Source organism: Salmo salar, chromosome 06, assembly GCF_965601325.2.
Source record: "Salmo salar chromosome 06, fSalSal1, whole genome shotgun sequence".
Taxonomy (NCBI): Eukaryota; Metazoa; Chordata; class Actinopteri; order Salmoniformes; family Salmonidae; genus Salmo; species Salmo salar.
The window spans coordinates 65142244-65214332 of NC_138296.1; the positions used below are offsets into that span (position 1 = coordinate 65142244).

General features: G+C 40.1%; 2 protein-coding genes across 11 annotated transcripts in view; one reads left to right on the forward strand and one right to left on the reverse strand.

Annotated features, from left to right (window-relative positions):
• Nucleotides 1-1485: 1485 nt before the first annotated feature.
• On the forward strand, nucleotides 1486-55331 carry trdn (triadin). Of its 10 annotated transcripts, none has more exons than XM_045719519.2 (36): nucleotides 1488-1933; nucleotides 3701-3910; nucleotides 6350-6388; nucleotides 11082-11138; nucleotides 12317-12448; nucleotides 15286-15312; nucleotides 16780-16806; nucleotides 19097-20473; nucleotides 24638-24787; nucleotides 28978-29016; nucleotides 29160-29225; nucleotides 31236-31274; nucleotides 31446-31487; nucleotides 31747-31791; nucleotides 32103-32141; nucleotides 32243-32290; nucleotides 32545-32601; nucleotides 32781-32828; nucleotides 33259-33594; nucleotides 33838-33879; nucleotides 33965-34003; nucleotides 34220-34249; nucleotides 34336-34383; nucleotides 34469-34516; nucleotides 34621-34674; nucleotides 34772-34816; nucleotides 34894-34947; nucleotides 35197-35340; nucleotides 35447-35488; nucleotides 35613-35645; nucleotides 37407-37442; nucleotides 38968-39021; nucleotides 39780-40049; nucleotides 40156-40185; nucleotides 46295-46342; nucleotides 46601-55331. In XM_045719519.2, the coding sequence occupies exons 1-36, from the start codon at nucleotides 1915-1917 to the stop codon at nucleotides 46759-46761; spliced, it is 3975 nt and encodes a 1324-aa protein (XP_045575475.1). In that variant the 5' UTR covers nucleotides 1488-1914; the 3' UTR covers nucleotides 46762-55331. The 10 variants fall into 10 exon arrangements, with proteins under 10 accessions (XP_082832969.1, XP_082832973.1, XP_082832971.1 ...); XM_082976841.1 differs by having other exon boundaries at nucleotides 37410-37442; XM_082976842.1 differs by having other exon boundaries at nucleotides 1489-1956.
• A 3449-nt stretch (nucleotides 55332-58780) lies between these two features.
• LOC106607772 (clavesin-2) overlaps nucleotides 58781-72089 on the reverse strand; it is a 21326-nt gene continuing 8017 nt past the window's right edge. The window contains exons 3-5 of the mRNA XM_082976850.1: nucleotides 64750-64860; nucleotides 64232-64452; nucleotides 58781-61856 (exon numbers count right to left, since the gene is read on the reverse strand). Of these exons, the coding sequence (XP_082832976.1) occupies nucleotides 61763-61856; nucleotides 64232-64452; nucleotides 64750-64860 (426 nt within the window). The 3' untranslated portion in view covers nucleotides 58781-61762. The remainder of the gene's footprint in view (nucleotides 61857-64231; nucleotides 64453-64749; nucleotides 64861-72089) is intronic.

Here is a 72089-nt window from a genome sequence, read left to right on the forward strand (position 1 = left end):
GCATCAACCTACATTTTATAACTCTCTCATTCTGATTGTTGAAAGTGTTTATATTCTGGCAAACTCAAACTCAAACATCAAATCAGCTTGCTCTTCAAACAAAGGCCTACTGGTCATATTTGCAGAGTGTTGTGTGATGCACAGTCATTTCTGCTGAATGAATTATTAGATCCATAGCCAGAAATTTGACAAACTGACTTGTTGGAAAGGTGACGTCCTACGACGGTGCCACGTTGAAAGTCACTGAGCTCTTCACTGAGGCCATTCTACTGCTAACGTTTCTATGGAGATTGCATGGCGATGTGCTCGATTTTATACACCTGCAATAGCCGAATCCATGAATTTGAAGGCGTGTCCACATACTTTTGAATAAATAGTATAAAATGGGATCAAATCTAATCTTTGTATATATAGTGTATCTGTGACCAACATATGCATATCTGTATTCACAGTCATATGAAATCCATAGATTAGAGCCTAATGAATTTATTTCAATTGACTGATTTCCTTATATGAACTGTAACTCAGTAAAATCTTTAAAATTGTTGCATGATGCATTTATATTTTTGTTTAGTATAGTAACCTGTCAATTTGTTTGCAGCAACGTAACTTTTGGATTACCCAAACTCAGTACTGTAGGCTACTAATATCCTCAGATGAAATGTGTCTTTTCAGCCCTTTATGTAGGTTCAGGGATTAGTCAGCAGTCCAACTACTTTAGCTTGTCAGAAAGGCTTCTCAGCAGAGGTGTGCGGTTTCCAAGAAAGGAGGGTGGTGAAAATTCATTGAATTTCTTCCACTGAGGTCAACTGCATTACATTTTAAACATGCAATACTCTTCCTTGTGGGGGATTTAAAGGACAAAATCAAACAGCAGCATCAATTTTCATGGATTTCTGTGGTGATTTTGATTCATGTTTTGAGAGGTTCATGAATCTGAGATTCATACAATGTAGGTGGTTATATTCCAGCAATCACATCAGATATGCTTTGGCTTTACGGCTGTAAAGATAATCCAGGAATAATTGGAATAACCATGCCTAAGTATGTTGACTAGGTACCTAGTGAGTGGGCACTGACTGACCAGACTGGCTGGCACTCAGATAAGAATATGGGCACAGCTCTTGACAGGTAATGCTGGGAAGCAGTGGTGGTCTTTATCTTGTATTCCATGTTCACAAAAGTAAACACAAGGTAAACATGGCACTTTGGCTGCACCCACTTTGGCTGCTATCAGTCTGGCACCAAGGCCAGGCTAATAGAGGTCTGTAGGCCAGATGAACAGCTCCTGCCTGTGGCCATTTTCCTCCACTGTCAGTGATGTGACGTCTCTGTCAGTCCCAGTCCCAGGCCAGCAGATGGATACGGCAGTGCAGGAGAGCAGTGCTGATGTCCCCTCTGCTACCCTACTCGATGACAGCACAGGTCTGTTGGAGGGGGTCACGCCCCCAGCCTAAAAAGGCAAAGCAGAATGCAGCTGGTGCGGCTAGCTCTAAGAATAACCCAGGCAGGCAGAGCAGAATAGCCTGGGTTAAGGTTACCTTGAAGCCCCTGTCCCGTCCTATGCTTCCTGATCTAAACCAATCATGGTCAGGGGAAACTTTTAGGCTGGATCCCGAACTCTCCACTGGCCGGCCCTGGAACCTTTTCCCTCGACTTTTTGCTCTCTTCCTGGACATTAACTGAACCTCTTCAGAGACCCTGAGACTATGACACTTTGATATATTTTAAATTGTGATTCTTTAGGGGGGATTAAACATCAAGTCCTGACACCAGGTGTAATATATTTAGGGTCTCTTTGCATGGTCCCATCCTCTCCTTGACGATCAGGACTCAAACAGGATTAGCCCTGAGGAGCTGCATGTATTTTCTTCAACACAACTCTTGTTGCTGAAATTACATTTTCAAACTGCCATGACTGAGGGAGTCGAAGGTACAGTATCTACACAAGTCTAAGTATGTCTTTACATTTTACTTCCTTATTATAGGTCATTTGTCATTTTAAATGTTTAAAAACGTGACATAGTTCTGCAGAAAATTTAGAAGCTTCTGAAAAATAGTGGATATCATGACAGCATAATTGACTATTTGCTATGCAGCCTTGAAACACTTGTGACGTCAGCACGGCTTTAAGTATCTTGCACTTCGCGTGCATAATCCACATCCATCATCGCTGTTACAACTGAGAAAACGTCAAGTTATCTTACTTTTGGGAATCAAACTTAACTATTCTGTCTGATGTACCTTGTTTTCCCTCAGTCTTACACGCCAGTTCCAATAAGAAAGGCTTGATTTGAAACCAACATGAGCCTGGGTGTAAAACCTCTATTCAACAGTAATTCAAATAGACCCAGAAGTGAATCAGAGTATATTTTGAGGGCACCCAGGAGAGGATAAGATCATATCAGTGTTTTGTTGGCTGACTCTATCAGACTGTATTACTGGCTCTCAATTACTGTCCTGAGATTAGTTGTCATGGAGAACTACTTAGGGTTCCCATGACATTGACGTCAACTTCAGGCAGCAACAGATCAGGAGAGAGGTAAAGTAGATGTGTTGAAGCGTACATTTTCTTTTTACAGCACAGCATATCTGCGTGATGCATTCCATCACTATTCCCACTTCACTACTCCTGGATTCCAGAATAATACAACTCTGTAAATGCCATTACTGTAACCCTGACAAACACACTCAAATGCACATACATAAACACACAAACGCACACGCCACACACACACACACACACACACACACACACACACACACACACACACGCGTACACACGCACACGCACACACACACTGTACTAGTCGCAGTATGACAGTATGTATTGTATTTTGTTGAATCAAAGTGAGAAGAAGCAGGGCATATGGTGTTTGTCTGCAGAGCCTCTTGAGTCAACAGATTGAGGGGACATGGGGACCCATAATCCCCCATTGCTGACAACAGGGTGCAGGGCATGGTGAAGAGATCCAACAGGTGGCCTGAGCCATGCTGGGCGAATACACACATGCACTTATTCTCTTTCTATCTTTCTCTTTCTCTCTCTTTCACACTGACGACATACATACATTCATAAACATGCAACACACAAAAATCATGGGGGCTGGAGGAGCATTTCAGTCAGATACTATCTCTGTCATGGGCCGATAAGAAAACACACCAGAGACCCATGCCACCAGCAACAGCTTCTGTCTGATTTGCACCGACCTGATTTCACAGTATAAAAGCAGCAGATAACGTTTTAGAGACTGAACACTGCATTCTAACTATTGCACCTTCACAAGAATCAATGGCTTATTCTGACCTAGTCTGCCACATTCTGGTAAATCGATGAGCAGCCTTGTAAAATGAATTCCGCACATAAAGGTCATATGCTGTGTTTGTAAGGAAGCATGGCCAGCCCATCTCTCTCCATTTAACATCAAATCAAATTGCCACGCTACAGAGATTTATATTCATTTAGAGAGAGAGCTCTTTGATGGCTAAGTCAAAAGATCACAGAGACAACACATTCCACACAAAAAATTATATGGATTCCTTTGACACTGTGTACCATACAGTGTAGTACCTTCAGTATATAGCTATTCCCCTGTCAAAACTTGTCTCAGTGCAGTCTATTCATGAACTAACCCTTCACTGGGCCTTTATGGTTGGTTCAGCATCAGGCCAACAACCTATCTTTTGTCCTTTCTTCCAGCGCAATCCTTCACCGCAACCATGGTCATTGAGAGCAAAAATGGAGAGGCAGGACACCCCCAAGCCAGGGTGACCAAGAGGACCGCGACTGATGACCTGTACACCACCTTCAGTTCCCCTATGGCCTGGATCCTGGTCGTAGCCCTGGTCGTCACCTGGTCTTGTGTGGCCATCATCATGTTTGACCTGATGGACTACAAGGGCCTCACAGGTAAGTCCTGAACCTTTCCTCCTATACTGTTCCTACCACCATGCACTGGGATGTTACTTATCCGTGTTAGGGTTTCGTTTTTGCTTTCTACCTGATACTTCATAGGCCTCGGTAGGTTAGAGCTAGGCTTCCTTTTTCCTTGTTTGGGCTCATTAGGATGAAAAAGGGCAGTAGTTTATGTGATGCATCATGCGTTGAGTAATCTTGGTCGTTTATACTCTGATTTTTAATGATGTGGATATAGATTTGATCCAATTTTATACTATTTATACAAAAGTATGTGGATACCCCTTAAATTTGTGGATTCGGCTATTTCAGCCACACCCGTTGCTGACAGGTGTATAAAATCGAGCACACAGCCATGCAATCTCCATAGAGAAGCATTGGCAGTACAACGGCCTTTACTGAAGAGCACAGTGTCTTTCAACGTGGCACCATCATAGGATGCCACCTTTCCAACAAGTCAGTTCGTCAAATTTCTGCCCTGCTAGAGCTGACCCGGTCAACTGTAAGTGCTGTTATTGTGAAGTGGAAAGGTATAGGAGCAACTATGGCTCAGCCGCGAAATGGTAGGCCACACAAGCTCACAGAACAGGACCACAGAGTGATAAAAATTGTCTGTCCTCGGTTGCAACACTCACTACCGAGTTCCAAACTGCCTCTGCAAGCAACGTCAGCAAACAAACAGTTTGTTGGGAGCTTCATGAAATGGGTTTCCATGGCCGAGCAGCCGCACACAAGCCTAAGATCACCATGCGCAATGCCAAGCGTCAGCTGGAGTGATGTAAAGCCCACCGCCATTGGACTCTGGAGCAGTGGAAACAGGTTCTCTGGAGTGATGAATCACGCTTCACCATCTGACAGACGAATCTGGGTTTGGCGGATGCCAGGAGAACTCTACCTGCCCAAATGCATAGTGTCAACTGTAAATTTTGGCTGAGTAGGAATTATGGTCTGGGGCTATTTTTCATGGTTCGTGCTAGAGCGAGTGAAGGGAAATCGCTACAGCACACAATGACATTCCAGACGATTCTGTGCTTCCAACTTTGTGGCAACAGTTTGAGGAAGGCCCTTTCCTGTTTCAGCATGACAATGCCCGAGTACACAAACTGAGGTCCATACAGAAATGGTTTGTTGAGATTGGTGTGGGAAAACTTGACTGGCCTGCACAGAGCCCTGACCTCAACCCCATTGAACACCTTTGGAATGAATTAGAACGCCGACTGCGAGCCAGGCCTAATCACCCAACATCAGTTCCCAACCTCAATAATGCTTATGGCTGAATGGAAGCAAGTCCCTGCAGCAATGTTCCAAGAAGAGTGGAGGCTGTTATAACAGCAAGGGGGGGGGGGGGGGGGGAGGCAACTCCCTAATAATACCCAGGATTCTAAAATGAGATGTTCGATGCGCAGGTGTCCACATACTTTTGTCATGTAGTGTAAATAGCACATCTTCTAAGGTTTGATTAATAATTTAGCCTTAACCTTTAGCTTGGGTGAAACAAGTTCATAGATAATGGCTAAAACAGGCGATAAGAGAATGCAGCGAGCTCAGTGAAAGCGATAAGGCCCAGTAGCTTGTTGTTTCCAGGCTGGCACTACTTTATCCAACGGCGTGTGGGCTCTCAGGGTAGCCAGGAGCTCATTGTCTGGTTACTAATAGTACTGACAGTGACAAAGATAGATAGGGCATAGCATTGCAGTTTACTGGGCCTGGGCCCTATCTGCAGCAGTTGCTGAGAGGGTTTGGCAGAATTAGCCATGCCTCTCTCCCAGTCAAACAGCTTTGAGTCAAATAGCCAAATAGATTTACTGGTAGATTAGTTTTGAGATACATTGCTTCAGTCAGTAGGGATGTTATTGTATCACAGAATTATGATTGATATAGTTCATTACTGTTGCAGACGTAATGGTGAAACTTTCTGTAGAGGGAATGTGTAATGTATTGTGTTCTTTAAAGTTGTTTTCAGTGTGATTTTGTGGTTTAAAAATAAAGTTGTACAATGACAATTTTCACTGTGTTTGAGAGTTTGCTGTTTGCCGATGTGGATCAGTATGTGAGAGAAATTGTCATTGGTGTACATGGATTCTTTCTCCATTTTCATGTCATATGCCATTCGCATTTCATTTCATGTAAAAGGTCTTCCATTTAAGACCTTGCACATACATTTTTGAAGCAAACTTCAAAAGTGGCCACCATTGTCACGTACTGTAGATCCGATTAACTCACAAGTCACGATAGTCGTTGAAGGCTGACGTACTTTGGGGGCGTGGAGTCTAGTCTACCAACCCAAAGTCACGGAAATCACATGCACCTCACTCCCTGTAGTTATTCACTAGAGTTCCGTAGCGGCGTTCACTCTCTCATTTCTAATCTAGTTTCCTCCTCTTTTCACCCTGTCCATCCCCATGTGCCATCCTGTTCCCATCCAATAAAAAGATCATACATTATACTGTGACGACCCCTGTTTGCCACCTGGTAAAGACTCTCTGCCTGCAGTGTAGTGCTCATACCCATCTGTGTGTTCGCTTCCGCTCTGCTACTAACAACCTGCATGCTTTAATTGCTGACAGGGAGCAATTGTCACACACTCCAGTCAGTGTTGTGGTGGCTTGATGCTACGCAATAATGGATTCATGTACACATGGTCCATCAAGTGTTGATTCTGCTTCATTCAAGGCTGCACAGGTTACGTCTGGTACTAAGTGAGTCTGTACACCTTTTTCACACTAGTAGATTATCGCAGTTGAAGTGGACTATTTTGCCTAATAAAACTCAAGGTAATACAGAGATACAGTGTGTCCATTCTGATGCCAACCATAATTGTACATGCGTTCATAAAGTCAACCATAATCCCCCTATGTGAACAGTTTAGGGCTATAGCTTCTATGATAAATAATTCACTGAACTGACTTATTGCTGCTTTGTGATTGGAAAGGTATACAGCCTATTTAGTAGTCACTTGATGTGTCATTTAACTAGCTACTATTTACCTTTTTGTTTGTTTGTAGTTTAACAAAACATACTATAATAACGCCGTAGTGTGTAATGCCGTAGTGTGTAACATTAAAGTAACATTCATTACAAGAAATGTATTAATATGTGTGTGTGTGTGTGTGTGTGTGTGTGTGTGTGTGTGTGTGTGTGTGTGTGTGTGTGTGTGTGTGTGTGTGTGTGTGTGTGTGTCCATGTGTGTTTTCAGTCATTACTTGATGTCCAGTGAAATGTGTTTAGTGTATGAAGTGCTCATTTGTGATGAATGTGCTGTAGCTAACTGTACTATTTTAAGTTGGCTGTAGCATTTCCTGCGGCAGCCAATTTAATTTGACCAATTATTACATAACCAGAAAGCTTTAGAATGTATTGAGGCTGTATCACAGTACGTACTAGAATGTTTTGTGCCAAGTTAAGCTGTTTTGGAATGCCCAAGTCCAAAATTGGAAGTGCTATTCAATAGAAAGCTGTAAAGAATGGCGCATCAATTTCAGTGTTGCATGTTTTTTTGTGTCCTTACATAATTGAGCAAAATAGGCCACCACGATTATAGGAAAAATAACCATTACATTCACCTGAAATCAGTGCTTGACTTGGACTGAACTAGGTGCCGGTACTCATTTTGGGTGCTGGTACCATTTATATTTAGTTGCAGGAATTCCTCAATATTTTTGAGATAATATTCGATAAGAGGTGCAAGAACTCAAGCAGAAGAACAGTACTCAGTTCAGGTGAGCTTCTGCCCAAGTCAAGTACTGCCTGAAATCACTATTATCTTACTGTCAAGTGGTCAGACATTAGCTTTTTAGTCTGATTTATTTGACAGTGTTATTTAGCCATATTTCCTGGCAACATGATCCCAATTAATTGTGTGCCAATCGCTCCCATGCATCCGGCCTATGTTAACTTTCGTTGCCTTTCCCGTCTCAATTTATACACAATGCCTTGATGCTAACATCAATAATGACACATTGAGAGCATATCAGCTTGTGTTGGTGTTATTAACTGTGTGGTATTGAGTAATAACTCTTACTGGCCATGGAGAATGCCTTTCTCTTTGATTGAGTTCTGCTTTTGAGAAGGATACACAAATCTGATGTGCTTTAATATTTATAATTGAATATTCTATGTTGCAGATAAGCCTGCAAGGAGAGATATAGATTTCCTCTACAATGCATACTACTGAGCATTGAATGTGGCCAATACCGAAGGTCATCTACGGAGGAATGACCTCCTGACCTCCTGAACCATTCCACATGGAATCATGGGAAGGAATTTGACGCTGTGGCCATTTCGATCAAAGCCTCTCAGCCGAGTCATAACAATACAAGAGTCTTTATTAGGTGTAGAAGTCAGACTGTAGCTAAACTATACCCTTGACCAATGTATTAAACAGTAGACTTATTAATTGATAGCAAAAGGACTGGGGTCACGGATCCCTAAATTAGATTAGGAAAAGGGGGGTTATGGTTAGCTAAGAATATACCAGGGGATACTGTATGGCACCAGGACAACACATGTGGAATGGGAGGGTGATAATCACCACACAAAACCATGGCACCATGGATAAACCCTTGAAAGGAAAAACAGGAGCTAAGTACATATTAATAAATTACTAGATTTCCAAAAAAGAACAAACACGTACAGTATAATGTAAATACCCATATGATATAAATCTTATATTGTCACGGTTGTCAAAAGGAGAAGACCAAAGTGCAGCGTGTGTGTCGTTCCACATTTTATTTAATCTGTGAAACTATGCAATACATCAATAAACTGAATAAACAAAACAACAAACCGTGACGCAGAGGAGAAACAAACACTACTCAAAAATAATCACCCACCAAACCCAGGTAGAAACACCCCTACTTAAGTATGATCTCCAATTAGAGACAACGAGGACCAGCTGCCTCTAATTGGAGATAATCCCAAACAAACCAACATAGAAATACAAAAACTAGAACCTAAGAACATAGAAATAGGAAAAATAGAAAAACACAAAACACCCCCTGTCACGCCCTGACCTACTCTACCATAGAAAATAACATCTTACTATGGTCAGGACGTGACATATATAAGGAAATGGCCTTTGAAGCCACAATCTTTGAGGACAATGTGTAATCTGCACCACAGTAAATGTATGTAACCAACATGTATCTTAAAAATAAGTAAATTATCTATCAGGTATCAATCTGTTCCAATCGAAAGGGTTGGTAAATTGGTTTCTAAGACCACACAGTAATACCGAAAGAAAGTCTCATGTTCTTGCTTTTAAGAATCGGGTAGCTATATATAGCGCCAGGTCCCCTGTAGGATACTGAGCGGTATCACTCTGTCTCTCTCTATGAGGGATGGCTGTGTAGCTGTACGCCCTTTCTTAGACTGGTCCTCTCTGTTCATTTGAACCCCTCACTGTCAGAAAGGAGACTGCCAGAGACAGTGGAATTTACAGGAATAGCTAGAGTACCTGTCACTCATCATTTCAAATATTTATAGTACTGGACCCAAGTGCATATACAACATGGAGTTTTGGAATTTGTATTATTAAATGTTTTGTATTTTTGTAGACAGTGGTTAGTGACAGCAGATGTCTTATTCCATCCCCTTTTCATCCCCACCCTCATTAAATACTTTACTTTTTGAACACATAAAGAGGTACAGTAACAGGGAAAATGCTAAATGACTTCAACAAGGTCACAAACTAATAGATGTGTGAAGCAAAAGGCTGTCTGCCCTGAGAAATTGGAAAATGTGAAATTACGAACCTGCCCATTACACAACCATTTAGTTGGACAGCAAATGGGTATTAAAATTGCACTTTTAATAAGATGCAATTTTTCCCACCATGACATTTCAATAAAGGGCGACACTGTGAAAATTAAATACTAAACCAACATTTTGGAACAATGGGCAGAGTGCTGGCTGTGAGGAAATGGAATTCCCCTTGATGTGCACTGCATAGCCTGGGATGCGTCCAATTGGAGTTGAATCAATTCTATTGCCATGCCTCCATTGCTTCCCGTTAGAGAGAGGGGGGTGGAGGGAGAGGGGGAGAGAGAGGCAGGGGAGGATAGGGAGAGCGAAAGGGAGGAGAATGAGAGAGAGAGAGAGGGAGGAGAGGGAGCGAGAGAGAGGGAAAACAGTGCTTCATTAGCTCCTTCAACTTCCTGCTAAAGAGGGACACCTGCAAACTGGAGCCTGACGGACGTAGTGTCAGAGACCTCCTGAATACAGGAATGAATGTGTTGCCAGGTGACATGGTGCTAGTTATACTGCCACCCACACTTCACTGGCTTCTCTAAACTAAACCCTCCAAAGTGTTTTGGAACAATCCACAGAGCCTTTCCATAATGAGGGACTTAGTTTGGAGGGTTGATTCCCTTTCCACTCCCAAGTCCCTTGCCTTCTTTACCACTTCTTTCAGGTTAATATGTAATTTATTTCTGTGGATTTAGTTGCAGTCTCCATGCCAGGAATCAGTGTAGATAGAGGACAATGTGAAGGGTTCAAATGCACAAGCATTGAGGGATATATTTTTTCTGCTTTATGACGTAGGTTGAAGTGCCAATCAAACAAATGCCACTGAATTAATCAGTATTTCATTAGTATTCTTAGTTGGAGTCAATTTCACATTGTTACTCAATGCCATGAATTTTGATGTACTGCTTCAAATCACAGCATTATGTTATTGCACATTATTTATTGGAACAAATTAATCAAGTCAATGAGAATACATTTCAAATAAAAACATGCCAAGCACAGAGGAAGAACTTGTTGTTATAGCAGATTCAATAAAGAGTGAAAGACATACTGTGTTTGCTATAGTTACAGCACAGCATGTTGCTGTTCTGTCCTGTTTCTCACTCCTATTGCACTATGGGGGTTTACTGTTCGTATGTTGATGTGTTCTCTACACAACGGCCATGCCGATCTTTGTTTCCATTGTGATGAACGTCTATGTGATGACGTTGAATTCTTCTGTCGCCATACGGTGTTTGTGAATCGTGAGTAATTGTGTCTCTGTGCCATTGTTTCTTGTGGTAAGACTGTCCGGTTCTTCCTCCCAGAATGCATCACTCTGGAGTCTGTTCTCCCCGCATTGATCATGTGCATGTGATGGAGACTGTTCACTGTCCCTGTCCCTGTGCCACTGCTTATGTACCTCTCCTCCTAACAGGGGTCTCCCCACCTCCCGCTGTCAGGAAAGTAATTAAGGATGCAGGAAGGTCTCGAGGCAAGCCATTATACTATGCTTTTAACTTTGTTGTGCTGATTAGAGGCCTCTGAGGCCCTTAGTGAGTTTGGATTGACATACTGTAGCAACTAACTTTAAAGGAGAAGATAAAACGAATGAATTGAATAAAATTAAAGATAATACAATTGATTATAAGCGACTAATATAGCAAGTAATCAGTCCATTAACTCATGTTATGATAAATACCTTTGGATACATTTGAAATAAGCCTTGAGATTTTGTAGCGGAAACATCTATTTGTTCAGAATTGCATAGACAATTAATTCCCACGTGAATATTTTCATTTCCAGGAACCAAAATGTTCCTTTGTTGAATTTGGCTATATCAACCGTGTTTCCTTAACCCACTCGGTCTGATTCAACACTACTATGGATTAAGTAACTAAGAATCACTCTCTTCTGACTATCAGTAATGCTACTTTGATAATTGATCGCTAAAGAGCACTAAAGAGTCTAAAGGGCAATCTCTAAAGACCAGTCAGTCATATTCTGCTGAGAGTTGTCACTAACACAGTGCTGGGGTGCACTACGCTGGCAGCGGTGTCTGACATGCCCTGTAGTGTGTTGCATGTTTACCTGCCATGGATGCCTTTTGCCTTCTGTATGTCTCTGCCTCTGACGAAATGGAAACGTCTGTCTCACGTGGTTTGCCTGCACTGCACAGCAGAAAGCTGTAAAGAGTGGCGCAACAGGTGGTGGTCTACACCGTATACTCCAGCAGACATGTGAAGTTACCCATTGGACCATGGATGGACAGAGGATATGTTATACTACATCACATTGGTTATAGTTGATTAGTTCCAAGCTGTAGTTAATAGTCATGTACACATTCATCTTCATATCTATAGTCTCTATTGCTGAATTTGTTTCTGGGTATAAATTCCGTTGCTGTGATTTGCCTGTTCTCATATTGTTCTCTAAGTGCAGAACATTTCAACGGTGTACAGTGTGATTGCATTTGAAAGATTAAGGACAGCATATTGTCAAATTAATGTTTTTATCGTGTGTAATATAATGCGGCGGTAATTAATTAGGTATTCCTTAAGTCTTTTGGTCCAAGTTTAAGTGTGTGTGTAGAGAAAGAGTGTGTGTAAATGCATGCTGGATATATTATGCTATTAAACCTCGGCTCACACAGCCTGTTCACCACACTCTCAGGAAGCATTCAGCATATCAGCTCGGACCCCATGAAAGTGGTGAACGTGGCGGTGGAGGAGTCCACTGACTGGGGCAAACTGCTTCTGGCCTTTGTCTCCAGCCTGGTAGCACCCGAGGAGGAGGAAATTGAAGGTATATTTCACAAGTTGTCTCTTGAGCTACCCTAATAATAGATCAAACAACAGCAGCAACAGTAACATAATAAACAAACCACATGGTATTTCAAAAAGAAAGAAAGGGCTGACCCACTGTGACTTGACGAGTCACCTGGCAGGTCATGCCACATTCGGCGTCAAGCTGTTTGATTTATACCATTTAACTTCCACCATTTCACCTCTATAGGTTCACATATTCAGTTAATGGCTCCGCTGTAACAATTTAGCCCTTAAGTCTATATGGCTTAGGGTGTGATGCAGGATAAGTCTGGCAGATTGAGAACCTGTGAACCATAGCCAAGCTTCTTTCCAAGGCTAGCTTGTGGTTTAATAAACACTCAACACACGACTGTGTATACCGCACATATCAACCCGAAACTGTTTATCATATCTCATAGTAGATGATGTATTGTAACATTAAATACAGCACCACGTCCATCTGTACAAGCTAATGACAGAAACGTAGGAGGTGACACTCATTCCCAAATCCGAACTCCAAACTAAAGAACGGGACACTGTTTTCCAGCCTTTCACGCAGAAGGATTTTGAAGCGGAAGAACAAGGCTCTCGACCTGCAGCGGGATACCTTTAACTCCTGTACCACATTTGTGTGTGACTGTTCTAAAAAAAAATAAGAAAATAAAGTCATCCAAAGAAAGCAGAAATCACCTCTCTCTCTCATCAATCCCGTGCTTGTGTCTTTTCACCACCCACTGTGCTCGCCACGCTCACTTTAATGTGCACATCTCATCTCCAAGCTTGCTCCAAACCATCATTATCAACATTATACTCAGCAGTCCAGGTTGTGTCTTCCACAACAACATCAGCTCATACAGTTTACACTATGTTAGCTAAAGGATATCTGATATAGCCAAGGTGCTAATCTCAATTCCTTAGTTAAGCCTAAGATTCAGCTGGGTATTAAATGCATTTTTACCAGCCTTATTGAAACAGGAAGGCAACTTGACATCAGGTATTCAATTACAATGACAACCTAGCGATTTACTTTTATAAGAGGAGCTCTAAGCATACCACAGTGCGGAGGACAACTACTGTACTACAGTTCAGGGACAAACTTCCTGCTAAACAGTAATGATTTGTGGCAGAGGAATAAACGCACATCAGTGTGATTTGGCAAAGCAAATGTATTAAGTCAATTTAGCAGCAGCACCACACATACGGTAGACCCACAGCAGCCATAACTGAATCACAGTACAGAATATTAATGTAGGCAAATAAATGTAACTTACATTTGTTGTGCAGTAAAGGGAACGCAGAATTTAGGCACTGATTTCAGTCCCAATGAAGAAACCAATGTAGTTTTAATATGAACACACACATGAAATTAGAGCTGGAGTGAATCAATTAAAACCTACACAGATGGACTAACTTTATACAGGCAGCTGCTGCATTATTGTTGTTTTTATAAATCATACCATATGCCATTCATTACCAGGATGCACACACACTGTTATTAGGTCACTTCCATAAGGATGGTATTTCAGATGATAGTATTATGCCATCTGGGGATCAACAGTACCTCTGGCCTTAGAGCAGTGACCTTCTGCCTAGGCCAATAGAGTGCATTAAAATGTAAAAGGTACAGTAGGTAATGGGTAAAAACATGTATTAGGAAACAGGCATATAATGCACATTTGAGTTCATTAACAATACAAATGAACATACTGTATTGTATACATTCAGTATGACAGTAGCTTATCATCCAAAGGTGTCTGTCAGACAGACTCTGCATCCCTCCTTGCCTCAGTCATATTGCACTCACTCACACACACGCACGCACGCACGCAAAAACGCACACACACACACACATAACTGTGACCTCTGCTCCCTGTTAAATGATGGAGAGAGTGAGTCTGTGGAGGGGTGGAGGTGCAAGACAAAGGGAGATAATAGAGAAAGAGAGAAAGCAAGAGGGAATGGTCGTCCCACAATGGCTATGCATAGCTCAGTGGACTAATGCAGAAAGATGCTGACCTGCCTGGCGGTTTGACAGCTGTCTGTGAGTTACGACTCAAAGAGCAGAGACTATTTCGGTCTCACTTTAGAGTAGCTACTCTAAAACAGGCACGCTGTCTCACTGTAGCCTAGCCACTCTAACCACTCTCAGGGCACAGTATAGTTTCCAGGTTATGACACCAAAGCAATGCCAACTTCCTAATAGAGAATCATGGCACTAAATAACAAATTATTAAATACATTTCTTCCCTGGCCTCAGGATAAGCTTTCAAATATTATTTGTTGCTTTAATTTATTTACACAACCTGGAAACGTTATCCCTCAGGCTAATGTGCTTTGAAAGGAGCTATATCTCAAACACATCCCCAAAACATCAAACACACCCTGGAGAATGAACATTTTCCTCTCACTTAACTTCTGAGAGAATTTTTTTTTTTTTTTATCGTAACGTGAATATCTGCTATTCACAGCTAGTGCCGGTTTAGCACAAACGAGGTTGGTGTATTTTAAAATCTCCTTTGAAGAATGGCTGACTAGTCCAATCGTTTCACTAAATCCACCTTTGCTCTGAGATGCATAGTAAACAAATGTAGCCTACTAGCTGTTGTTGCTGTTGTTGTGTAGCCCACAGTGCCGCCTTTCATTGAGCGGACTTGTAGTCTTTAGCTCCTTAGTGATTTTTAAGAGTTGAGAATAAGCTGCCTGCAGCGGAAGAAAAACCTTTCTTCCACTCTGATCCACATTCATAATTGATTCTGCCTTCATCAATGTTTCACTAGATCTATTTGGTTGGTTCCTTTGTTAAGCTGACATCTTTTTCGCCCATCTGCCATTTAGGTGAGCTACATCCGGTTAAGAAAAAAGGTTTGTATTCATGCATCTATTAATTTTGCCGTTTACTTATTCATCAATGTATTATAGAAGCTGTCTCCTTCATGCTCTGTACGCCACAGCTGTTAGGGAAAGGAAAACACCTCTTTGTCGAGAAACGCTTCCTGGCTATAGTGCTATTGTCAATCAATATAAACGCTAACTCTTCTGCCTGCTACTCTACATCCTGTTTCCTTAATTAAAGGACTGACACAAAGCCACAGGTTATTGCGAGGACGAGGGGCTTGGCTTTAGAGTTTAGCAGGCGTCCGCATGACCTGAGATAACAAAATTCACTAATCCGGGCCACTAATGACGCTTTAGAAGTGAAGGCCTTGTTTCTTTCAGCAAGAGCTTAGACGTGCCGCGCGATTAGTCAACTCCGTAACCTGCAGCTGAAATGCAGGGTCACTGCATGGAGTCAGACCTACAAGACCTACACCATTTGTAATCTGCTGTACAGATGTAGGAGCTTAATTCGATCGCCCAGTTGCAGGAGAACTTTCCTGCAATGCAGGACATTTTAAAACTTGTAGTGTATTTGTGGTTTAAAAAGGCTTCTGAAGTTTGAAATTTCCACTTTGAAAGATCCTACATTTGTAGGGTAAGATATGCTGTACATGCTTTGCTGTGCCAGAGACCCTAACAGAATGTAGGCCTAAATCTCTCTTAACATACTGCTGTCTAATGCCTAAGGATTCTGCCCTTCTATCCTGCTCTATGGTATTTTGAAACCATTCCATTGCTTTTTTCCAACCGCTTATCTACACTATGCCATTCCCCTCACACTTTTTAGAAGCCCTCACATCATTGACAAAACACACAAGCAAAATAAAAGATTTACTAATGAAATGATGCGTGTTTTTGTTTTTTATGACCTAATCAAATTTAAACATTTCAACATTGATTAATGTAGGTTAGCTGTTCCAAGTTTTAGGACTTGAAAAGGTGATTCAGGCTGAGGTTAATGGGGTAGATTTTGTGGAGTGTGATATTTTATGGATGTTCACCTTGGTACTTAATTGTAAAACCGTCCCAAAAGATATACGATGGTTTGTTGAAGAGGAACAAGCTGAGGCTGAAGGTACCATGGCCATGCTTTCCATGTTTATAGGTAAACATACATGTAGATGTTTACTATATGTAAACTACATTAGATCTAATGTAGATCAACTAGAATAACAACGTAACAAATACATAAACCGGTAAGCACACTCAATGGTTATCACTCTAATCATGCTATTGCGCAGTGCTAACAAATGGTTTTGTTGTTTTGTGGCTTTGCTAAAATGCTTACTTTTCCTCCACATACCATCGTATTAACTTGGCTACTTACAGTACTTTAACTTTGTATCCATAGTCACACGTTGTGTACTTGTCAAGGAACGTGGATAGTGTTTTTTTTGTGTGTGTGTGTTCTAACCTCTTGCTGTTGGAATCCCCTTCCTTCCGACCTCATAGCTGCATTCCTACCGTCCAGAAAACAAGGTATGTGCCCTCCTGTTCTTTATATGATGCTCATATTGAAAACGAATTTGTCAGGAAATAACATCAGGCATGTGATGATGATTGATACATCTTTTTGATGGGAGTGAGGCATTTTGCTGCATGATGTAAGTGGTTATTTGCGCTGTCGCCGGAGCAACTTTTGGAAAATGGGTGCTGTCCTGTTAATAATTGCTATGTAATGTGATATTACTAGCCTGTACCTGTGTGTAACTGCTGGCTCTATTTCTTCCCAGACACCGTAATTATACCCCCAGAAGCTACTCTAGACAGCTTGTCCAGTTGCCTAAATTCATGACCACTGTAATATATGGTCATTACATGTGTTCTAGATGTTATGTAGTACAATAAAATTCAGTGAATACACATTTCAACTGTCATAGTCGATTGCAGTTGTTAAATAGACCACTACAGTTTCTCTCAATATATTTTATTATTTGGTAGTACTATGGTACAAATAGTATTAATTAAGAACACAACTAATTTGTGTGAGCATGAATTCACCAATACTGCATCTTGTAAACACGTGTTTCAATGTGCGTACTGCCCTGCAAACAATAATGAGTCTTTAGGACGTCCCTAGGACATTATGAAATGGCCGCCTAAAGTCTTCACGACGTTGTGTCATGGTCCTGTGGAGGTTTTGTCTAGTTCCCGGTTTGTTCCGAGGAAGTCCCCTATGATGTTTATATGACGTTCTTAGAACATTTTGTCATGGTCCCCTGGATGTTTTTGTCTACTATCTGGTTAGTTCCGGGGATGTCCCCAAGGACGTTTATATGACGCTCTTAGAATGTTCTGTCATGGTCCCCTGGATGTTTTTTTTCTGGTACACAGTTTGTTCCAGGGATGTCCTCAAGGACATTTATAGGATTCTCTGAGAACGTTCTGTCATGGTCCCCAGGAGGTTTTTGAGGAGTTCTGGGCTTGATCAGGGGACGACACCTGATTCTTGCAAAGAAATGTTCACACCTTGTTACTGTTTTTACTGTTGTACCCCATCAGAACCTAAAATATAAGCTTGTTTTACGCCAATGTTTGTAAACAAAGAACATGTAAAGAAAACACTATAAATGTAAACAAACACTATATTGCCTCAAAACATGGTTAAAACCCCCAAAGGTTGATGTCCAGGCCCCTGCGTAAATCTAATTAGCATTAAAAAAAATCCCCATAACAATCCAACAGCTAAAGCTAGAGATATCTGTTTAGTGCAAAAATAAGGGGTTAAATACATGACAAAAATATATCTGATCTTTCTTATACCTCTCAGATATAGGACAGACACTTCAGAAAAAACTTATTTTTGATATTTTTTGGGGGCTATCTGTTGTACCATGTAGTGAATCGGTTATTCAGTGCGTTTGTATGGGCTAAAAGCAGTAAGCCATAATATTTATTTTTGATACTTCAAGGGGTCTTAAAATTCGAAGTGAAATATCAAAATGATCCTTGGCATGACCTTCTTAAAACAATTCCGTATAGTTTAGTAGAACCCCCGCCATGGATGGTCAGTCCTTGCATACATAGCTCTGTCTATGAATTTGAGAATGATGAGATTTCTCCAGCCCCAACCCTCAGCTCTTTACTAAAACGGGGTTGGGAGGAGGCTTTGTTATTTGTTTTCTACTGCTGATCGCTGCTTTAATTCTTGACAGGACTTTGTATTGTTTGGTTTTGTTCTGGTTTTTTTTTTGGTCTGGGGTTTTAAACGTTTTGGATTGCTTTTCATACCCAACATCAGCATCATAACCATGAGAGTATTCTCCCTCACTACCACAGAAAATAACAACTCTTCACTGACAGAATTACTCTTTGTGAATTGACCATTTCTAAACTATTATTTTCCTCAAACAAGTTAACATCTGCAAGTATAACTATATATGCATTTGTCATTTTGTATGGAGTCAGTCTTTGAGGTGTCATGTACGGAACACTGTCATTATGTTTATGCCACTGCTGCAATGTACAGTAATGTAGAGAAAGCATTATATTGGCCATATTCATGATATGGAATGATGATAATGGTAGCACAGCACATACACACTGAGATATTCATGTATTGTAAACTCACTACTAGGTGTATATGGCTCAGGTGAGCAGAGAGCAGCTTGTCAGGTGTAAACATTATGAGTACACAATAAAGATATTGTGTTAATTGTGTTGCAGTGTGTTGTGTTGTCTTGAAAATAATGAATTATAGGCATTATTGTTACCTTTTTGGTTCCGGCCCACTGCACTGAATGTCACTTTTACGCTGTTCATTCTGTAGTTGCAGGGATGTTTGCAGAGGAAAAGGAACCAGTTGTGGAAGTAGAGGAGGAGGAGGACGAGGAAGAGGAAGAAGAAGATGATGTAGATGAAGTGGAAGATGAGGAAGAGGATGGAGAGGATGAGGATACGGAAGAAGAGGATGAAGATGAGGAAGAAGATGATGAGGATGAGGAAGGGGAAGAGGAGGAAGAAGGGGAGGAAGAGGATGAGGAAGAGGAAGCAGCAGCTGAGGCCGAGGTAGATGATGATGATGATGACGATGACGATGATGATGATGATGAAGCAGATGAAGAGGACTCTGCTGCAGCGACTGAAGAAGATGATGATGAGGACGAAGAGGTGGCTTCAGAGGCTGATGATGAGGAGGATGATGATGAGGAGGAGGAAGAGGCTACTCCACAGGCTGATGAGGAGGAGGAGGAGGAGGAAGAGGCTGTTCCACAGGCTGATGATGAGGAGGATGATGATGAGGAGGAAGAGGCTACTCCACAGGCTGATGATGATGAGGAGGAGGAGGAGGAAGAGGCTGCTGCAGCTGATGAGGTGGCAGAGGAAAATGAAGGTGAAGATGAAGCTGCTGCAGAGGTCATTGCTGAGATTGATGAGGATGAGGGCCCCATTCTGATTGATGTTGATGACACAGAGACAGAAACCTCTGCTGGAGATGATGGAGAGGAGGATGACACCATAGCTGAAGATGAAACTGAAGCAATTACAGATGAGGATGTCAGTGATGCTGCTGCTGCTTCCACTGATGATGATGATGATGGTGATAAGGAAGCGGATGAAAATGCTGTAGCTGGTCCTGCTGCTGCCAGTGATGAAGCCACAGATCATGGTCCTGTTTCGACTGCTGCTGCTGCTGCTGATGATGATGTTGATGAAGAAGATCATAGCATAGATGTTGACCAAACACATGACGATACTAAACCCATTGACCTAGAAGATGACGATGATGATGATGATGTTATCAAAGTTGATCTTGCTGATAGTGAGGATATTGATATCTCAGACACATTAGCTGAGGATACAACTGATGACTCTACAGATTTAGAGGACACTGATGATGACGATGATGGCAAAGTCAGTGAGGACAATGGTGCCGTCGTTGATGACGATGACGATGACAAAACAGTCGAGGATTCAGGAGAGACTGCTAGAGATGTCGCAGACATTTCTGATGACACAGAAGATGATGATGATGATGATGATGATGAGGTGAAGGATTCAGCTGAAGAGATCGGCAAAGAAGATGACGATGAGGATAATAAAATCACAACAGAAGCCTTTCATAGTTCAGCACCTGAAGAAGATGATCTATCCAAGGATGATGACGATGATGATGATGATGACATTGATGACCTTCTTTTGACAGGTATTGACCAATAACTTTCATTACACTGATGTTTCATCATCATGCATAACCCTTATACCTGTGTAGTAAATGACAAAGATAATATCATTAATACATTTTTATCAACTAACTGGTCAGAATTAAAACTAGCTGTCTGTTTCACCGGGTACATTATTGATATCACCATTCATGATTAGTACCGGACTGAAGTCTGATATACAATATAGATAAGCATTAAAATGTGTCTGTATATTACACACTTTTTACTGATCCATAATAGAACAGTCTTAAAACAAAAGCTTTCTTAGAGTTACTGTCACATTATACAGCATCGCAAAAATATATATATTTTTTATCCATGAGTGATGGTTGGTGATTTATCATGGTGTTAGTCCAATAATGAATACATATTGTTCCTGGTATCAAGGCCTTCAATCATATTGATATATTTAGCATTAATTGTCACCTAAAGACTGCCCATGATATTTAAAATTATATTAAATTATGATATTTGACACAGATAATATAAAGATTGTAAGGAAGCCTCATGATGGAAGGATGGAAGACGTATGAATACAGTGATACAATAGTACAATTAATGAGTATAATCATTTTGTTATTGTCAACCAGAGTGGCCCAGGTAGATATGGTAAAAACAAAATATGATCTTCTGTTCCTCAGTACATAATGAAATTTTACATTTCAATGGCAACCACAAGGTTGCCTGGGTAATGGGATTCTTTCTCCCTCTGTAACAGGGCCTGTGTAGATTGTATTTTTCCCAATATCAGGCTGATTAGCCACCACAACAAAACAGTAAAAATTATAACACATTATTGTTTTCGTGACCAGTGGTGTAAAGTACTTATGTAAAAATACTTCAAAGTACTACTTAAGTCGTTTTTTGGGGTATCTTTACTTTACTATTCATATTTTGAAGAAAATAATGTACATTTTACTCCATACATTTTTCCTAAGACCCAAAAGTGCTTAGCAGGACGGGAAAATGGTCTAGTTCACCCACTTATCAAGAGAACATCCCTGGTCATCCCTTCTTTCTCTGATCTGGTGGACTCACTAAACAAACACAAATGCTTAATTTGTAAATTATGTCTGAGTGTTGGAGTGTGCCCCTGGCTAACCGTAAATAATGTACAACATAAAAAATAGTGACGTCTGGTTTGCTTGATATAAGGAATTTGAAATGAGTTCTACTTTTGATACTTAAGTATATTTTAGCAATTACATTTACTTTGACACTTAAAACCAAATACTTTTAGACTTTTCTCAAGTAGTATTTTACTGGGAGACTTTCACTTTTACTTGAGTCATGTTCTATTAAGGTATCTTTACCTTTACTCAAGTATGACAATGGGTACTTTTCTACCACTGTTCGTGGCACACATTTCTTTATGTTCTGGTTTAGATCAATCGGAAAAAGTCTTCTTTGGATGTATTTCAAGATGATACACTGGTTAGGTTTGGCAGCGAACCCACCAAGACATGAGTATTAATTACATCAGGTGAGGAGATGTGTGTGGCCATGCATGTTCTGGGGGTTCTGATAGAAATCCCTGTATTCATGCTGTGTAGATCAGAGGATAGCAGCTGCTGTTGCTCTGTAGGGTTGCCAGCCCAGTACCCCTGTAAGGCAGGGGGTTCCAGAGTCAGCTTTCATGTGTGAACTTGCCACTCACCAAGCTTCTGTGGCTAGCTATTTTTTTACTCCAGCAGTTGAAGTTGGCGGTGTATGTAGTAGGTGTTGTAGAAACAATAGTATTTTACTCATGATTTTTGAAATTGAAATGCATTTATAATCCATTATCTTATATCATATTTGTTTATCATAATTACTCACCACAGGCACAGATTTCACTAATATGTCCCCGTAGTCTAGCTTTAATAGTTAGTAATAGTGTAATAGTTAGTAATAATTTAATAGTTAGTAATAGTGTAATAGTTAGTAATAGTGTAATAGTTAGTAATAATTTAATAGTTAGTAATAGTGTAATAGTTAGTAATAGTGTAATAGTTAGTAATAGTTTAATAGTTAGTAAGAGTGTAATAGTTAGTAATAGTGTAATAGTTTAATAGTTAGTAATAGTCTAATAGTTACTAATAGTGTAAAAGTTTGTAGTACTATAGCAGTAGTATATTACTAGTGACGCTGGCTTGAGTAAAGATACTTAGTTTCTTCCCTCTTTGTAGAAATGTTGAACCTCAAATTTGTTATCTAAAGACTTTTGGCTATAACCTCTCTCGGGTATGTGGGACGAAATCGTCCCACCTAGTCAACAGCCAGTGGAATCGAGTGGCGCGAAATTCAAAAACCTTAAAAATGCTATAACTTCAATTTCTCAAACATATGACTATTTTACACCATTTTAAAGACAAGACTCTCGTTAATCTAACCACGTTGTCCGATTTCAAAAAGGCTTTACAACGAAAGCAAAACATTAGATTATGTCAGGAGAGTACCCAGCCAGAAATAATCACACACCCATTTTTCAAGCTAGCATATAATGTCACAAAAACCAAAACCACAGCTAAATGCAGCACTAACCTTTGATGATCTTCATCAGATGACACTCCTAGGACATTATGTTATACAATACATGCATGTTTTGTTCAATCAAGTTCATATTTATATCAAAAACCAGCTTTTTACATTAGCATGTGACGTTCAGAACTAGCAAACACACCGAAAACTTTCAGTGAATTTACTAAATTACTCTTGATAATCGTTTACAAAATACATAACAATTATTTAAAGAATTATAGATACAGAACTCCTTTATGCAATCGCGGTGTCAGATTTTAAAAAAGCTTTTCGGCAAAAGCACATTTTGCAATATTCTGAGTAGATAGCTCGCCATCACGGCTAGCTAATTTGACACCCACCAAGTTTGGCGTTCACTAAACTCAGAATTACTATAAGAAAAATTGGATTACCTTTGCTGTTCTTCGTCAGAATGCACTCCCAGGACTTCTACTTCAACCACAAATGTTGTTTTGGTTCAAAATAATCCATAGTTATGTTCAAATATCCTCTGTTTTGTCCGTGTGTTCAGGTCCCTATCCGAATGGTGACGCGCGGACGCATGTCGTGACAAAACATTTCAAAATATTCCATTACCGTACTTCGAAGCATGTCAAACGCTGTTTAAAATCAATTATTATGCTATTTTTCTCGTAAAATAGCGATAATATTCCAACCGGGCGAAGTTGTTTTCGTTCAAAGGCTGAAAGAAAAACATGGCCACTTCTCGGGCCCCGCATCTCCTGTCTCTGAGCCACCAGCCTGACCACTCACAAACAGCGCTCCTGTACCTAGCCCAGAGACAGCAGAGATCTCATTCCATTTTCTGGCGCCTTCAGAGAGCCAATGGGAGCCTTAGAAATTGTCACGTTACAGCAGAGATCCTGTATTTTCGACAGAGATGCCACAGAAGCACAAGAAATGGTCAGAGAGGGCAATTCCTGTATGGAATCTTCTCAGGTTTTGGCCTGCCATATGAGTTCTGTTATACTCACAGACACCATTCAAACAGTTTTATAAACTTTAGAGTGTTTTCTATACAAATCTACAAATTATATGCATATTCTTGTTTCTGGAAAAGAGTAGTAACCAGTTTAAATCGGGTATCGTTTTTTATCCCGGCCGTGAAAATACTGCCCCCTACCCTAGAGTTAAACGTTATCATGCAATGTACCAGTGCTCATAGGTTAGTCTATTCATATTGAAGCCGTCATGATATTTATTGCCAAAAGATGCCATTCATCCAAGATGCCATTCATCCATTCATCCAAGATGCCATTCATCCAAGATGCCATTCATCCATTCATCCAAGATGCCATTCATCCGCTGCGCCACTTGGGAGGCCCCCGATTTGATTTTCTAATATGACTAATTGCATGCATTACAGTAACACCGCCCATTGAGAAAAGTAACCCCACCTTCTGAAGAGGCTAAAGAGAGTGAAGTTTCACGCTTTCCTCACTCGTGGAGGTCAAACGTGTACCAAATGTTATGTAACCTACTGTTGTCAGTAGCATATTATTCATTGAAAGTCGACATGACCCTTACAAAAGCTGGATAATATCCCCGAACGTTAAGTTTGGTTCTGCATTGATGCATTGAATCCCGGCAAAACTATTTAGCTCCGGCTGTGAATATATTCTCAGAGATCATCCTTTCAGAAGCACCGGAGGAGGAGGAGACTGAGGAACCATCTGCTGAACCAGAGCTGACAATAGAGGAAGCTCTGGAAGAGAAGGTAGTGGAGGAAGGGACAGCAGAGCCCAAACCCGAGGAGGTAGAACCTGCAGCCGAAGGTAAATAAAAAGAAGGGGGTTGATGTTAGACACCGGATGAGAAGAGATAAGAAATAGGTCGAAGAAGAGAAAAGTGTCATGTTCCATAGCGATTTATCTATGTCACGTGTTCAATTAATTGCTTTACAGATATTGAACAGAGTTGACAGTGTACAGTCAGAGTGCTTGAATAGAGGGAACGAGGGAGTAGAGTAGGAGGAGCAGGGGTGTGGGAGTGGAGAGAAAGGCTTTAGGCCAATTCTTTGATCTCTCTCCATCTTCTACATTACTCATTCTCCCATCTGTTCTTTTCTATCAATATGAAATATATGTCTGGTGGTTGGCATGTCTGCACAGAAGACTGTGTCACAGGCTGTGCCACTAACTACCTCAGAGACCTGATCAATAACAGTGCTCTGGCTTTGAATTTCTTTAACTTTACCCTTACAGCTTTAGTTCAGCACTCCATCTCTATTGCTGAATCATCTTATGGAGAGAAAAAAAATGCATGGAGAAGGATGTTTACTCTTTCTGTATGTTTACTTTAATAGATTTGCAAAATGGTCAACAACATTCAAATAGGCTAATTAAAATATGACCACAAAATGATCCCCTCACAAAGACTTCAATCAAACCTTTATCAGAATGATATAGAATCTATGCATTCAGCTTGACATTCCATATTATCTGACCTGGTAGCAGTGAGAACGATCATCATTTTGATATGGTTGAGTTGTGATCAAAGGAATATTTTTGCTGCTTGATGTGCCATGCTTACACTAAGAGGCTTGGCAGATGTTTTTCCCTCCAGTGATACCGGACCCCATACAGAATGGCCATGGTCACATTTAAACAGAACAGCTGAGCCATCCACAACCACTGCAGCATATTTGTTTCATTGTGATTTGACATTCAGGACACTCATCACACAGCCAAGATATAATTCCATTCTCAATGTTTGGGGATTGCCATTCCCTTTTCTGTTTACATTTGGAGACACGCTGTGAATGAACTGATCTGCAATAGGAGGGAAATGTGATGTGACTGGAATGGAAATGTATAGATTCCTCTGGGTTTCAAGAGTAAAAGAGATACACAGATTACCTCGGGTAGCATACAGGAGTGCAACTGGAAATGACAGTGCAGCTCCTACAAAGCTAAGGGCCGTAGTGGCTCCGAGGTATATATCTAAACATCTAATAGGCTGGGGACAATTTCCTATGATTGTACAGGAGCCACCGTCATCTAATAGCGATGAACAAGTGTTTGCATGAAAGACCATCATCTTCACTCTCCGATAGTCTCTATCGGGAGGAGGTACACTCAGAGCCAGAGTCCCTATGGAGCGGCAGGACAGGATCGTCTACAGTATGAGAGGGAAATCATAATGGCCTTTGATGCAAACCCTTGCTCCTTGCTATTAGATGGTGATATAATGCCATGCCTCTCATTATATTTTAGGTCAATGGTATTGCTTCCTAGAGCTATTTTGGATGACATAGTCAAGTAGGACGTGTAAGGACGTTGAATTCTGACATTTGATAAAGATATTTTTGGTTTTCAACAGAGCTTGCTAGCAGACTTCTGTGTTAGCATGACCACATTTTGCATTCAGCTAAACATCTGAATAATTGAAAAGCCATAGAGCGTCATCCATACCGCCACAGTATTTGTTATTGTCACTGAGTCACAACCACAAGGCCATTACACAGCAATACGAGCAATTCCATGGTAATGGAATGATGACTTAGCTTTTTCACTTTAAAATTTACGCCAAACAAAAACCAATGATTGCAAAGTTAAACAAACTATACAACTCTATGCACAAGGATGACTTTTGAGAAATTCCACAGAAAATTGGACACATTTACTTGAAGAGCAGTGCAGATTAAACGTTTTGTAACAGAATGACAGCGCAAACAACACGACCCGTCCTTATGTTATCAAACTTTGTGTCTGCACTGCTCTTCAAGTAAATATGTTTTTGTAACATTGTCAGTAGAGTTGTATAGAGTTGCAATCATTGGTTTTTGTTTGACATACATTTGAAAGTGAAAAATCAGAGTATTAGCATCATTCTGTTACCGTGGAATTGTCCATACGGTGTTTTAGTTGTTCCCAGACTTGGGATCGGGACCCTATGTGGGGTTCCCTGATATTAAAATAGGGTCCCCTGAGAAAATGTATAATTCTTAAACACTGCGAGATTACAGCTGGACCTAGACTAGTATTGAGTAAATATAAACACACGGCGATAACAGGCAAAAGAACATATTAATTGGGGTCCCATTATTTATTTTTTTTACATCAATTTGTGGAGCAGAAAAAGGTGGGGAACCCCTGTCCTATTTCCTCCAACATGCACTAGATGGGAACCTAGGTTCTGAATCCACACAGTGGACTTCCTTACAGGAGCGCCTGTAGGCTAGCCTGAGAGGAACAACTCCCCTTTGCCCCTGCTACTGTCTTAGAAACATGATATCATCAAACTGGTATGGATTCACTGTCCATTCTGATGTGGCAGACATGGGCTTTGTAAAGATGTATTTATTGAATAGTGTTCTGTTTATGCACTTGTTGACTTTGTCAGCTGTAGTGTTCGCATGCACAAAGTTAGCTTACATGCATTCCGTACATTTAGATAATTTTGTATACCAATCAGTCCTATAGGCTACACAATACTCTTCTAAACTAAGTACAGATGTCCACTTACAGTGTACTGTAGGAGTTATTCATTCTCTTCAGAATCCGAGGACACCTTGCCACGACAAAAAGTATTATGTTAAAGGGGAATGGAAACACTAGGATTCAGAACACCAGCTAACATGTTTAGCATTAGTGGATTGAATACATCTCTTGCTTAGATTTACTTCCTGAAGTGTTTCCATTCCCCTTTAATGTCTGTGGAACTTTCAATTTGACCTTAAAGCTTCGTTTGACCTTAAAGCTTCGAAACAGCATTTGTTGATAACTGTTTATTTTTGTCATGTCTTGCAAAAGGCTCTACTTAAACTGGAATGGAAAAAAGTTTCCATCAACTGAGTGTCTATTGTACACTAGATGTTCTGTTGTGTTTGTAGCTGGTTGAGAAAGAAGGACAATGTTCCGAACTACAGTTTGTGTAGTAACATATATTTTAATATGATAGAAAGGTAAACTAGTAAATCTAAAAATAAACAGCAAACAGATACATGAGTATATAGTGTAACGGATCAGTGATCGTGACATGATCTTATAGTTTCATTTGTCCTGTTTTGTCCTACAGCCATAAAGCATTTACCTGTTGATGATGAGGACGTACGCAGTTTCTTCTCTAGCGCGCCTGTTCAAACTACGAAAGTATAGTTCACAGAAGACTGAAACCATCAAACCTCCGTATTTTTAAATATGTCCTTCCCCGCTGATCATGTATTTGACCACATGGTTGAGTAGTATCGTTTTGGGGCTAAAATCTTTCCAATGAGATCAGTCTCAATGTCCACCGCAAGCATCTGAGAAGCAGCTCCAGATTTGATTTCTGTAGCATGATATTTGGATTTACACAAACTGGAAGTATTGCGGTATCCTTAAATTGTATTTCCCAAATGAAGCATATGGCCTCAAACGCTATGGTAACCACCATTCTTTTCTCTGTTATCTGCAGCTTTGTCATGTGCCACTAGTTTCAGCCAGATAGGTTTGCTGTGAAGATCTCATCTCTCCAGTGAAAGGTTGCCGTTTAATCAAAATGTGTCACATTAATTCTGACAAATTCAAGCAATCCAGATTTCTAATAAACCTGTCATATTCGCATCCTGTGACTTACTGTCTCCACTTTTCAAATTAATTCCAGTCATAACCTTTTGATTTATGAATGCATAATGTAAACGCTACAGGAGCTCTGACTTTTACAGAAGGAAGCATGCTTATTGTTAGCTCTGAAAAGCACTTTTTTTTAAATGAATATTGATTTTCCTTCCTTTTCCTAATTTTTCTTGGTTGAAAAATGTGTTATGTTAATTGTCTGTGATTCACCTACCTTTTCTTTTCCCCTGTTCTTGAAGCATATCACCACAGGTCTTTTATGAGGTGATATCTGTGTGACATCAAAGAAAAAGAGTTCCACCTTACATTTACATTGATTGATCATTTCGAAGAGGATTTAGTATAGCAGACCATTTTGCTGTTTATATATTTATTAGTATTGATCAGTAAATCTACTTCTTTTTCAGAACTGAAGGTCAAGCAAGCTGCTCCTCCTGCAGAACAAGGTATATCAGAGCAGCTTGGTCTGTAATGATCTGAATATAAGTGAAAAAGAAACAATTATAAATAGGGAATTGCACATTTCAATGATCTATTCCGCTCTATGTAGTCTCTATGTAGTCTTAAAGCTATGCATTCCATTTTACAGTAGTGTGCCCTTGTATGCATTCGTCCAAGCCCAAAGAGGCCAAAAGTGAGCCAACGGAGGGGAAAGGTATTTATATACCGATAATAGATCAATATCATGCATGGTAGTGGAGAAGTGAGAGCCATTCATTACTAACCCCTTTTTATCTTTACCGTACCTTCGGCTGACCTTATTTCTCATAGTAAGGGCTGTGTTCCCCTATGGGCCAGATGCATTTTTATATGCCAAATATTGGAGTGATTCTTTCTGCATTGCTTTAGTCTTGAATTCATCTTGAACGTAGAACTGGCTGTAGAGAGAAGCTTTACAAATGGCAGGAAGTATCCTCTGACTTTGAGAGGATCTTATGTGTAGTAGACTAGTGTCCATCTGTTTCTGACTTACGAGTCTATTGGCAATACTTATTAAAACTTTGTTTGGACGATATCCGTGTTGTAAGTTCCATTTGTGGCTTAAATGGTGTTGTTGATGGTGGTGTTGTGGTGTTGTTGACATACTAACTCTCATTGTCCATTGTTACAACTTGCAGTGTTTCTACCAAACATATATTTAAAGTTCAGTAATGACAATCCTGTGACTTCATATTGCGTTGTGGTTGGTGTTTCCTTGGTTTTGCTTCTCAAAGTCGCCATCTAGTGGAAAGGTTTAGATAAGCCATGCATTAGGGTGCATTTCACTAATGGACGGTATATCTGTGACATATAGCTAAAAGTGTCAGGAGGGAATTAGCCAGGGAAGGTATGCTAGAGTCACTTTATCCTTTGTGTGGTTAGGAATAGCAACACAGTAGTGTATCTCTTCTTGCTCCCTTACGGAGGGTGTTGGTCGCTGTTGAAGTAAGAGCTTATATAGAAGTAGAGGAACAGGAATGCAAAGCACTTAACAGGCCCAGAGCAGCACTCTCAATATGTAACTCTCAATGTGTAACATTGTGTAGGGCGGCTGTAGCCTAGCGGTTAGAGCGTTGGACCAGTAACCAAAAGATCGCTCGAATGCCCGCTGGAAAGTACTATAAACTGTGAAGCATCCATGTATGCTGTAAATGATATGCACCAGTGACGCTGGTCTCACGTTTTTGCATGTTTTTGTAAGATTTCACTTGAAGTGTTCAGATGTAGTGTGTTTTTGTCTTAATAACATGTTTGTAACTGGAAGTACGTTGAGACCTCAGAGAGCATGGCAGTATTGAAGCTTGCTGCAATAGGCACAATGCTGGCCCCTGCTGTTTGAAAAGAGGCAAATCTACATTGGTGATGGATACGGTATGTCTATATCTATACATTGTGTCGATGTGTTTTCTGTTTGATAGCGCTATGCTAGAAAGGCACATTATATGAGCATTGCATGATAAAGTATGCACTCTGAGTTGTTGACTTTGTAGGATCTCAAGTGTCCTATTGCTTGTCTGAAACTACCTTTTTCAGAGTAAGATAAAAGGTTAAAGACAATCAAAATTGAACACTGGTCTGTAACACATTCATATTATATGTTAGCTGAGTCCGAGCCTAATTTAAAATGTATTAATAATATCATTTTTTCAAAACTCAACTTTGTGACTTGTTTGACTACCAAGTTTCTCATCCACAGTTAAAATGGCCACTCCCGACAGGAAGAGCATGTGTTGTGAAGCTGAGATGTCATGTTGCTTTGAAAGTAGCTTTGAGACTAGAGGGGACAGATGAACCAATTCAATTTTAGTGCAAATCTGTTGATCTTTATACTGGTGGAGTGTCTTTCATTCTCTTCCGGTTTGATCGGGTATCTTTTCAAAGTTAAAGATGGAACAAAAATGGAATTGTATATTCTTGATGGTTTATCTGCTTCACCTCTTTGCGACATTTGACATAAGTAGTTAGCTGTTCAATATAATAATGCCAATGTTGATCTAAGCTATTTAAATGTTCACACATTTTTAATTTTCATATTTTTTTTCATACAATATGTTTTTATTATAAAACAGCAATACATGCCTGAACGTGTTCTCAAAAAGCTGGCGTCCATCTTTGGCATGCAACTACAGCGCTAAGCAAGAATGTGGATAGAATGTTCCCTTATGTATTCTGCGTTCATTTTCAGAGCCCCCTAAAAAGGAACCAGTAGTGAGAGCTAAGAGAGGTACTGTGTGACAACTATGTGTTTTCTGTATTTTTACTGTGTATTTGAGTGTTGATCATACAGAATATTAGGTAAGGACGAAACATGCTGAAAGTAATAGTTGCTCGATATATGAGAAGAACATCAATGACATGTATTCATGATTGATTTCCCCCCTTTTCTGCCGTAAAGAGCGTGACATGTGCAGGCCAGTTGAGAAGCCAAAAAGGAGAGGTAGGAATCATCTCCATTTGCAGCTCATTATCACGTCTCTGAAATAGCAGATGAAAAATGTCTAGAAGATGAACGGCAAGTGACCTTATGCAATAGCCTACTATATTGCTGCATTTCAAATGAATAACAGGGAAAAGCTGTTTGCAAGTTGTTTGAGTAAAACAAAAACAAAACGAAACAATGAATAAATGTAAATATTCTACGATCACTTTGCATGTGTGGCTGAATCTCTGTAACTCCAACTATGTCATTTAACCAGAGGCTGCAAGGAAATTGGAATTAGAAGCGGCGATCAGGAAGAGAGGTAAGACATTCTGAAATACAGTACAAGCCAGGGATGAATAACTTAGCCGTGTATATGTAAACATATATTCAAATCTTCTTCAATGTCCTTTGGCAGTACACTGCAGAACAGTACATACTTCTGTGTAGTTAGATGGAGGAAAAAGTATATTCGATGATTAAAAGGTATTCTTTCTCAGTGCCTACCGCCATTCATCAGTTCTCCTAGTGGGGAGATGAAGGTCTTTACAGCAGCTGAGGTGGAAAAAGACTTCAAAGTCACCTATCAGATGTAACCCCATTGTACCGTACTGTTTCCCTTTCCCTCCTTAGAACTAAGACTTAAAAAGGAAGCGAAGGCCACAAAGGAAGGTAACTCAGTCATGCAATAATCACACCGTGGTTTTAACAGTCCTTCTGTAAAGGTACTTGTGTTACGTTTGTCCCAACACCTCTTTTTTATCACGTTGCAGAGTCTCAACATGTAGATGCTGGGGTGCCTGCACCTGCACCTGCGCCAGGTACATTTGTAGAGATAAAACATTTCGATACGGTAGCGCTGTGTCATCTTAGGACACATTGCAGCAGTACAAGACGACATGCAAGAATGAGAGAGAACATACAGTAGATACGAATTGGACCACCTTTTGAGCATGTCGTTTTTTCTAACATATACTTTAATAAAGCGTTCCTTCAAGCAACAGGTTCTTGAATACATGAAACATATCATAACGTATGTAGGTTCTGTATGAATGTGCGTTGTTGTATGTTGCAGTTCCCGCCTGTCAACCCACACCAGTCTACTGGCCATCATCATCTCCTGGCTGGTACTGTAAGTATACACTAATGCTCTAAAGCACCTGAATATACTGTACAATATCAGTGGTGTTTGTTTTTCTGTATACTGCATGTCACCCTTCTATTGCAGTATAATACAGTCCTGTACATGTCCAGTGTAATATATCCTTCTCAAACTTGACTGAAAATGTGTTGATTCTATTTATCTTCCAGTGCATCATATATTCACAGACAATCCATTTCCACCTACACCCATGACAGGTATTTGGTATTATTTTAATTCTTGCCCATCAGGCATTTAATGTCAACATTAACAATATTTAAATGTGCCTGACATTTTGTTTTGCAGAGCTCTGTGTTGTTATTTGGGCGAGGAGTTTCTCCTGACCATATGACTAGACCAGGAAAACTTCCAGGCCCTAGTTACTAGGGCTGAGAGTTATTTGCTTCATAGCCTCTGTTTACTGTATGTCCTTACGTCCTTATGTCTGGTGCTTCTCACCTCAAAGATCTTGTGATTACAAAAAATACATGTAAAAGCCCTTTATTATTTTCAATTACATTCTGTCACATGAATTAGTTTTCGTGCACCATATTTTATAACTTCAGTACCATTTAAGTACAGTACATGGTTACCAAGTACGCAATGAAAAAACTTTTTTTTCATCATCTCCACTGCCCATTCCAACAGCTCATCCAGCTCAGCCGTTTTATCAAGCTCCTCCAGCTTATCAAGTTTATCAAGCTCCTCCAATTTATCAAGCTCCTCCAGTTCAACCAGCACCAGCTCAACCAGCTCATCCAACAGCTCCAGTTCAACCAGCTCAACCAGCACCAGCTCATCCAACAGCTACCGTTCAACCAGCTCATCCAACAGCTCCAGTTCAACCAGTTCAACCAGCACCAGCTCAACCAGCTCATCCAACAGCTCCAGTTCAACCAGCTCAACCAGCACCAGCTCATCCAACAGCTACCGTTCACCCGGCTGAACCAGTACCTGGACCTGCACCAGCTCCATCGACTCAAGGTAATTATTCTCTGAACTTAAGCTCTAACTTAGTAGCTGATGTTGGAACTAGGTCATCTTTCTCTAAAGGGACAGAGTACTTGCAAATAATATGAATATTACTTTTCCACACAGATAGAAACAATGCTTCTATTCTCTCCATGTAAATTAAAATGCTCATATTCAATGCCATATTTTTTATTTATTGACCCTTGGTACTGTGCTTGAAAGGAAACTCTTAACAGACTGTTTTTGCCATTGAAGAACCACAGGCTCCCAAAGAAAAGGCTGCCTCCACAAAGAAGGGTACGAACATATTGTGTTGATTCAAAGGGATACACTTATGTAACTTGTTCATGTCTGATCGGAACATATTCTTCTTTACTCTTAGTTCCAAAGGAAAAGACCAAGGCATCTGCCTCAAAGACGGGTAAGAGACTCTCTACATACCAAATCATCCTTCACACTAACTGAAAACTGTATATGTTCAGTACTTGTTATGTAAATGAACTGCATGGTAAGAGTTTCAGTGTTAGAAGGTACTTCATGTAAAGGTAAGATAGCTGCTTATAAGTATTACACCATAGCAGACACACATCGATCAGATTTTCTACTTATATTTTGTCAATCATTGATTTATTTCCAGAGTCTCCTAAAGGAAATGTTAAGAAGCAAGGTAAGAATTTGTACAATTGAACGGGATCATTGCTTTCTGTATTTAAATACAGTTAGATAGTTTATTTTTCTTTCCTTGTATTCTAGAACTTGTGGTGTCCAAAGGGAAGGTCAAACCAGCTGTTGTAAAGAAAGGTACAGATTCTGGTAGTAAATTATTAATAACATGCTGCGTACTTGACTTTTCTTTGAAAATGTTGACATGATATTTTCATTCCAGAAGCTGTTGTCTCTGAAGAAAAGACAAAACCTTCCACAACAAAGAAAGGTATTTCAGTGGATGTTGTAATATGTATACACAGACATTTTATTTTTGTTTACCTTTTAGAGTTGTTCAGTGGGTGAGTTGAAGTTTTTGGTCTGTGTTCTTAGTTTCAGAGGTTGTTGTTTCCAAAGATAAAGCTAAAACAACAGCTGCCAAGAAAGGTAACAAATATATGTAGCTGCTATGGGGTTCTCAGAGCAACGGTATGAATACTGTATTTTGAATGATGAGCAAATTTTTTATTTTCCTTTGTCTCAGATCCTGTGGAAAAGGGCAAGGACAAAATGACTCCTACAAAGAAAGGTAACATCAACTTAGATCAAGTTATTCCAGTCAACAAATGAATATATGTTCTAAGTGTGGATATATTATGGTTTTAGAGCCTGCAATCTCCAAAGAAAAAGTCAAGACAACCACACCCACTACCAAAAAAGGTAATACTGTATTTCACAAATGTTAACTTGAGTAAATGCTCACTATGAATTGCAGTTAAACACGTATTACATTTATTGTTTCTATCGGAACCGTCTACTGCAAAAGCCAAAGCCAAATGGTCGCTTGTAAAGAATGGTATAGCGCTTCCTGCATCCTGCTTGGCTTAATTGACTTGTTCAATCAGGAGCCTTATTATCTTTTTGTTTTATTAGTATGTAATGTAATAAATAATAGAATCTCTGCACTAGTTGTTTTAGAACCCAAGCCCCCTAAAGAGAAAACCACTCCAAGAGTCCCCACTATGAGGAAAGGTAACCACACAAATGTAGTGGTGCCAATGGTCAAAGCCACCGCAAGAGTTGTCACTATAAGACCCATATCTACAAAAAAAGGTAACCACACAGCAATTGAAATGTTTTTCACACTAAATACAGATTATTTTCAGTTGGATACAATGAAAATTGGAATCAGGCTGTCTAACTGTTCTCACACTTTTAGGTCCTGCGATGAAGGAGAAGCTAACTAACGCACCTGAAGCAGGTACAGTAAAGTGCATCACTCCTATCTATTAGTGTGTAGAGCAGAAACTGAGTATTATCTCTTTCACTGTTTACCTTTTGCATTTTTACTGCGTGGTACATTAATAAAAACTTCTTCCCATCAGCAAAAGAGAAACCGAAAGCGGCAGAGAAAAAAAGTAAGTATGAGTTGACTATGCTTCGACTGGACTTTAGAGTTTTTTTGGAAACAAACAGGTTAACACTTCAAGGGAAGTTAGAGGTAGTTGCGAGCAGATACCCATAGACTTCCAGTCATTCCGCTAATGCTAGTTAGCATTGGCTGGCGAACTTCCTTCATACCGGACACAGAGATATAAAAAATGGTACCCGCTAATTCATCTGACTCTGGGGAAGTTGTCAAAATCCTGAAGTATCCCTTTTTAAACAGCTGAAACAGGAGGGTGCGCTTGTGACCTGGACCTCAGTGGTTTAAAGGCTCTCTCCCATTATGTACTCTAGCACCTAATGGTTACGAAACCTAAAGGATGATGCCTATTAGCAGAGTGGGAGCTTGGTTTTGTACACAATATATAATATGTCACTTGCAAAATCCTTCAGAAGGATGCTGCAACATCTCTAATACAGCCAGTATTTCTTCCAGCTATCTCTGGATGTTAATAAGATTGTGCTGTTCCATTTCCTCTGTTGGTGAATACCATCATCACATACACAACCCTCCATCACGTTACTATAGCAACCCTTCGCCGAGGCCCACAACATGGATGGGTTTATTTACTCACTCAATTATTGTATTGGCTAAACAAGTATAAACAACCTCTGAAATCCAGCATACTAAATAACTGAATACGTGTTCTGCGGCGCATGGAGCGATCAGGTCATGTATGTAGGATTGAGTCTCTCATACAATCACCCTGATTGTCTCCACACTCTCCTGAGCAGTTAAATGTAGGGTTCAAATGTTTACCTGACATTTCTTTTTAGTCTACAATCAGCATATGTTCTGCTCCTTCCACCCAATGCCTAATTTCCTCCCTGTATCTAGACCATTACCGTAGGATCCCTCTCTGAATTACCTCCCTGTATATCGCCTGCGGTTTGTCTGCGTGGTAGAGCAAAGTGCTGATTTACTGACTTGGGTAATGGGTTTGGAAGAACTTCACTCCAGATGTACAGTAACTTCCTTCAAGGACTTGAACCCTAAAATCAAACACAAACACTGGGACATCTGTGAAAACAAAACAAGCATGGTTAACGATGCTTTGCTGTGTTTTGACTACATTGATGATAGGCATACATTAGGGTGAAATAGGGTGTTATCTGGGTATTGCATATCCTTTTGCATAACTGATGAATCTATTTTCATTAGAATGAAGAACTGATTTCAACGGTTTAACTCCCTTGTCTAATTCCAAAGAAAGAACCTAGTAGCTTTGTGAGATTCTCAAAAGCTTTGCTTTACCCTGAAGCTGTTTGCACCACCCAAAGATGAATTTAAAAAGTCCCCTTTGCATTGTTTTATAGAGCTTTATGCTGAAACTTACCTTGTAAAGGGTCACAAGTTGGTGTTATTGTAGAATGCTGTGTAGGCAAAACAGGTAGCTATGAAGGAACATTTTATCTGTGGTGTTTCTTTGATTGGATTCTTATTGGGGTCAAAACCCAGATTCCTATTGTATGTCTTACTGCACCGCAGGCAATCCATTGTACAGCACTGAACCCGATTTATACGTTCCCACACAAGGTTAGGGAAAGAGTATGCGTAGAGTATGTGTAATGTAACATCTTCAAACAGTTTTTATAAATGACGAACGTCTATTTGGATTTGTAATATAGATGGACCCGATGACTGCTAAGATTGGCATGTTCCTACTGTTTGACGTTTTCACAGCTAGATTAGAGTACATGTCACTCATATACATCTTTCCTCCTTGCATAAGAAGAAGACAAGGTGAAGGATGAGAAGACATCAGACGGTGAGTTCTGTTCATATATAAGTATTTAAATGCTATGATCTAGTTTGAATAGATGCTGCTATTGAATTAAAAACGGATTAGATGTTATGAAAGCTAGCTACCATAGCAACATCTACGCAGAATACCGTATCTGTTTACACAACTACAAACAGACTCTTCTTTTATCTTTCAATAGAGTGATCAGATATTACAGTCTTTATTTGACTAAGCCTCATCCTTTAGCGTATGGGGTATTTGGGATGGGCTGCAGCGTCTTATTGCACAGGCCAACAACACTAGATTCCATTAGGGAGATGTTCTATTGAGTGAACCAGTGGATTCTTTATATTCTAGTCCCATCCCTTCCTGACCCATCTTCCCAGTTACTCTCTTCTCGCGTCCTGTGTAATTTGCCTCACAGTGCACACTGAACCTTAAGCAATACTTAGTCCTTATTGTCAATATGATGTCTATCTACATGTAATGTATGTATAATATTTAAGCAAAACTAACTGATTTACATATCTTTTAAGACCTGATTGAGCACCAGTTCTTTCTTTTAAATAGGGGTTGTAGTCCTACCCTCTGCACTTAGGGTATGGTAAACGAACATATAGTACGGTATATATACTGTAGCATATACTCTAGCACTATTAGTAATGCACAGATCCAGTGTTTCCCCTATATTCATTTAGCAATGGTGGGCCACTCCCAAAAATGTGATGTCATTTTTGGGGGGGCCATTTTTTAATACATTTTCAGGATGGTAAAAAGTTTTCAGTGCAAATGTATGCTGCTATTGAATTTAAAAAAAATGATTAGATGTTATCAAACCTAGTTACCATAGCAATGTCTACGCGGTATATCTGTTTACACAACTACAAACAGCTTCTCCTTTTATCTTCCAGTAGAGCGATCAGATATTACAGTCCTTGTTTGACTAAGCATCATCCTCTAGCTATGGGATATTTGGGATGGGCTGCAGCCTTTCATTGCCAGGCCAACAACACTAGATTCCAGTAATGAACTGAGCTGAGGTAAAAGTGGAAATCTGGTATTGACCATGTGAAATGCAGCCTATATCAAAGTGCGGCTACCAAGACTTTTAATCAATAAACCTGAGGCAAATGGCTCAATTTAATTAATGACCTCAGGCCAACTAGAGTGATCAATCAATAGATTGTGACGCAGAATTAAGTTTTTCCATGCCATTTCAGTCCCTCCTTGACATAAATACGTAAAAGACTAGAATTGTTTACTGCGTGCATAGTTAATTCTCCAAGTTCTATTGACGAGACGTGTTAACGCAAGATGCACAGATTGACTTATAGTTGTCATTAAATGTTTTAAATGCTGTTTGCGAATGACTTGTTCAAATTTCAACTAATTCAAAAGCTGTTTACATAACTACAGTTGAATAATGCATTGTTGCTGAATAATGTACATGGTGCAAAACCTTTATCTGATCCCGGCATACTCTAAATGCTTGTAAATGTATTACTGTATTATTATTGTAAATGTACTTATGGTTTATTTTTTCTTTCAGCCAAAGCTAAAGCCACACACTCTGTGAAGACTGCCCAGCCCACTAAACCTCTAAGTAAATATTCGATCCCGAAGCAAGACATGTCCTTTGTTTTGATAAGCAGGTCAATTCCTGTCTTTTGTTTGTTTACCACGTGAATCCATGTAGGGCTTAATGCATTCCTTATCTTGCCTAAAACTGGAGAAGCCACAAAGGAGTGGTTTCAAGGGTTTGAATACATCTGTCATGCTAAATAGCACCATCAAATGTTTTTTATTTTTTTATTATTCATTGTTTTTGTTGAGGAGCTCCTTGTCCATGGATCAGCCTTGTAAATGTCATATTCTAATCACTGGATGCCCTCTTTTTCTCTATTATAGTGTTTTGTAAAGCGGCACATTTTTATTGAATAGCAAGCCACGCATAATGGTATAGTATTATAGTGATAGGTTGACTACATGCCAGCATCAGTTAACTTTCTCATGCTTATTAAACACAAAACACTAGTTGACAAGAAGAAATTGGATCTGTCAAACGCCATGGCTTTAGACAAAGGCCCGGCAGAATTACTTTGTGTACTCAACAGCACAGATCTGTTTTGAATAAGCGTTGCATGATTCTCTTTCACATCAATCATTATGTACATTTTCCCGGAACAAACAACACATGAAAAATAAAACCAGTCTCTCGTCACTCATTAGAGAGGACGTTTATGCATGGCAAAACTGCAATTACAGCCATGTCACTTTGTGTTATAAGTTTGAAGAGAAAACGTTTGAGATTATAAGCAGAGTTTGAAGAACAGGTTAAATGGCATTTGTATCTTCTCATAGATAAAGCTGAGAAGGCTGAGAAGACTGAGAAGGCTGAAAAGACTGAGAAGGCTGAGAAGACTGAGGAGACTGAGAAGACTGAGAAGACTGAGAAGGCTGAGAAGACTAAGAAGACTGAGAAGGCTGTGAAGACTGAGAAGGCTGAGAAGGCTGAGAAGACTAAGAAGATTGAGAAGACTGAGAAGGCTGAGAAGACTAAGAAGACTGAGAAGGCTGAGAAGACTGAGAAGGCTGAGAAGACTGAGAAGAAAGCTGTGAAAGAGGCTCAAGGTATGTTGGCTCAAAGTATCAAATGATACCTTTCCTCAAACAGTTCATACATTATTGATTTCTTTTGATTATTTATGCTTGATTTTTTTCCCCCCTATGATTTCAGAAAAAGAAGTAAAGACCCCTGGTAAAGCAAGTGAGTAAATACCAATACCTTGTGCCTGTGTTTGATTCAAATGAGAGATACGGATGTAGCATGGTGGTGCTCTGTCTAACCCAATGTTTTTTTTTATGTCTGATGCATTTACTATTTAGGATTATCTCAGTGTGTGGTCCCAGACTAGTAAAATCCAAATGTAATGCATAAAACATTTACTGCTACAGTAGTCTGGAAGTGGGAATCATATATACGTGATTTTTGTTATATTTACACATCATTTATGCAATTGATGTAATCTTGATCATATGCAAATATGATTTTTATTAATTAGCTACCGTAGCAACAGTTTCCCTTGCAATTTCACATTAAAATGATCATATGTTTACCATTTCTAGAGATTGTGGCAGAATCTTCTTTAGCTTCTACTCAGGACTAAGGTAGTAGCTATATCTTCCACTCCAATGGTCAACTCAAAGAGAATAGTATTCTCTCTCTACTGTTAATTGCTCTGTGGTGATTTATTGGGAGTAAATTAATCGTGTTGATGATGTGCTATTAAACACTGTTCGCGGAGCCAGCATTTAGTTATGGAGAGAGATTATGCCTAGTGATAAATAGTAATAACACGTTCTGGATTTTAAACCAAATGCATTAAAGACCTTAGGGGGATGTTCTATTGAGTGAACCAGTGGATTCTTGATATTCTAGTCCCATCCCTTCCTGACCCATCTTCCAAGTCACTCTCTCCTCACGTCCTGTGTGATTTGCCGCACCCTGAACCTTAAGCCATACTACATGTACTGTATGTATAATATTATAGCAAAACTGACTGATTGACATATATTTTAAGACCTGATCGAGCAGAAGTTGTTTTCTTTTAAATAAGGGTTGTCGTCATGCTTATGTTCCCTGCCATGACCTTCCCTCTCTCTACACTTAGGTTATGGTAAACAAACATACAGTACAGTATACGTACCATGTATATTTCTTATATGTTTTATATGGGCATACTGTATATGGTGGAAACATATATGTCCATATATGCTTCTATATGTATCCACACATATAAGTGGCAGCTTCATTAAATAGTACCCACAAACACCAGTCTCAACGTCAACAGTGAAGAGGCGACTCCGGGATGCTGGCCTTCTAGGCGGAGTTCCTCTGTCCAGTGCCTGTGTTCATTTGCCCATCTTAATATTTTCTTTTTATTGGCCAGTCTGAGATATGGGTTTTCTTTGCAACTCTGTCGTCTCTTCACTGTTGACGTTGAGACTGGTGTTTTGCGGGTACTATTTAATGAAGCTGCCAGCTGAGGACTTGTGAGGCATCTGTTTCCAGCTACAATAGTCATTTACAACATTAACAATGTCTACACTGTATTTCTGATCAATTTGATGTTATTTTAATGGACAAAAATGTGACCCCAAACACGGTAGTGTATGTCTCATACAGTATATGTTGAAATATACAAGAATTGGCCCTTTTCATATATGTGACATATATTTCTGCCTTATATTCAAATACAGTACCAGTCAAAAGTTTGGACACACCTACTCATTCCAAGGTTTTTCTTTATTTTGACTATGTTCTACATTGTAGAATAATAGTGACAACATCAAAACTATGAAATAACACATATGTAATCATGTATTAACCAAAAAAGGGTTAAACAAATCAAAATCTATATTATATTTGAGATTCTTCAAAGTAGCCACCCTTTGCCTTGGTGACAGCTTTGCACACTCTTGGCATTCTCTCAACCAGCTTCATGAGGTAGTCATCTGGAATGCATTTCAATTAACAGGTGTGCCTTGTTAAAAGTTAATTTGTGGAATTTCTTTCCTTAATGCGTTTGAGCCAATCGGTTGTGTTGTGACAGGGTAGGGCTGGTATACAGAATATAGCCCTATTTGATAAAAGACCAAGTCCATATTATGGCAAGAACAGCTCAAATAAGCAAAGAGAAACGACATATATGTGTGACCCATAGTATTGAAATGTTTATTACATTAATGTCCCTTATATGTCACAATACATGTTAACAATACATGTTAACATATATGTTTCAGGAGCATTATTTCAGTGATACTAGGTAGTAAAACATTAGAAAAAAACGACACAAAACACAAACCTAATTTAATCCTATACATTAAATGTTTTCACTCGTCGCTTCTCAATTCAGCCGTTTTACTGTTTTAAGCCGTTCCCGCTTGTCCCTTTGTTGCATCCGGGAAGCACTTCATGACAGCATCTGTGGGGGGAAAGAAACAAATGTAAAATAAAGAGAACATAGAACAGTTAGGGGTTGGGTTTGGGCTCATACATCAATGTGAAAAGATTCAGTTTAATAAGAAATCCTTGACCATTAATGCACTATTTACTATGACTTGTAAATTCAATTAAGGGATAGTTCACTTGTTTACACCATATAGCCAGTCAGGTGGTTCCTTACCCTGAAAGTAGTCTATGGGCCAGTAGGATCTGTAATCCATAATTCAAAGTTGTTTAAAGAGTCACTATTAACTTGAGGGGATTTAGCCACAAACATTTAACTTGGTCAAATGTGTGTTTTTTTGTTAGCCATCTGACTATAAGGTGTAAAAAAAAGTTAACTATCCTTTTATCATCTTCACTTATATTAAATAGAAATTGACCCCAACCTGTTATGGGGTATTCATTTTTAAAGGGATACTGACAGATTTCGAGATTTGGGTCGTTTTTCTACTTACCCAGAGATGAACTCATGAATACCATGTATATCTCTGCGTACAGTTTGGAGATTATTGAAGTTAACATGCCATGAGGGATAGTCTTTTAAAAATATCATGACTATACCCGCACACTGTCAAATGCTCTTTTGAAATTGATGAACATAAAAACTACTCGCCAGCTATTGCAGTACCTTTTTCACTTTCTCTCCCAGTCTTCTCCCCTTTTAGCTTTGCCACCTAGAATTTTTTAAAATTAAATAAGTGTGTCATAAATAATTCTCCAAAGTCATAATGACACAGCCGGATATTCAAATTGGAGTTAGTTCTGAAGATAATGTATTTTTTATTTCACCTTTATTTAACCAGGTAGGCCAGTTGAGAACAAGTTCTCATTTACAACTGCGACCCTGGCCAAGATAAAACAAAACAGCGCGACACAAACAACAACGCAGAGCTACACATGGAGTAAACAAATTAATAACACAATAGAAAAGTCTATATACAGTGTGTGCAAATGAAGTAAGATTAGGGACGGACTCTGGCTTATCTGTACAACACTACAGATAATACATACATAGACATACTGTACCACAGCCATTGTCGCATAGAATTGGAATGAGTAAAATGGACATTCCCATCCGAAACAGTGTTGGTTTGGGTGAACCTAGCCCCTTCCTAGTAGCCTCTTTTCACAGGCGATGTATCTCCAACACAACGCCTGTTATCCGTATATGAGCAGAATGTCGGCCCAGTTTCACCTAGCTCCATCCTCTCCCACTACGCGCAACTGGACTTCCTCTCACTACCATATTTGGTGGTGAGAAAACATTCTAAACTGATGCTTCAGCTTTATAGACCCTGTGATGTGTCTGGGTTCGCCCTTCTGTCGGTGACCACATAAAGTGCATTCGGAAAGTATTCAGACCTCTTGACTTTTTCCACATTTTGTTACGTTACAGTCTTAATCTAAAATTCATTAAATAAAACAATTCTACACACAACACCCCATAATGACAAAGCGAAATCAGGTTTTAGAAATCTTTGCACATTTATTAAAATGAGCAATCAGGGGAGAAGGGCCTTGGTCAGGGAGGTGACCAAGAAGCCAATGGTCACTCTGACAGAACTCCAGAGTTCCTCTGTGGAGATGGGAGAACCTTCGAGAAGGACAACCATTTCGGCAGCACTACACCAATCAGGCCTTTATGGTAGAGTGGCCAGACGGAAGCCGCTCCTCACATTACAGCCCGCTTGGAGTTTGCCAAAAGGCACCTAAAGGACTCTCAGACCATGAGAAACAAGATTCTCTGGTCTGATAAAACCAAGATTAAACTCTTTGGCCTGAATGCCAAGCTTCACATCTGGAGGAAACCTGGCACCATCCCTATGGTGCAGCATGGTGGTGACAGCATCATGCTGTGGGGATGTTTTTCAGTGGCAGGGACTGGAAGACTAGTCAGGATCGATGGAAATATGAACGGAGCAAAGTACAGAGAGATCCTTGATGAAAACCTGCTCCAGAGCACTCAGGGATGAAGGTTCATCTTCCAACGACCCTAAGCACACAGCCAAAACAATGCAGGAGTGGCTTTGGGACAAGTCTCTGAATGTCCTTGAGTGGCCCAGCCAGAGCCCGGACTTGAACCCAGATCGAACATCTCTGGAGTGACCTGAAAATAGCTGTGCAGCGACGCTCCCCAACCAACCTGACAGAGCTTGAGAGGATCTGCAGAGAAGAATGGGAGAAACTCCCCAAATATAGGTGTGCCATATCCAAGAAGACTTGAGGCTGTAATCGCTGCCAACAGTGCTTCAACAAAGTACTGAGTAAAGGGTCTGAATACTTATGTAAATGTGATATTTCAGGGTTTTTTATGTGCAAAATAACTGTTTTTGCTTTGTCATTATGGGGTATTGTGTGTAGATTGATGAGGGGGAAAAACTATGTAATCCATTTTAGAATAAGGTTATAACGTAACAAAATGTGAAAAAAGTCACGGGGTCTGAATACTTTCCAAATGCACTGTATCTGTTTAAGAGAACAAAGAAAAAGAGACAGGAAGAGAAACAGTTAGTTGTCACTTCTTCAAGTGTTGTTGAGGGGAGGGGGGACACAAACCACTGTGCTCTCCCGCCTCCTGGTGGTGGCAAAAGGCATGAACAATACCCAATCCTTGAAGGACTCGGGCCCAAATAAACGTGGATTTCAACGATATACAGTCATGGATTAAAACAACAACATCTAAACCATGTTTAATAAATACAATGTGATTCCATAACCTTATGGGCAGCCACAACTATAGTGTACAAAAATAAACATTCATTCTTAGATTGGTTTTTGCGTGTTTTTAAAACTTATACATCACAAATCATAAACCTACAATAGTCCTAAACCTACATAAACCTACAATAGTCTAGTATCATATACAGTAGATACAAGAAACAACAAAGTAATCACACTTTTGCTTAACACTAAATGCAATTAGAAAATAATTTATTCCTACATGTAAATGTATGTATTGTTTATAAATATATGCCATGTAAAGAACTAAAATGTTTCTGGAATATATTTCAAAGCAATAAATGCATTAAATGCATTTAACAAGGGGGGGTGACTTATATATGTTATTAAAATATAAGATCATATATTTTAAAATGTTTGTCACGTTTATATATGGGTTTTAAATATATGATGATATATTTAAAAATAATATGTCATGTTCTTTGATATGCAGTGCCAGTCAAAAGTTTGGAGACACCTACTCATTCAAGGGTTTTTCTTTATTTTTACTATGGTAACAGCTCTCCTTCCTGAGGTAATTGTGATGTTAATGCATTCATCTTATTAGTTAAGAGTATCCAAGGTTCCAGCATTTAGCCACATTTTCCTTATTTAGCAACAGGTCAGCTAGTGTTGCGGTTTGGATTTATGCTGTGGATTCTCTGTTTTTCTCCCTAAGGACCAAACAAAAACCCTGTGTCATATTTGATTAGATTAACAACATTTAAAACGTCTCTTTCTAATGGGGAAATGATTCTCCTTTCTTCATCCATCACAGTAGTTTTTAAGGTCATCTGTATCATTGAAATTCACAGTCCATTTTTCCCAGTAGACTACTGTAGACTTTCTGATCAGAATTCCCCAGGAGAGTGAGCCTTTCTCATGTCAGCACAGCTGCACACATTCCCTGCATCCCCGTAGTCTCCACAGGGCTGGATAAGTCCCATTGGGGTTGAAAGGGTCTGCTTTGAAATTCCCTTAATATTCTCTGTAATGGATATATTAAATCTACAGTAGGGGTAAGAGAGAGACATCACATTGTGTATTTATACAAGGAGAATATATAAATTGGGTACCTTGAGATAGTCTTTGTCCTCTCACTCTCATACATGTTCTATCTCTGATTCTCTGTGTTCTTATCCCACGTCAGAGGATTCTCAGACTGAGGAGAGTGCCACGGACAAGAAGAAGACGTCGGGTAAGATGACTGATGGAGAAAGTTCTGTCCATCTTAAAGGGAAACTCCACTCAAAAACGGTCTTTTGGTATTTGTTTCATTAGTCCACTGTTGATACAGTCCCAAAATGTTTTGCATGTCAGCAGTTTTCAAGATATTGAAAACTGAAGAAAAGTGTCACTGGCCACAGCATCATGCTTCTTCTTCCTGTTATACAAACACATGCAAAAATAACAAATCCTTAATTTATTCCTTATTTTTCCTCATTGTATCTTACAGGTCAAACAGTCTTGCAGTGTGTTTTTATTGGTGGAAAGAGTGCCAACTACCCTTTGCTACCTCCCACCCCTGGCGTGACCCCTGTGTCGATGAGCCCAGCCATGCAGTCCATGATGATGCAGCAGGTGCAGCAGCAGAAAGCCCGAGCAGTGGGACAGTAGACTAGCTCCTCACCCCTATGCTGCTCCCTCATCTCAGTCTGCACTTCAACCTTAACCAGCAGGTGGCGCTACTTGTATTTACTGCTGGTCCACTGGCTTCTCATTGAAAACGGAGGACAATCAGGAACTAAAGGGGAAGGATGGATGGACAGTACAGTATTATTTATTTTTTCTATGACCGGTAGAGCTCCCGTGAGTTTCTAAGTCCCTAAATTCCTTTCCTTTAGCTACGGCTTTGCTGTTTTTTCAACACTCTTAGAAAAACAGTTACAAAAGGGATCTTTGGCTGTCCCAATAAGAGAACCCTTTTTAGTTCCAGGTAAAACTGTTTTTGGTTCCAAGTAGAACCATTTTACATTTACATTAGATTTTAGTCATTTAGCAGATACTCTTATCCAGAGCAACTTACAGTAGTGAATGCATACATTTCATATATTTTTTTCCGTACTGGTCCCCCGTGGGAATCGAACCCACAACCCTGGCATTGCAAACACCATGCTCTACCAACTGAGCCACACGACACCATTTTGGGTTCCATGTAGGACCCTCTGTGGACAGGGTTCTACATGGAACCCAATAGGGTTATACTTGGAACCAAAATGGTTCTACCTGGAACCAACAAGGGTTCTTCAAAGGATTCTTCTATGGGGACAGCCGAATAACCCTTTTAGGTTCTAGATTACACATTTTTTTTCTAAGAGTGTAGCGCTCAGTGTTGAGTTCTTTGTGATCTATGTTTTTCTGCAGATGTATTTATTATGAAAGGAGGGTAAGTTATGAATACATCACCTTCAGCAGCAAATGGAATTGATCATTTCTGTACATTTAAACCAAATGAAATGTACACATGCATTTAATTTGTAATTTAGTCAATGTACTGTATATAATGTACATCTTGATATTACATCTTGTAGTTTACGTTTGTTGAATGGTTACTTCACATCATTATTTTTGTTACATCACAACATTCATCAAGTTAATGATTGCAATACTTGCCTGTACATTGATTTTTGGGCCATCTGTGGCACTCGGATATAAATGGAGTTAGGAGTTTTATTTCATGTTTTCATTCTATTTGGTTAAGGTATCTCAATGAAAATGCTATGCAATAACAAATGAACAATGTTTGGCTTTGGCCGAACGTGTCCATGTTTGTAGGTTTCTGTAGATGTGTGTCATACCCTGCTAATATTGCACTCTGTGCCTTACCTGTGTCAGGAAATCCTAAACCATATTTTGAGACACTATTGTAGAAGTTGCGCATCAAATCCAGAGTACAAAAGATACCGCAAATAAACAATGAACCACTGGGCAAAAACAGGTTGAATGAACGTTGTTTCCACGTAATTTCAACCCCAAAAAATCGATGTGAAGATTGTGGAATCAACGTGGAAAACTGATTAGATTAAGTAATCGACGTAAGGGCATTTCATATTCTTTTCACCCAACTTTTAACCTAAGTCTAATGACATGGTGACATTTGTCGTTGATTTCAAGTTGAATTCCCATTAGTTGACAATTCAACCAAATGTGAAAATCAAAACTAGATGTTGAACTGACGTCTGTGCCCAGTGGGGAAGATGTTCAGAAAATATATATTTTTTAATTGTGTGGCTTTGTGCATCGTAGTTTGGCCCTAATATATATTTTAGATTCAGAAATAATATCATTAGTTAATGAAAAAAAGTTAAAATGTAGTCCCCCTTATGAAGATGACAAGGAGTTTTCACCTACAGTAAACGTGTCCACTCATTGTCAGAAGTTATAAAATATGGTTCACAGGCATGCTAACACCTACTGTATACATCTGCCCAGATCTGCATACACACATGAACATTGCCTTATCACTCATTACTTACACTGTGATGTTGTTTTATGTATTGTATGTTTAATGTGTTGCTTCCATGTAAATAACTGCATCAGCTTGTATTTTGCTGCTTGGCATGTCGGTAAAGGATTGTGGGATATTGAGTATGGTAGAATTACTCATGGGAGCTCCCGTTGTTAACCAGAAGAACCTCTTTCTCTCTCTCTCTCTCTCGCTCTCTCTCTCTTCCTCTGAGGAGTGTGTGTAATGAGAATGCAACACTAGAGGAGGTCAAGTCAATGACTGTCCACACGTTTCTTTTTATGACCAACAAGGATTATTGTGAGATGGTGTTATGATGTTATCCTGTGATATATACAGTGGGATCCAAAATGACTGGCACCCCTTACTGGAAATGCACAAACAATACTTAAAATATATAAACAATATAATTATAGAGATAAACTCAAAGTACCAACATGTGAAAAATACTGTACTTTATTAATGTTTCAATGGAACCCACCAAAATAATTTATTGATTTAATTAAAAATCAATGTCCTCCAAATCAAGGTTTCACAATTATTGGCACCCTTAAATGTTATTGTAAATAACATCTACCAAAATTAAACCAGGAATTAAATTCCACTTATTTAAGTTTATCTATATTGAGCCATTACATCACTTCCTTTTTCACTAGGGTATAAAAAAAAGGTAACACGCATGCAATATCTGTTACGGCTGTTTGAATGAGTGGACCAAGATGCAGCGTTTTCGTAGTTCCACATGTTTTATTTAAATCAGTGAAACCGAATGCAACAATTAACACTTTAAGTAAATACAAAACAACAAACCGTGACGCTGGAGGAACATAAACCTCACGAAGAACAATCACCCACAAACACCTGTGGGACAAACCTAAACTTAAATAGGACCTCCAATTAGAGACAACGACAACCTGCTGCCTCTAATTGGAGGTCATGCCAAATAACACCAACATAGAAATACAAACCTAGAACAAAAACATAGACATACAAAAACCAGACAAACACCCCCTGTCTTGCCCTGACCTAATCTACCATAGAAAATAACACTCACACCATGAAGAAAAGAAAAGAACTGGCAGTTCAAAAGGGACAGATGGTTGTAGACCTTCATAACTCTGGTAATGGCTACGAGAAGATCCACAAACGATTGAATATACCACTGAGCACTGTCGGGGCAATTATTAAAAAAGTTCAAAAGATATGGAACAGTCAAAAACCTCACGGGTAGAGGACGCAAATGCATTTTGCCCCCCAGGATAGGGAGGAGGATCGTGAGAGAAGCAACAAAATCCCCAAGAATCACTGTGAAAGAATTGCAAGCCTTGGTGGTTTAAAAAAGCACCATCAGACGCCACCTCCACAACCACAGGCTCTTTGGAAGGGTTGCCAGAAGAAGCCCTTAATGACCCCAAGACACAGACGCAAGTGCTTGGAGTTTGCCAAACGTCATTTAAATTATTATTGGAAGAAGGTGCTCTGGTCAGATGAGACCAAAATTGAACGTTTTGGTTAGATACAGCATCGGCATGTTTGGCGTCGAAACAGAGATGCATACAAGGAGAGGCACCTCATACCCACAGTGAAATATGGTGGTGGGTCAGTGATGTTTTGGGGCTGTTTTAATTACAGAGGTCCAGAGGCACTGGTTAAGATTGATGGCATAATGAATTCCACCAAGCATCAGGCAATTTTGGCTGACAATCTGGTTGCCTCTGCCAGAAGGCTGGGACTTGGCCGTATGTGGACTTTCCATCAAGACAATGACCCAAAACAGACCTCAAGATCCACACAGAAATGGTTCTGTGACAACAAAATCAATGTTCTGCCATGGCCATCTCAGTCGCCGGACCTCAATCCAATCGAAAACCTGTGGGCTGAGTTGAAGAGGGCAGTTGATAAGCGCAAACCCAAGAATATGAAGGATCTTGAAAGGATCTGCATAGAGGAATGGTCCAAAATCCCTCCAGATGTGTTCCTTAACCTTGTCAAACATTACAGGAAAAGACCATGCTGTTATCCTTGCCAGAGTTGGTGGCACTAAGTACTAAATGAGGAGTGCCAATAATTATGAAACCTTGATTTTGGTGAAATGTATTTTGTATTAAATAATTGTATGATTTTGGTGGGTTCCATTGAAACATTAATAAAGTACAGTATTTCTCACATGTTGGTATTTTGAGTTTATCTCCATAATTCTATTGGTTATATTTTTTTAAGTATTGTTTGTGCATTGCTAGTCAGGGGTGCCAGTAATTTTGGAGCCCACTGTAGGTGTGGGTGACTTCATCATCCTGTCATGTTCCTATCATAGCGCTTGCTTCTATGCGCAGCAACCAACTGCTGAAATACAGTGCCCTCCATAATTATTGGGACAGTGAAGCATTTGTTTCTTATTTTGGCTCTGTACTACAAAAGTTTGGATTTGAAATCGAACAGTGACAATGAGGTTAAAGTGCTGACTGAGAGCTTTAATTTGAGGGTATTTTCATCCATATTGGTTGAACCGTTTAGAAATTACAGCACTTTTTGTGCATAGTCCCCCCATTTTAGGTGAGCAAAAGTATTGGGACAAAGTGGTACAAATTTAAGTATTTTGTCCTATATTCATAGCACGCAATGACTACATCAAGCTTGTGAATCTACAAACTTGTTGGATGCATTTGCTGTTTGTTTGGTTGTGTTTCAGATTGTGTTGTGTTTCAGATTTTATGCCCAATAGAAATTAATGGTAAATAATGTATAGTGACATTTTACAGTCCCTTTTATTGTAAATAAGAATAGAAAATGTTCCTTAACACTTAAACATCAATGTAGATGGTACCATATGATTACGGATACTTTTTTATGAATCGTGAAATTATGAGTGAGTTACAGACAAAAAGTTACAAACACAAAAATATCATACCCCCAAGACATGCTAACCTCTTACCATTACAATAACAGTGGAGGTTAGGATTTTTGTGCGTCTGTAACTTTCTCACTCATCATTATTCACGATTCATTCAGGATTATCCGTAATATGGCAGCTTCCACATGGCAGCATCCACATATTCTCAATCACAATAAAAGTGACTCCAAAATGACACAATACATTATTTACCATTCATTTCTATTGGGTACAAAATAATCTGAAACACAACCAAAACAAACAGCAAATGCATCCAATAAATTTGTAGATTTACAAACTTGATGTAGTCATTGCGTGCTGTGAATATGGGACCAGATAATTAACTACTTGCAAGTACTTGCTTCACTGTCTCAATAAGGAGGGCACTGCATTTTCAAGTAGGTGAGCCTTATTCTGATAATGGTGTTGCTGAGCTGAGCCCAGCATTTTACTGTTTTCTTACTCAACTCGAGACTTGGTGTCAGGAGTCCATGTTTCAAGACCATGTGAAAGAAACTATTGGATCTGAGCTTAGATGTCCTCGCTACAACAGAAGGGACGATAAGTACAGTTGAAGTCGGAAGTTTACATACACTTAGGTTGGAGTCATTAAAACTCGTTTTTCAACCACTCCACACATTTCTTGTTAACAAACTATAGTTTTGGCAAGTCGGTTAGTACATCTACTTTGTGCATGACCCAATTAATTTTTCCAACAATTGTTTACAGACAGATTATTTCACTTATATCACAATTCCAGTGAGTCAGAAGTTTACATACACTTAGTTGACTGTGCCTTTAAACAGCTTGGAAAATTCCAGAAAATTATGCAATGGCTTTAGAAGCTTCTGATTGGCTAATTGACATAATTTGAGTCAATTGGAGGTGTACCTGTGGATGTATTTCAAGGCCTACCTTCAAACTCAGTGCCTCTTTGCTTGACATCATGGGAAAATCCAAAGAAATCAGCCAAGACCTCAGAAAAAAAATGGTAGACCTCCACAAGTCTGGTTCATCCTTGGAAGCAATTTCCAAATGCCTGAAAGTACCACGTTCATCTGTACAAACAATTGTACGCAAGTATAAACACCATGGGACCACGCATCCGTCATACCGCTCAGGAAGGAGATGCGTTCTGTCTCCTAGAGATGAACGTACTTTGGTGCTAAAAGTGCAAATCAATCCCAGAACAACAGCAAAGGACCTTGTGAAGATACTGGAGGAAACAGATACAAAAGTATCTATATCCACAGTACAACTAGTCCTATATCGACATGACCTGAAAGGCTGCTCAGCAAGGAAGAAGCCACTGCTCCAAAACCGCCATAAAAAAAGCCAGACTATGGTTTGCAACTGCACATGGGGACAAAGATCATACTTTTTGTAGAAATGTCCTCTGGTCTGATGAAACAAAAATAGAACTGTTTGGCCAAAATGACCATCGTTATGTTTGGAGGAAAAAGGAGGAGGCTTGCAAGCCAAAGAACACATCCCAACCGTGAAGCACGGGGGTGGCAGCATCATGTTGTGGGGTTGCTTTGCTGCAGGAGGGATTGATGCACTTCACAAAATAGATGGCATCATGAGGAGGGAAAAAGATGTGAATATATTGAAGCAACATCTCAAGGCATCAGTCAGGAAGTTAAAGCTTGGTCACAAATGGGTCTTCCAAATGGACAATGACCCCAAGCATACTTCCAAAGTTGTGGCAAAAAAAGGTATTGGAGTGGCCATCACAAAGCCCTGACCTCAATCCCATAGAAAATTTGTGGGCAAAACTGAAAAAGCGTGTGCGAGCAAGGAGGCATACAAACCTGACTCAGTTCCACCAGCTCTGTCAGGAGGAATGGGCCAAAATTCATAATTCAAGCTTATTGTGGGAAGCATGTGGAAGGCTATCCGAAATGTTTGACCCAAGTTAAACAATTTAAAGGCAATGCTACAAAATACTAATTGAGTGTATGTAAACTTCTGACCCATTGGGAATGTGATGAAAGAAATCAAATCTGAAATAATTCATTCTCTCTACTATTATTCTGACATTTCACATTCTTAAAATAAAGTGGTGATCCTAACTGACCTATAACAGGGAATTTTTACTAGGATTAAATGTCAGGAATTGTGAAAAACTGAGTTTAAATGTATTTGGCTAAGGTGTATGTAAACTTCCGACTTCAACTGTTTAGACAATACATGGTGACTTGAGAGCCCATACTGTGAATGCCTGAGCGTAAAGGCTGAGCAATGCCTTTGTTTTGACTGTAGCTGTCTCAGCCCCGCTGTATGGTATCTATCTACTATCTATCCATACATTTTGCAGTGGTACAGTAAACTGTCTTTTTCCAAAGACACGCGCATCCACAGTCAGCAACAACAGCTCGACAAAGTATTGAGAAGTAGGCCAGAGAATAAAAGAAACTTGACTTTGAAGTTCCAGAGCTCCATTTCCTGTTCCACCAGAGGAAATGCTGCTGTGTGCTGTGTGTTGTTTTCTGTGGATCTGACTAATGGCTGGGGGGCAGAGTCCCCCCACCATGAGATACACTCATCAGCGATAAACATCAACAACAACAGCAGTGAATAATATTTTTTCATAATTATAACTATGTCTTACCTTTCTATTCTTGTATTTTTTTGTCAGGGAAACTTGTTTACTAGTGATGGAAAGTACTTCTTGGTTAACGGCTCTTTCATTATGAGCTTGGTCTTATCATCATACCTTCCCCAGTCACTAGGTATAACAAAGCAACGGCAAAGACAACCGTACCGTATGAGGTTTTAATACCTTAAGTTTACTTGATTTACACCAGTGCCGCTGGCACATTTCAGTGAATTTATTCACTTGTGGAATGTCTTGACAGAGTACAGATCTCAGATATACATGATTAATAAGCACTGAGTATGTGCCGATTATGTGAGCTGTAACAATGTCATTTCAAAAACATTATTCAGAATTGAAATATGTTCGGGTTGTTTTGTTCTTTAAGATGATTCAGTTTTGTTAAGTATTATGCATGACTGTCATTTGAACAAAGACAACACATTTTGGAGTTATTGTCCCTTGTTTTCAGCAACACTCTGGTGAGTACTGTAGGACTTGTAGCACTACTGTAGGACTTGAAATATTAGCTATTAACAGACCTGTCAGACATCAGTTGAGCTACATGTAATGGATGGATATAGATTGCGTTGCTATGAGATGTGTACGCTCTGTTGATTTCCTGACATGCACAGAGGAAAACAAACTCTCCACCTTATGTAACAGCAACAATATTAGATATGTTCCCAAAGACTAATTTAAATGTAGTTACATTTTCTTGCCAAAAATACACAAGGGACATTTTTTATTTGGGGCTATTCCTTTTTGATAGCCCTTTACCCTGGGTTACCTTGTCAGTGCTCTAATGCTACTTTGTGAGACTATTGCTAAACTTTATCCCTGCTCTGCTGTAACTCTGTCCTGCAGTTAATCACAACAGGATGTGACTGATATGTTTAATGATACTGTTCTTATGTTGTAGTTGTAGTTTTTGAACAGTTTTAACGAAGTCCAAACTCTTATTTAAACAACAGAACATTATTTATGTATGTTGTACATGGAGCATAAACCAACTGGTAATACAGTACTTATATAGCGTTACAGTATTTACTTTAATTCTTATTTTTTTGTTTCTTTGTTTTGTTTTCAGAACAATGTTCTCTTGACTTCTTTTTTTTGTCAACCTTGTTTAGTTTTTAGTATACAGTACTTTAAGCAAAATGTGGCTCTGGACTACACATGGCAATGCAATGTTAGCGTTACGAATTGAGTAAACATTTTAACATTTTAAAGGTCTTTGTGTTTTATTTTTGATATGGGCTAACTTCATATTATAGATATAGATGTCTTTAATATCTTCTAGTCATGGAAGGGATAGTTCGGGATTTTGGCAATGAGGCCCTTTACTACTTCCCCAGAGTCAGATGAACTCATGGATACATTTTTTGTGAATCTGTGTTCAGGTCGAAGGAAGCTGCTAACTAGCGTTAGCACTGTTATTAACTAGCGTTAGCACAGTTTCTAACTAGCGTTATCACAGTTTCTAACTAGCGTTAGCACAGTTTCTAACTAGCGTTAGCAAATCTTCAGTAGTCTGTCCTTAAACTGTTGTATTCTGCACAGCACATTGTCATGCCACCCAACAACAAAGTTATCTGAACCTTAGGCACAACAGTGACTATAAAGACTGTTGTTTAGGTCCAATCCTCTTATGTCCATCTTCCCTGTGTAACAGCAGTCCTTATAGACAGGGACTAATATTAAGGGAATAAAACAGCAACAATAATACTGTTTCTGCAACAGAGGGATAATCCTACCTGACATTTTTATAGCTTTTTTTCCCCCCCAGTTATGAAGCAGGTAACCTTATGTGCTGCTGTAGAGTGCTTCCATCAATTGCTGCTGTGTTTTTATGACACTTTACCAGCTAGGCAACCTTTAAGACTCCCAGGACGGTGTATATTCCATTACCAGGCCTGAGAGGGGAACTACAAATAAGACAGAGTACTTGAGGTGTGTTTGCCTAAATATCAAGCAGTGCAGATAAGTGCTGTTCTTAACATTGAGTCAGTTCCACAGATACTGTATGAGTGGAGACTACTGTATGCCAAAGGACCTTAGTGGTACTGTATAATTTGATTATTAGGTCCGTCCTTTCTATTTTCTCTCAAGGCTCCTCCCAAACTGGCCCAACAAGATGAGTCAGTAAGCCCAGCCCACGCCTGGGCCATTCATAAATCTAATGGAATCGAATCTGCTCAGGACAGGGCAGGGAACAAAAATAGAATCCAGTGAGTCAATCTCTCTCTTACATGGGTTTCCTGCTAAAACCATGTTACTTTAATGAATGTTTTCTGTCCCCTAAAAGCAGTACACTATTTACTGTAAATGCTTAATTATCCATGGTTCTACAGCTGCGAAATAAATCAAATCCAAAAGCAGAGGAGAGATGTTGGTCCTGAGGTCCCTATGCTACCTGAGCTACAGTAACAGGGTACCACAAAGAGAGAGAGCCACACTAGGCCTCATCATCAGCTGATGAGCCAGGAGATCTGGGTCAGCCAGAGCACTAAATTAGTACAACGTGCCTCACGCTCGGTAATGCCATCTCTTGCAATAAATAATACAAGGGACGTTCCAAAAAAAACAACCGCTTGTTGTTTTAGGTTTGGAGCTACCGTGGAGTTTTGGGTGAAAACAGAGTGAAATCAAGGATGCTGTGGGGGTTGTTTGAATTCCTGATATAACCACTGTGCAGACAGAGACATTAAAGAGAATATTGCTCCTTGCCATGTTGTCAGAGCGGGTGAGTCTCATGCGTGTGATGGTGAGTAAGAGACCTGAGGTAAAGAGGTGTGATTCATCTCTGCCTATTTGGCCACAGCATCCTCCACAACACAACTCCCTCCAGCATCAACAGCCTAAACACGCAGGCGGCAGGCAGGCAGCTCACAGAGGCCACCTCAGGCCAGGATTAGACCTCCAATCTCCATAAGAGACTGTCTGGGAGTGGACCAGGGCACGGTAAGGCAATATGGAAGCTGTTGATTCTACCTCTGGCTCCTCACGCTCTCAGCAGAGTGACACAGCTATAGAAGAAAGAGTGCTACATTGATAGATTGAAGTCAATGCGGAAGACCAGTAGACTCAGTCAAGGTGGAGAAACCCGTGTGAAATCATAAATCACACCAAGTCTGTTGTCTTAGTCAGTATGGTCCTCCTCTGACTGGGTGAACCAACTAGCCAAACAGACTGCACCGTGATGGTCATGTGGGAGGGAATAACGATGGCTTTCTCAATGAATAATTCAAAAAGCTGGTGGGTTTGCTGCTGTGTGTGTTCAGTAAGGGATTGAGGTGTGTCCTCTTCTTCACACACACTGCAGTAAACCCAGGGTGGCTCAGTATGGCTCAACTTTATGGAGGCTGAAGAAATTTGTCTTGTCACCCAAAATCCTGACAAACTTTTACAGATACACAATCGAGAGCATCCTGTCGGGCTGTATCACCCCCTGGTACAGAAACTGCACCGCTCGCATCCGCAGGTCTCTCCAGAGGGTGGTGCGGTCTGCCCAACGCATCACCGGGGGCAAACTACCTGCCCTCCAGGACACCTACAGCACTCAATATCACAGGAAGGCCAACAAAAATTATCCAGTACATTAACCACTCGAGCCACGGCCTGTTCACCCCGCTATCATCCAGATGGCGTGATCAGTACAGGTGCATCAAAGCTGGGACCGAGAGACTGAAAAACAGCTTCTATCTTAAGGCCATCAGACTGTTAAATAGTCATCACTAGCCGTCTTACGCAACCCTGCACCTTAGAGGGTGCTGCCCTATATACATAGACTTGGAATCACTGGCCACTTTAATCATGTTTAAATAATGTTCACATACTGCTTTACTCATCTCATATGTATATACTGTATTCTATTCCACTGTATTTTAGTCAATGCCACTCCGACATAGCTCAATCTAATATTTATTTATTTCTTAATTCCATTATTTTACTTTTAGATTTGTTTGTATTGTTGAGAATCGTTGTTAGATACCACTACCGTTTTTAGATACCACCGCACTGTTAGATACTACTGCAATGTTGGAGCTAGGAACACAAGTGTTCCGCTACATCCGCAATAACATCTGCTAAATATGTGTATCAGACCAATACAATTTGATTTGATTTGGTTTGTAGGTCAGGATGGAAAAATCCTTCTGCTGCGACAATTCCTCATATTAGCTCTCTACACAGACACCAGCCGCTTGTATTTTGCTGAAACGCGGCCTAGAGGTACTCTGAGGTAATTTTCCACCCGACCAATTACCCTGATCCCACAGCTTTTGATATCTTTCAGAGCTTTTCATGTATTCATCGGCAAATTTGCCAATACACATGTGTTTAGTGAAGGTGCTCTCGTTTGAATGCGACCTGCTTACTGAACGCTTTGAAGGTCTCTCAGTTACCTGCTGTTATCATAATGTATTCAGTTCAGTGGTCTGCAACTCATACTTCAACAGCAGAGGTCCGTCTAACAAAAGTGCCTATAAATACAAGGTCAGTTTCACCTTCAGCATTACCTTGGTCTTGACACTGTTTGGCTCACACTCTTATGCCTTACTGCAGAGCTGGAATTGGTGTGCGTCAGGAGTATGGCTTTCCATTTTAGGATATTCATTCGACGTAAACAAAGTATGCAGTATACAGGAGTGCAAAACAGGTAAATAAGAGGGCAGAGTGATACCAACCTGTGTGTCCATATTTATTGGTTGCTCATGTTTGATTCATTTACATAATTGAATTCAGCAAGTTGTTTTTAAGGACATTTAAACATTAAACACTCTTCCCAACACGTCCGCTTTGAATAATCTGTGATTTGACAAGACTTCTAATTTGAGTTTCTCTCTTATCTGTTCCTATATGTACACCACCGTTCAAAAGTTTGGGGTCACTTAGAAATGTCCTTGTTTTTGAAGGAAAAGCAAATTTTTTGTCCATTAAAATAACATAAAATTGATCCAAAATACATTGTTAATGTTGTAAATGACTATTGTAGCTGGAAACAGCAGATTGTTTTTATGGAATATCTACATAGGCGTACAGAGGCCCATTATCAGCAACCATCACTCCTGTGTTCCAATGGCACGTTGTGTTAGCTAATCCAAGTTCCTCTGTCCAGTGTCTGTGTTCTTTTGCCCATCTTAATCTTTTATTTTTATTGTCCAGTCTGATATATGGCTTTTTCTTTGCAACTCTGCCTAGAAGGCCAGCATCCCGGAGTTGCCTTTTCATGTTGACGTTGAGACTGGTGTTTTGCGGGTACTATTTAATGAAGCTGACAGTTGAGGACTTGTGAGGCGTCTGTTTCTCAAACTAGACACTCTAATGTACTTGTTCTCTTGCTCAGTTGTGCACCGGGGCCTCCCACTCCTCGTTCTATTCTGGTTAGAGACAGTTTGCGCTGTTCTGTGAAGGAAGTAATACACAGCATTGTACGAGATCTTCAGTTTCTTGGCAATTTCTCGCATGGAATAGTCTTCATTTCTCAGAACAAGAATAGACTGACGAGTTTCAGAAGAAAGTGCTTCTTTAATCAGCACAACAGTTTTAGCTGTGCTAACATAATTTCAAATGGGTTTTCTAATGATCAATTAGCCTTTTAAAATGCTAAACTTGGATTAGCTAACACAACGTGCCATTGGAACACAGGAGTGATGGTTGCTGATAATGGGCCTCTGTACGCCTATGTAGATATTCCATTAAAAATCTGCTGTTTCCAGCTACAATAGTCATTTACAGCATTAACAATGGCTACACTGTATTTCGGATCAATTTGATGTTATTTTAATGGACAAAAAATGTGCTTTTCTTTCAAAAACAAGGACATTTCTAAGTGACCCCAAACTTTTGAACGGTAGTGTATATACAATCAAATTGACACGGAAACATGAAACCAAAGGATTAACTCAAAGCAATAATATGCATTCAATTCATGAACAATTATTAACTGTCATAAGAAGTCGTTACTGTACCTTCAAGCCATGGATGAAGTAAAGCATGATACAATAAAGACGTTGTTTTGTCAAAGGGGGGCTTTGGTTGAAATGGCAAGTCTGCATACATGAAAATAGTTCGAAGAATATTACAAATGCTAAATATATTCAATTCTCAAACACGTGTTCAACCCTCAAAAGGCTGCTGCTGTTGTTGCATCATCTTTCTGTAACGTAGGATGATCTGAATAGTACACAGGACAAACGAGTCACGGATGCCTTAAAATACTGATGAACATCACACAAAAACATGAAATACTTTAAACCAGGGGGAAACACATAGACAGCAGCATCCGATCAATGAGGCTTCAGATAACAATACCCTTGTTCAGCTATCGGGTTATTGCAACGCCTCTCACACATCACTACCTAACGGCCACTACAGACAGACTGGGTAACACTGACAAGCTGTTACGGCGCCCTCACTTCACCAAAGAAACCAAAGAGGTTCCTGGGTCTGCAGCAGCTGAGTCCCTCAGTCATCGAGCTGGAGATGATATTGCCTGGACCATGTGATCACTGGGTATTAGGACTGTCGATCTGTCTGGCCTAGTTCTGGGCAGCCAGGCAGCCACGCCAGAGTGAATCCATGTTAGTGACATAGCAGGAAGGCAGCACTGTGTCAGGGCTCAGAGGCTCCAGAGCTGAACACTGCCTCGAGCTTCACCGCCATGCAGGGGAGAAACAAAGGAGCGAGCAACGGAAGATCACACAGTGACATAAACTGACTGTATCCCTGCAGCCATCACAAAAGCTTGATATCATATATAAGTAAGTATACATTATACTGTATCTTAACTTCCAGCATCCTAAAATAAGATATGAGGAAAATAATATCTATATCTTTTAAATAGTGTATCTAAATTGGTTTTCAAGTAGGTATGTGCTGTAGTGGGCAACATCTCTCCTATTGAAACAGATCGCTTCAAGATAATCCTTGAATAGAACACATTTTTGGAATCACATGACACAGCCACAACACCGTTACCTCTTCTGAGCTGAACCAATAGCTGATACTAAATCATTTCAATATATGAGACATTTGTCATGTTTTCATGGTTACTGGCAGTTAACCCACTGATCCCGGTAGGCCTTCATTGTGAATAAGAATTTGTTCTTAACTGACTTGCCTAGTTAAATAAAGGTTAAATGTAAAAAATAAAAATAAAACATTATTAGAACATATCCCGAGCTGCACTTGCCGGTTTGGAAATGTTAAATACTGTACCAAAAGCCCCCAGCTTCCAATCCCCTTTAAGCGTGATTTCCCATCAACTTCCGGTGGTACCACTTTTATCACAAAATATTTCACGAGAAGCACATACAGAATATTAACAGCAGTCTTTACATGTTTTCTTGTCACAACGACTCCACCATCCTCCTAGTGTTTAGATCAGAAGTGTATTTACAGTTTTGAATTGGCACATTTGGACCTCCACCATTAGCTTCTCTTCCCTTTTTGTTTTTAGAAATATCTCCCAAAATGCCAGCTTTGCCCGTCATTATGATGCTAGAAGAGGTTCTCCTCGTGCTCCAATCTCTTCCCTCGCATCGTTATGTCTCTGTGTTCTTTTTGTTTGTTTGAGGGAGCATGGGAATTCTCTCCCCTCTGTCTGTCTTTTTGTCTGAGGGCGATGTTTCTTGGTCTGCTTGTGTTGTCGAGCCGTACTTTAGTCCAGCGAGAGCAGCGGCTGCATGTTCTCCTCCTCGCTCTTCACTTTTTCTGTCCGTTTAAGCACTCCGGGCTCCACCACCGACTGGGACCTGTGGATATGAATAAAAGATGACTGGCATCAGAGAGGCCTGTGTTCATTGAAGCACTATCACTGAGGACTTCTCACCTAGTACAAAGGAATGGGATGCAAAGGTGCGAGCACCAGAGAACCCTTGCATCCTGCAGAGCAGGTAGCACACAAAGGAATCTTACAAGGTCATAGACGATTGGTTTCATAAATGCATCCCAAAATCCCCCCAGCATAAATTCTTTTAGGAGGCCTCGGGTCACGTGCAATACCCAAAAACACAAAAACGCACACACACATGCACGTGCAAACGAAACATCAAACATTCTCTTCCCCTAGAAATGTTGTTGTCTTGTATAGTACATGAGCCCGAAAAGGTCATTTGATCACAAAATGTCACCCTCAGACACTGCTCGAACCTATTTCGGATGTATTTCTCCAATAGAAACCTAAGCTGCTTTTGGGGGAACCGGAGTGATCATTCGTCATGCGGAAGTCTGGTACAGGTTGGTCTCCTGTGTCTGCCGTGACGGACAAACATTCATAGGACTGATGAGGATTACTAAGAAAACAACCAGAGCTTCAATCACCTGTGGCAAAAAAAAAACACCCACAAACAAAATAAAAGAGATGATTGTACAGTATTTCCACAGGGGCTGAAATGGCCTTTGGAATAGTAACTAGTAGGATCCTGTCAGCCTCAGTGAGCTTAACATTTAGAAGTTCATAAAGCTACTGCTGCTGCTAGCAGGGACCTATGTAATTACTGCAGCAGTGAACAGTGACGTAAAACAGATCTGCCTTGGAGTCAGTCCACCACTCACACACACACATCACAGTCATACAGTTCAGTATGGCTGTGTCATTATGGGGTGGCCATGATACAGCGGCTCATCATTCAGAGCATATGGTTCTCCAACAGTGACTCATAGACAATTTTGCTATTTTTTAAATCAAGTAATGGATAAGGCAATGTTGGTGTATATATCGCAGCGTAAAGTGGGGAGCTGAAAGCCCCGATTAAAATAAGTCCCTTCAGATCATATGGCTGCAGGTGATTTACAGCATTACGTTCACCATATATCAGGCCTCTGACCAAGATGCTATGATACACCAATCAAATGCTTCTGTCACAGATACAGGCCAGATCAGGGTAAAAGAGGGCTTAGGTAACAATAGGAATAAAGACATTATTAAATGCTTTTATGTCCTTAATGAATCAATGAAAATCCCATACAGTACCTTATCTCTCATTGCTTTGACTGCTGCGTCAGTGTATTGTCTTGGTAAGCAGAAATGTCATTGACAGTACATTTCACTGATAAAAATCTGCTGAACCAAAACATTTTTTTTTTTACAAAGGATAATGTGCTGTGCATGGGGGAAGAGCATGTACTTTCTCTCCTTCAGTCACACACACACACACACACACACACACACACCACACACACACACACACACACACACACACACACACACACACACACACACACACAAGAAAAAAAGGGGAAAAGGACATTGGATAGCCTAATATTCTCAAGGCAAGAAGGCCTTCATGACAATGTCATATGTCTATACAGGTTCAGTCAGAGGGTTGTGTGTGGCAGCAGGAGTGGAACTGAGCTTATTGCCGAAGGTAAAACTCCATCACTTCTGTTCATGCTCCAGAAGGTAGCTAGCGCGGTAGCTAGCACACTCCATTGAGTGCAGATCAGAGCATCATTTTCATCCATTTTGCCTAATGCTCATTTCATGAGCCAGTAAGTGGGTAGAGACAGCCCTGAAGAAACTCACCTGAGACAAGGGACTGTCACAAAGGCAAACTAATGTCACCATGCCTAACTTATTATTTCTATAAAACATACAAAACTATCTGCCATGGAGGATTTCAGAAACTAAACCACTCACCTGAACGAAACACTGAGAACAATTTCTCTGAATAGGTTTCGCATTTTGAATAGTGAATACATATTATAATATCCAAGTATACCATTTCCTATGCTTATGTCTAAGAGCTACCCCCCTGAATAATGTTGGTGAGAGGCCTTTAGCACACAACACACAAACCAGAATAAAGATATCTGTGCTCTTTACTCCCGTGTTGTGCAATTTAATGAAGGATTACTCCAACTGTAGAAAATCAATAATGTGTTTTCCATGTATCTTATAGGTCTAGGAATCCCTAGTTATGTCCAATTTCTGCCCTATTTCTGTGGTTATTACATGAGCCATATACAGTACTTTATGATACACCTGGAAGAAAACGCATCAGCTATGACATATCTGACAGACTAACACGTCCGTTTCTTAGAAGACACCTCTACTTTTATCTCATATGAAGACACAACACACAATCTATCACACTGACACACACGAATAACATGAGTCTAGACGGACCTCTTCATGGCTCTGGGAGACAGGTCTTTCTCCAGGTCTTTGACAGACAGGGTGTAGGACTCGGGGCAGTACTCTGTCTCCTCGTCATAGGCATGCTCCAGAAGGGTGCGGGCCCAGGTGCCCATGTCGTAGGGGGGCATCATCCCACCCAGCTCAGAGGGCAGGATCTCAGGGTGCATGAGCTGGTGAAGGCTGTTCAAGTTGTTCCCATGCATGAAGATCTGGAGAGGGATGGACATAACAACAACACAACATTGACACAGATAGATAAATGAGCATATACAGTCTAACAGCATGCAAAAGTCTACAGTATGTTAGAGAGGATAGGTTCGCTATTGTGAAAAGCTGACCTGAACACTGTTTATATGACCACGGCTATTCAGAAGGCTATCATAAATGACGCTGAACACATTGAACCTACATTCATTGGTTATACTGTACAGCAACACAGTTGACCCGGTGGTCTCTGTCGAAAAGATTTTTCGTTATGTTCCCTCAACAACAAACTCTCCTCCTACCCGTTTTCTCGTCTTGTCCTTCAGAAAGGGGCGTATGACGGTGTAAAGGGCGTGGATGTACCACGGCTGGTTCACAAAATGGATTCCTCCGAACCTGGCAGGGAAGCTGTCCTGTGGGCAACAAAGAACACAAATACACTCACTATTCTGCCTGTTGGTATGGTTACTAACTTAATTTTGATTTGTTAATTTTATTCTATTCAAATCACAGTATGTCAGAGGAGAGTATGTTTTAATGAGAGTGGATTTGAACATTGTTATGTAGAATGTATATTGAACATCATTAAGTTATTTTTCCATTCCCTTTTCCATCATCTTGACGGGTTTGCATATTGGGATTATGTTAATGTTGCTCATCGAAAATCACCCAGTCCATTTATTTTACTAGCTACTGTATATTGAATTAACATTGAATTGTTCAGTGCTGTTGTCTTCTGGCCAATGTTGCATTGCCATGCAGGTTGGAGACTGGCAGCCAGGGAATTTCTCATAGGTTGGACACTATTCTCATAATGGTCTAATCTCTATGTCATAATGTGGACCCAGGGAGTATGCTGAGATTATATCCTGATATAACAGGGTTGGCTGGCGAGCACCATAACTGGATCTCTGGGGAAACATTTATGTAAATGAGTAATCTGATGATTTAGGGGATTGTCTGTGAGGTGGACACAGGAGGAACACCCAGAGTACACCATGTAACCTAGTGACACAGCCCGGGGGAAACTCTGGCCACACAGGGCCCGCTGGAGCGGGAAATCACCTGGAAAGCTCAAAATACACAATAGTCTCACATAACATTTAACGAGTTGCTAATGGCTCAGTTTCATATGTAAGTGTGGTTTCCATTTGTTCTGAAGACTTTACTGAGGTTTAAGACTGGTGTAATGGTGACCGGTATCATTCTAATTAGCTAATGAAGGTAGTGAATGATGGTGTCGCTAGCTTACTGCAGTTCTCCCTCTTAAATCTGTCCATTATTCATCCATATTCATCAGGCTCGACATTTAAGATCACAGACATGACTGTCATAATGGAGTTTTCCCCTCCCACGCTGTTAATTCTTCATTAACGCAAGCCGTGCTCTACCTTTCTACCGAGCAGAATGTACACCTCCACTGACTAAGCCCGGCAATCAACTCATATCGCAATACAGATACAGGGGATACTAATTCTTTCTATCACACTTTCAGACAACAAGTTGAAGTGCCAGAGGGTGTTCTTGTCGTGGGAGATAGATCTTGCCTCTTGGCTATGCATATGGATTTTTAGAAAGTTTGCAGATAAGCAGATGGCTGTTCTTTTTTAAAACAGGACAGTAACGGCTTCATGTGCACATGTAGTCCTGGAAGCCCAAACAGAAGGATCCTTACACCTTAATCCTTTTACACACAGGTACTGTGATCACAGGGATCAGGGTGTTAAGAGTCCATTGTTTGTTCAGGATACTCGTCATCGCCTTCAGTGTGGCTAGCATGTGTCTGAGAGAGAAAAGAGTCATGTACTTTGATGGCAAAGATGACAGAACTGAGCTTTAAGGCCTCTTTCTGTCTCAGAAATGGACAGCCTCTGTCGCCACGGTGATGCTGAACAGCTGGGTTAGTGTCCCTTGGCCTGGCTGCAAGGACACCGGGCGGTCCAGAGTCTGGCACCAGCGGAGCCGCTCACAGTTTTCTGGCACAAGATCTGACACCAACGAACAGAGACAGCTGACAGTGGACAGGAATAGGGCAGAGGTCCGAGTCGCCTCACCCGACCAAATCTCCCAGGCTGCCACAGCCTGGAGTATGTTCCTGAGAGCAGCATCAGCCTGCCTAATATTCGTCCCTCCTGCTTTGTGATCCATCCGACAGCTTTGACTAGGATGAAGGCGCCATCTGCATTATACATGAAACACAAATCAGAATACATGATGGAGGCTCTGTCTTCCTCTGGTTGTTGGTAGTGGAAGTGGATTGATCTGTACCCCTAGTGTGATGTTGGGGGAATGAGAAAGGGGGAAGGGAAGAGGGAAGGGGGAAGGGGGAAGAATAGAAACCACCTCCGCCCTCATTTATTTATTTATTCAAACTACAAGATACTTCTGCTGCTGCTTAATTTGGGGAGGACAACCTCCAAAATTGTGAGAGCATGAAGCCCAACTGTGATCATGTGTTCATGTTCCGTGCTGTTGGCTTCAGATGTTTGGATGTCATCTGCTTTTTTTAGCTGATCCGTTTCAAGTGACATTAGCCACCTAAGATGGATGTCCGCATACGCGGGAATCTAATTGGCATAATAAAATAATCCCCATAACATCCATCAGTTTAAGCTAGAGATATCTGCATTGGATGCGTCGCAATCCACCACATCTGCCGACGTGGCACTTCCGCATCTGCGGTGAAAGGTGACAGAGCTAGAGCGGTGTTTGTCAGACTATGAGAGGTCCCGAAAATCGGTCTTCTCACAAAATTGTCTGGAGCATCTGAACGGTTTGGCCTATAAAACTATTATGGCCCCTCGAAGAAAGACGAGACTCTCACAAACACGTACAGTACCAGTCGAAAGTTTGGACACACCTACTCATTCAAGGGTTTTTCTTTATTTTTACTATTTTCTACATTGTAGAATAATAGTGAAGACAACAAAACTATGAAATAACACATATGGAATCAAGTAGTAACCAAAAAAGTGTTAACCTCTCTGGGCTAGGCGGGACGAATTCGTCCCACCTACGCAACAGCCAGTCTAATCCAGTGGCGCGATTTTCAAATACCTTAAAAATCCTATTACTTCAATTTCTCAAACATATGACTATTTTACAGCTATTTAAAGACAAGACTCTCGTTAATCTAACCACACTGTCCGATTTCAAAAAGGCTTTACAACGAAAGCAAAACATTAGATTATGTCAGCAGAGTACCAAGCCAGAAATAATCAGACACCCATTTTTCAAGCTAGCATATAATGTCACAAAAACCCAGAAGACAGCTAAATGCAGCACTAACCTTTGATGATCTTCATCAGATGACAACCCTAGGACATTATGTTATACAATACATGCATGTTTTGTTCAATCAAGTTCATATTTATATCAAAAACCAGCTTTTTACATTAGCATGTGACGTTCAGAACTAGCATACCCCCCGCAAACTTCCGGCGAATTCACTAACAATTTACTAAATTACTCACGATAAACGTTCACAAAAAGCATAACAATTATTTTAAGAATTATAGATACAGAACTCCTCTATGCACTCGATATGTCCGATTTTAAAATAGCTTTTTGGTGAAAGCACATTTTGCAATATTCTAAGTACATAGCCCAGCCATCACGGGCTAGCTATTTAGACACCCGGCAAGTTTAGCACTCACCAATATCAGATTTACTATTACAAAAGTTTGATTACCTTTTGTTGTCTTCGTCAGAATGCACTCCCAGGACTGCTACTTCAATAACAAATGTTGGTTTGGTCCAAAATAATCCATCGTTATATCCGAATAGCGGCGTTTTGTTCGTGCGTTCCAGAAACTATCCGAAATGGTAAATCAGGGTTGTGCGCATGGCGCAATTCGTGACAAAAAAAATCTAAATATTCCATTAACGTACTTCGAAGCATGTCAACCGCTGTTTAAAATCCATTTTTATGCCATTTTTCTCGTAAAAAAGCGATAATATTCCGACCGGGAATGTCCATTTAGCTAAACAGAGGAAAGAAAACAAAGCTTCGGTCGACGCGGGCACGAGCCTGAGTCTCACAGTACTGTAACCAGCCACTACCCAAACGCGCTACTTTTTTTCAGCCAGAGCCTGCAAAGCCACGATTCAGCATTTTGCCGCCTTCTGAGAGCCTATGGCAGCCGTAGGAAGTGTCACGGTACAGCTAAGATCCTCACTCTTCAATAAACAGAGACAAGAAGAACGACACCTTGTCAGACAGGCCACTTCCTGCATGAAATCTTCTCAGGTTTTTGCCTGCCATATGAGTTCTGTTATACTCACAGACACCATTCAAACAGTTTTAGAAACTTTAGGGTGTTTTCTATCCAAAGCCAATAATTATATGCATATTCTAGTTACTGGGCAGGAGTAGTAACCAGATTAAATCGGGTATGTTTTTTATCCAGCCGTGTCAGTACTGCCCCCTAGCCCTAACAGGTTAAGTGCAGTCGCAAAAACCATTAAGCGATATGATGAAACTGGCTCTCATGAGGACTACCACAGAAAAAGAAGACCCAGAGTTACCTCTGCTGCAGAGGATACGTTCATTAAAGTTACCAGCCTCAGAAATTGTAGCCCCAAAAAATGCTTCACGGAGTTCAAGTAACAGACACATCTCAACATCAACTGTTCAGAGGAGACTGCGTGAATCAGGCCTTCATGGTTGAATTGCAGCAAAGAAACCACTACAAAAGGACACCAATAAGAAGAAGAGACTTGATTGGGCCAAGAAACATGAGCAATGGACATTAGACCGGTGGAAGTCTGTACTTTGGTCTGATGAGTACAAATTTTAGATTTTTGGTTCCAACCGCCGTGTCTTTGTGAGACACAGAGTAGGTGAATGGATGTTCTCTACATGTATGGTTCCCACCGTAAAGCATGGAGGAGGTGTGATGATGTAGCGGTGCTTTGCAGATGACACTGTTAGTTATTTATTTAGAATGCAAGACACATTTAACCCACATGGCTACCACAGCATTCTGCAGCTGTACGCCATCCCATCTGGTTTACGCTTAGTGGGACTATCAATTGTTTTCAACAGGACAATGACACAACACACCTCCAGGCTGTGTAAGGGCTATTTGACCAAGAGGAGAGTGATGGAGTGCTGCATCAGATGACCTGGCCTTCACAATCACCCGACCTCAATCTAATTGAGATGGTTTGGGATGAGTTGGACCGCAGAGTGAAGGAAAAGCAACCAACAAGTGCTCAGCATATGTGGGAACTTCTTCAAGACTATTGGAAAAGCATTCCAGGTGAAGCTGGTTGAGAGAATGCCAATAGTGTGCAAAGCTGTCATCAAGGTAAAGGGTGGCTGCTTTGAAGAATCTCAAATATAAAATACACTACCGTTCAAAAGTTTGGGGTCACTTAGAAATGTCCTTGTTTTCCATGAAAACATACATGAATTGGGTTGCAAAATGAATAGGAAATATAGTCAAGACGTTGACAAGGTTATAAATAATTACTTTTAATTGAAATAATAATTGTGTCCTTCAAACTTTGCTTTCTTCAAAGAATCCTCAATTTGCAGCAATTACAGCCTTGCAGACCTTTGGCATTCTAGTTGTCAATTTGTTGAGGTAATCTGAAGAGATTTCACCCCATGCTTCCTGAAGAACCTCCCACAAATTGAATTGGCTTGATGGGCACTTCTTACGTACCATACGGTCAAGCTGCTCCCACAACAGCTCCATAGTGTTGAGATCTAGTGACTGTGCTGGCCACTCCATTATAGACAGAATACCAGCTGACTGCTTCTTCCCTAAATAGTTCTTGCATAGTTTGGAGCTGTGCTTTGGGTCATTGTCCTGTTGCAGGAGGAAATTGGCTCCAATTAAGCTCCATCCACAGGGTATGACATGGTGTTGCAAAATGGAGTGACAGCCTTCCTTCTTCAAGATCCCTTTTACTTTGTACAAATCTCCCACTTTACCACCACCAAAGCACCCCCAGACCATCACATTGCCTCCACCATGCTTGACAGATGGTGTCAAGCACTCCTCCAGCATCTTTTCATTTTTTCTGCGTCTCACGAATGTTCTTCTTTGTGATTCGAACACCTCAAACTTAGATTTGTCTGTCCATAACACTTTATTCCAATCTTCCTCTGTGCAGTGTCTGTGTTATTTTGCCAATCATAATATCTTCTTTATATTGGCCAGTCTGAGATATGGCTTTTTCTTGCAACTCTGCCTAGAAGGTCAACATCCAGGAGGCGCCTCTTCATTGTTGACGTTGAGACTGGTGTTTGCGGGTACTATTTAATGAAGCTGCCAGTTGAGGACTTGTGAGGCGTCTGTTTCTCAAACTAGAGACTCTAATGTACTTGTCCTCTTGCTCAGCTGAGCAACTCCTCTTTCTATCCTGGTTAGAGTCAGTTTGCGCTGTACTGTGAAGGGAGTAGTATACAGCTTTGTATAAGATCTTTAGTTTCTAGACAATTTCTCGCATGGAATAGCCTTCATTTCTTATAACAAGAATAGACTGACGAGTTTCAGAAGAAAGGTCTTTGTTTCTGGCCATTTTGAGCCTGTAATTGAACCCACAAATGCTGATGCTCCAGATACTCAACTAGTCTAAAGAAGGCCAGTTTTATTGCTTTTTTAATTAGAACAACAGTTTTCAGCTGTGCTAACATAATTGCAAAAGGGTTTTCTAATGATCAATTAGCCTTTTAAAATTATAAACTTGGATTAGCTAACACAACATGCTATTGGAACACAGAAGTGATGGTTGCTGTTAATGGGCATCTGTAAGCCTATGTAGATATTACATAAAAAATCAATAGTCATTTACAACATTAACAATGTCTACACCGTATTTCTGATCAATTTGATGTTATTTTAATGGACAGAAACAAGGACATATCTAAGTGACCCCAAATTTTTGAACGGTAGTGTATATTTATCACTTCATTGGTTACTACATGATTCCATATGTGTTATTTCATATCTGTTGTTCCATGTAGTGAATCTGTTATTCAGTGCGATTGTATGGGCTAATAGCAGTAAGGTCAAAAATCATTTTTCATCAAATAACTTCTTTTGTTATTTTTTTTTATACTTCAAGGGGTCTTAAAATTCTTAATCAAATAGCTAAATGATCCTTTGATCTCTTAGTGGCTGTGATGTCACAGCTTAGCCTCCTGATGTCCTTTTGTTGGATATCTAGAAGTTTCCTGATGTTACATCGCAGATTTTCCCAAGCAACTTAAGCTAGAGACTAGAGCTGAGGTTCAAGGGGAGTCCATCTGGCATCGACTGCTGATGGGACATTCCCTTGCATTGCAAAGAGCCATTTATGGCAATAGAAGCCTATAAAGCCAAGCTGTCAAACTCATCAGTGAACACTGATGAACACATACTGGCAAAATCCCAGAATGATGAGCTTACAAACTGTCACGTCCTGACCATGGTAAGCTGTTATTTTCTATGGTAGAGTAGGTCAGGGCGTGACAGGGGGGTTTATTCTATGTTTTCTATTTCTATGTTGTTATGTTCTAGTTTTTGTATTTCTATGTTGGTTTGTTTGGGATGATCTCCAATTAGAGGCAGCTGGTCCTCATTGTCTCTAATTGGAGATCATACTTAAGTAGGGGTTTTTTCCACCTGGGTTAGTGGGAGATTATTTT

Excerpts from the sequence above, each read along its gene's own strand:
- trdn (XM_045719519.2), top strand. Across the intron at positions 31,275-31,445 it reads AGTAGTGAGAGCTAAGAGAG|AGCGTGACATGTGCAGGCCA; the intron begins GTACTGTGTGAC and ends TCTGCCGTAAAG. Across the intron at positions 40,050-40,155 it reads AGCTGTGAAAGAGGCTCAAG|AAAAAGAAGTAAAGACCCCT; the intron begins GTATGTTGGCTC and ends CTATGATTTCAG.